Genomic DNA, 72,089 nt, shown 5'->3' with positions numbered 1-72,089 from the left:
TTGGATTGCGATCATTTTGGCCTCCCAAGTCCTTGGTAAAGACCTAAGAACCTTTCTCACAAGATCATTGTTAGAATAAGACTTATCAAAATTTTTTAGACCATTAATAATATCCATAAAATGAGTAAATATTTCAGTTATTGGTTCATCATGCTCCATTTTAAAGAGTTCATATTTGTATATAAGAATATTAATTTTTGATTCCTTAACTTGATTAGTGCCTTCATGTGTTACTTCTAACCTATCCCATATTTTCTTAGCCGACATGCATGTTGAAATGCGATTAAATTCATTAGCATCTAAAGCACAATATAAAATATTTATGGCTTTAGCATTGAGTTGAGCGATTTTCTTGTCAACCTCATCCCATTCTCTTTCGAGTTTGGTTGATTCTACACCATCAATTATCTTAGTGGGTATATGTGGTCTATTAACTATGATCTCCACATATCATAATTAAGTGCTTGAATAAAAATTTTCATCCGAACTTTTCAATAGGTATAGTTTGACCTATTGAAAAGTGAAGATCGATTTGTGGACTGCCCCTCGGCTAGTGAAGCACCAACTTGAGTTGCCATAGATCTTTAGCTCTTTGATGGTTAAATCAAAGTAGAGCTAGAGCACCGAGCTCTGATACCACTTGTTGCCCAACTATGCAACCCAAGAGTGTGTGTGGGGGGGGGTGAATTAGATTTTTGAAATTTTAAAGTTGATTTAAAACCACAAGGATTAAGTAATAATAAGCAAGTTATATGTAGTAAGTGATTTAAGCTAAGTGTAGAAATGAGATGCAAGAATGCAAGAAGATAAAGAAATTTAAATAGAGAGTAAGTAAGCACACCATAAATAATCAAGGTTTATAGTGGTTCGGTGCCAACCTTGCACTTATATCCACTCCTCAAGCTCTTACTTGAGAATTTAAATCCACTAAAATATATTCAACAAGAATACAATGTTGGTACCTCCGACTCTAGCTATCTCAAGCTAGAACACTTATTTTTCGGATACAAACTAACTCAATACAATTCAATTCAAGGTTCGGATCAACTTATCCAAGTTTTGGAACCCTCTCAAAATAAAATATCAAGATAAAAACAGAGTATAAGAGTTAATGACAAAGAAATACAAGTTTAGCTTCTTTAACGAGCAAATAAAACTTTAAGTATACTTTATACAACAAGGAAGAAGCTTTTCTGATTTTTCTCAAGGTTGTTGAAGACTTGAATGAGCTCTTGAGGGGTTGGTGAACTTGAAATGAAAGCTTCTTTTGCTTGAAGAGGACTTTTTGCTTAGAGTTGAAATGAATGCTTGAATCTCTTATGTTTTTTCCTCTTTTAAGTGCCTTTATATCTTCGATAGATGCTAGAGAGAAATCTGAGCAGGATTAGAGCCATTGGAGAGCTTTAAATAAGCATTAAATATGATCAAAACGAGCTGAAAAACTAGTCGTTATGGAGATTTTTCGTCACAAGGGTCGACTCATAGGGTCATCTCCTGCACAGGGGGGTCGACCTCTGTGGCGCAGAATAGAAAGTAACTGTTCTGTATCTTTGGCTTGCACAGACAACAGAGGTCGACCCCTGGGGTCAACCCCTGGCACAGGAGTCGACTCATAGGGTCATCCCCTTTGGGTGTGCCAGCCAAAAATAGCATGCTGTTCGGCCCCTTTTGAAAGGGGTCGACCTAGGGGTCGACCCTTTTCTTTAAACTTGATTTTCTCTCAAAATATATATCTAAAAAATATAAAATTAAATCTATTAGGTCGATCTTTTTTTTTAAACTTGATTTTCTCTCAAAATATATATCCAAAAAATATGATTACCTCCAATAGATCATAAATCTTCTGTTCTTGCTCTTGAGGCTTTCGAATCAGAACTTGATAAAATTATGATTTTATCCCTGAAATACAATAAATCTTTTTTCAAGCCAAAATCATTAGTAACCCCCTCAAATATATTGTAATCGTCAAAATTAATTCATGGAGCAATATCCTATCTCTACATTTTTTGAGATTACAAGTTTGTTCCTTAATGAACCAGATGTGAAAAAGAAGCTTTTTGCTGGTAATGCAAAGAATAAAGCAATTGAAACTATTATCACTTGATTATCAAGACTTATTATTTTGATTTCTTCTACTTATTTAGACTGCTAATTTTTTTTTTGTTAATTGTAAGTGTTTGTTTTTTATGATGATACTTATAAATTTAATTGAGATTTGAGAACTTAATTTTATTTATATTCGAATATTATATATATGATTCAATTTTTCATATATTTTTATTAATATAAAAATATTATATATATTCAAATATTAATAAAAATATGAAACATTTAGCCGCACCTGTATCATGATTTTTTTAATTTTTACCATATCGGTGTATCCGTACCATAAAATATCCGAACTGCATATCAGTATCTATGCATCCTAGTTATATTGTATTTTTGGAAGAAAATGATAATGAAGTAAAATTTAATTAGATTTTCCTTCCAGAGACCAAAGATAACATGATTTGGTTTATTTCTTCTTCTTCCTGTTTGGAAGCAGGGGGTGGGGGGAGTAGTGTGGTAGTTTGGAACCTCTGCATGACTTGTCCCATCACTTAATATAAAACCATGAGGTTTTCAGTTGAATTATGTCTCTTTATTTGGATGAAAAATAACTGAAGGACAATGAGGCAGATCTGGAACAATGAAATCATTTGAAAATACTCAAGGAACTTTGCCAGTAGTAGTTTGATATTATTTTACACATTGTTTTGGAACTCAATTTAAGTGTTCTAGTGCTGCTGTATATGAGCAAGGAAAGATACAAGAAGCGAGTGTTGGATTTATTATTTCTAATCATAATCATTAACCTTCCCAGGGAAAAGCATTGGAATATGCATCATAAGGTCATCTAAATAGAAGTGTTATAAACTAGAAACATAAAATTACATGATGCAGAAACATATATTATTATCATAACCCAATCTTTTCCCACCAAAAATAGGTGCAACTGTGTGGTGCAACTATAATTCATGAATGCTCAGTTGATGTGTTGAGCATGGTTTCAATAAATCAACTCCAGTTCTTTGGAATTTGTGCTAAATTTCTTATAATGAAACTTGTACTGTAGACTCTCCCCAAAACCTATGGGGTTGGCTGCTGAGTTCAGAAACCAACTTAATTTGATGGTAGTGTTGGCTAATAAACCAAAGAACAATCCAGAAGTCGTACCCAAAAAACAAGAATGCAAAATTGTCCGCGACTTCCGCCCAATCAGTTTGATGAATGGAATCTTCAAAATTTTGTCCAAAATGCTGAGCATCCATCTATCTAAGCTCACTGGAGACATCATTTCAGATGATCAAGCGGCATACAAAAAAGTGTTGGGTGGATGTCTGGCCAAGACACCACCTTCCAAGACCTTTTCGATACTGTGCGATGCAACAGGAAGAAAGAAGAAAAAAAGAGAAAACAATCAAATACGTGGATCAGCCAAAAAAGAGCTCACCTTCATGGGGCATACAAACTTCACTATGAGAAAAGAAATATTACAAGAGGAGATCTCATTCTCAACCCTCGTACACCCAATTTCTTCCTCATGAAAAGTTCTCCCTCACAAAAGCTCTCTCTCTTGGAAGACCTCCCTGAACCCCTGAAGCGATCGCTGTCCACTGTCCAAGAGTCCTGCTCCTTCTCTCCTCAACGTAGTACGTCTCTCTCTTTTTCTCTATGGGTTCGGTCTCTGCTGAAGCCTGTGCGCATCCAGAAGATCACCAGCCACCACACTTCTGTTTCATGATCACAGCCTTTTAAAGGCCTTAAGGACATGATAGATTAGGTTTAGGAGTCCTAATCAAGCTCAAAACAAGCCCCGGACCGTCGAATCAACACTGCAAGCCTCCCAGAACCGTCCGATAATGACCAATCCACGGAATGGTACCGTGGACCGTACGAAATACGTGAAAAACGTCCACACGGTCCATGCGCTCGGCCATGGACCGCCCAGTCCACTGTGGATCGGGAAAAACGGGCTCCTAGCGGTGCCTGGGCTTGGGCCGGCCCGTGTGTGGGCCTGGGCCATGCCCGCGCGGTGCGCCTGGGCCTGGGCTGTGCCCCAAGTGCCCAGGCCCGGGCCGGCCCACGCACCCACGCGCCCGGGCCAGGCACCGCGTGCTGGGCCCCACACAGCTGTGCACTGCAGCACGCAGCCACGCCGCCGTTCCGCCGGCCCACTACCGGCCGCCGGCGGTCCTCCGCCACTTCGGGTTCCGTGTCAACTTTTCTCGCGCGTATCTTTTTCGTCCGAGCTTCGTTTGAGGTGGTCTTGGTCTCATTAGACTCCATTTTTCGTCGCGGACCTCACTTTGGGCTCGATGTGGACCGAATCTCAAAACATCAAATCCTAACAAAAAGGACGTCAGATAAGCGATAGTTTCTTAGCAGCAACAAAAATTCTTTCTTATAATCAAAGAATGAAAACTCCAGATATCCTTCCAAAATTAGACTTCAAAAAAGCCTTCGATTGCGTAAGTTGGCCATTCCTACTTGAAGTTTTAAAGGCAAGAGGATTCAGTGACAAATATTGGTGCAAGTGGGTGGACTGCATTCTAACTACAAACAAGGTTGCTCTTCTACTCAATTTCAATCTATTGAAATGGATAAAAATGAAACAATGCTTGAAGCAAGGAGACCCACTATCCCCCATTTTGTTCATTCTCGTAATAGACGTACTGAATCATATCCTCAAGCTTACAGCTAGAATGGGGCTCATATCTGGTATAGGTTCACCATCCGTCACTAGAAAAATTACTTGCTTGCAGTATACTGATGATATATCTTATTCTCTGATGCAAGTCGCTAGCATGTTCAGCACCTCAAATTTATGCTATATGCCTTCGAAATGCTATCCGAGCTGAAAATAAACTTTGATAAGAGTACACTTTACACAATTAACTTACCACAAATCCATGCCATGAGATATGCAGCGATGTTGGGATGTAAGCTTGTAAATTTGCCCACCACGTATCTTGGCTTTCCTCTGTCAATTGGCCCCATGAAAGCATTTGACTGGAACTTCGTACTACAGAAGGTAGATAAGAAACTGGCGTCTTTGAAAGGTAAGCTTCGCTCTCTTGGTGGACGCCTGTCCTTGATTAATTCAGTATTGTCAGCCTTGCCTTCATATTGGATGTCAAGCTACCTTCTTTCCACAATGATGATCATCTCAATTGACCGAAGAAAAAGGAATTTTTTATGGAGACGGGATAAGCAATGCAATGGAGGACATTGTTTGGTAAGTTGGGAGAATGTTTACAAACCAAAGAAGCTCGGAGGTCTGGGTGTATTAAACCTTAGACTTTTCAACAAATGCCTACTTCTTAAAAGATGGAATATTAATACAAAAACATGGAAAATGTTAATACAAAATGAATACTATGGTGACAGGAATGCTCTTGCATACCAATACCGCGATCTTTGAAGGCATACCAATCTTGGAAGAATATTCTAAAGGTCCGCCCCCTGTTCAGCACATGCACTGAAAGCAGAATAGGAAATGGAGAATGAACTTTCTTGTGGACTGACTACTGGTTTGAAGGAAATTATATGCAAGACCTATTTCCAAACCTCTTCAGGATTACTCTTACACCAAATATCATTGTCCATGAATTCCTTCTTGCTGCTGACAGACAACACAACTTCTATGATCCCCTTAACTCAGCTGCTAGATCAGAGTTCAATCGATTGCAGACTCTTTTAAGACCCATTCGCCTATCTTCCGATGCCGACGTTTTGCATTGGAGATGGACAGCCAATGGCATCTTCTCCATCAGCAGAGCACACAACTTCTTTATTTACAGTGGTATGATCTCACGGTTTCCCAAGAGCATTTGGTTTCTGCATATTCCGGCCAAGGTAAAAATCTTCATGTGGCTTACCTTTCACAACAAAATACTCACTGCTGCTAACCTACGTAAGCGTAAATTCCCAATGCCGGATCACTATCCTCTGTGCTGCTCTATGGACAAAAGCGTTGACCACCTATTCCTTGCAGGTTTGGAATGTGATCAGCCAGCATCTTTCTCTACCTCCCCGACCACATAATGTTCAAGGCCTCCTGGGTGAATGGATGACTAATTTCAAAACAAGAACCTCTAAACAGGCAATACTTTGTGTAATTTCTGCAATTATGTGGTGTCTGTGGAAAGAACGAAACAAAAGGGTTTTTAGATTTGAGGCATAGTCCTCTGGAAAGACAATCGAGACAGAATTAGCAGTGTTAAAAGACTGACTTCAGGCTGCTAAATCGTGGAAACAGGAGCCTACTGCATCCCTGTTTAACTCCCTGAGGTGCCTGTTGTCAGAGTAGAACAGAGCTTGTAGCACTTTCAGATTTGAAGATCACAACTCACGTCCAGTTTGACAAAGATAAGAGCTGCAAAAAAATCATTTATTGCTTACCCTAACTCTCTATGTCAATGATATCTGAAGCCATAATCAGTGTCTTCAAATATGCAACCTGAAACTCTGAAGTCCACAACCCTGTTATTACAGTTTTTTCAGAATCTGTAATCTGAATTTCTGTAATTTGATAACCTGTAAACCTGTCTCTGCAGCTACCTTTGTTCATCTTAGAATTGAGCTTCCTCAGCTTGATTCATCACTCTATAAATATACATCATGCTCAAATACATTCTGGGTGGTATCACCACCCATTTCGTCAAAAAAAAAGAACAACCCAGAAATCCCTAGATCTCATAAAAGGGTCTAGTGGGCAGAGAATGTGGATGATAAGGAACAATTCTGTTCTCATCTTTTTAGACAGAAACTATAGATGCAGTAATCAAATTGAAGATACAATTTCATATAATATCAATAGCAATTTCTGGTTCAGGCTTTACGGTCTGTTTGGATGTGCAGGAAGAATTTATCATCAGCAATTTCACATAATATCATTAGCAATTCCACAGCCCAAAGTGGGGTCTTTGAAGCATGGAGGCATGCGAGAATCTTCCTTTCTTAGGTTTTTAGCACGACAAAGTCCTCTACATAGAATTTATTTGTAACTAATCATTTATGCGCTATACCTACACCTGCGCTGCATTTACAAGAGATCTGTCGCGAGGATCAAGTACTTGACTATAGTATTTAATATTTACTGGGAGAACGAGTTTGGTGAGAAAAATCTCCATATTTCATTGCCAACATATTTCTCTGGGAACATATCTCTAACCATTTCTATCCTAGCAGGTCGTCTAGCTCCGGTTGTCATACCCAGGCCAAGGAGAACTTTTTTTGAATAAATACTGAGTCCACCAACAGGTTGAAAAAATGTATCTAGACTACAGGCATGCCAATCTCTATCTGAAAGAGATTGGTAAACCACATTTCCACTTCTTGAAGGCTAAAAACATGGTCTTGAGTATTGCTCATATCGTCTAGAACATTGCTCGGTCACCCAGTTTAGAAGATTAAAACCATGTAAACATGCATTGATTATCTTGTCCTGTTAAATCATAACTATGAGGTTGCATTTGATGCATTGTCAGATAGTCATAATCTGAATTACTTGCAATCTAGATAGATTGTCAGTAATGTTGATTACTGTGTTTGGTACGTACAGGTAATATTGCAGTAAAATTACTGAAAATCTTAATTGACATATTTGGTATGACAATCAGATTATTGATAATATAACATCAAAATTTTAAAATACCACTATTATTAGTTTAGCATTTTAAGATATTTATTTAATTTTTTAATGATAAAAATTATTATATGAAAAAAAATAATTAAATAATGAAATAATTTACTTTTTTTATTATTTTTAATACTTGTTATTATTATTTTTATTACTTTTATTTTTATTTTTTTTCCCTTCTAGTTCCTTCCCCCGCATACCACACCCTGACCCCCCTTCCCCCTCCCCCCCACCCCCAGCCATCTGGCACCGCCCCTTGGTCGTCGCACCTCTGGCACTGCCTCCCAGCCGTCCGTGCCTCCTCTCACCCTCCCGCACCACCCTCTGGCCCCCCGACGAACCCGCACCCTATACCCTTGCAGCCGCCTCCACCAACGTCGCTGCCTTCACCCACCCACGTCGCTGCCTTCACCCACCCCACCAGAGGCCGTGCTGGTGGAACAAGATGGCGAAGGTCAGGAAAGAGATGGCCAAACGGCTATCTCCTTTTTCCACACACAGTCATCCCCTTGAGACCATTGGATCTCAATAGACCAGTGGTTCCCTCTTGATTGTCGATGGCTGCCGACAAGGAGACGACGGCGGCCTGCCAATCAGTTGGTTTTCGACCACCGTCCGTCGGATTTTGTAGAGGATGCTGGTTTTGGCCCCCCTCTTTTCGCTACCCATCGTGAGGAAGAAGATCATGGGATAGGTGGTGGCGGTTGGAAGGACAATGGCGAAGGCCACAATGGTGGCATAGGAAGCGGCCCTGCCGTCAGAGGCACGGATGAGCGACGGGTGGCACCGCGCAAAGAGGTGGGGGGAGAGACACGAGCAAGCGATGGGTGGCACCGCATGGGAAGGGGGGGAGGGAAGGAGAGTAGTTTCGTCCAAAAATTTTATTACAAGATTATCAAAATAGTGGTAATTAGGATAGCCACCCTTCCTCTTAGTAATTCAAATTACCTCATAAGAGATAATCTGGATTGTTTGATAATCTAAATTACCAATCCCAAAAGCATACCAAATGTGGTAATTTGATGGGACCCCTTTAAATTATCAGTAATCTCACCTTGCGACGTCGCCTCTCATCCTCCTGAGTCTCATGTCTCGTGCCTGATCCACCTCCACCTAGAGCTCCAGCTCGCTTTGGGCTCCACCTAGCTTCTGAAGCTCCATCTCGCACTGGGCTCCCCATCAGGTAATAATGTCTTCTCCTCTCCTTCTTCCCCTCCAGAGCAATCCTATCACCGCATAGCACCTTCAGGATTCCTTCACCAGCTACCGTCTTGTATCCTCTCGAATCCAGTCTGCTCAGTGACATAAGCTTCCGCCTGAAATCGAGTATATATCGGATCTCCCCCAATTTTCTCACTGCACCATTATGTGTCCACCTGCTGACCGTCCCAATGCCTTTGATCACACAGCTCGATCCATTTGGCAGATAAACAGTGCCCTCACTATTCTCCTGGGAGTCAAATTATTCTTCTCTGCAACATACATGATGGGTGCATGCAGAACCTAATATTCACTATTGGAAAGAAATAGATATCTCGTTAGATATCTCCAAGACATCTCCCTTTGATTCGCTACTGGCCGTCGCTACAGCAGCCATCATCCAATTTTTGACTTGAGAGTAATCTCTGGCTAGATGCCCCAGCTCGTCACACCGGTAACACCTGATTTTACTCAAGTTCCTTTTGGACTTAGACCGCCCTCGTCGCGATCTCCTGTAGCTCCGTCTACTGCCTCTTGCTCTTCCAAAAGCCACCAAAGCTGAGCTACCACCAACTGAGCTCGAAGCTGGGTTCTCCCTCCTGGGAACCTCATTCTGGAGTATCATCATGATGACCTCATCCATCTTGATGGTGCTCTTCTCTACTAGAAGAGCTATCACCAAGGACTCATATGAAGGAAGAAGCAATGCCAGCAAAACCAGCGCCCTGATCTTCTCCTCAACATTCTCACCAGCACTGAGAAAGTTGGTGAGGATCTTCTGGAAGTGACTTAGATGCTTCACACGCTCTATCTCTCAGTTATCCATAGTTGGTAGAACTACCTCTGGAGAAAAAGAGTGTTGGTGAGAGATTTCACCATGTATAACTCCTCGAGCTTCGACCACAGCACCATCAGAGAAGTCTCGCTAAGCACATGGATCACCACCTCATCCGCTAGATACATACAGATGATACTCACCGCCTGCATCTATAGCCGTTTCCAATCCTGTACCTCCATGGTTGTCAGCTTCTCGCACAAGAGAGCATCAATCAATCCTTGCTGGATGAGCACATCCTTCACCCTTACCTGCCACAAAGAGAAATTGCTCTTTCCATCAAACTTGTTTATCTCCATCTTGATTGATCCTATCTTCTTTATCTTCAGTCTTGCTCACCACACTGTAATCTGCATCTTTGTACCACCTTGCTCTGATATCACTTGTTGGGTAGATGTCTGGCCGGGACACCACCTTCCAAGACCTTTTCGGTACTACACGATGTAGCAGGAAGAAAGAAGAAATAAAACAGAAAATAATCAAAATACGTGGATCGACCAAAAAAGGGCTCGCCTCTACAGGGCATGCAAATTTCACATTGAGAAAAAAAATATTATAAGAGGAGATCTCACCCTCAACCCTCGTACATCCAATTTCTCCCTCACAGAAAGTTCTTCCTCACAAAAGCTCTCTTTCTTGGAAGATCCTCCTGAATCTCTGAAGTGATCGCTATCCGCTATCTAGGAGCTCTGCTCCTTCTCTAACAGCGTCACGCGTCTCTCTCTTTCTTCTTCTTTGATTCTCGCAAAGCCGTTTGCACCCATAGGTCCTTCGTGTGGGTTCTCTCCTGTGAAAACCAAGCCACCTGGGTTCTTCTTCAATGAAAAACCAAAACCACCACAGCAGCTGCTCACTGTTCGTGGCCTTTTAAAGGCCTTAAACCCGGTTAGAACCTTATCAGGAGTCCTAATCAGCCCTATCAAGCTTCCCAGCCATTGGATCAACACCGAGAACTACCCACGCCCTCCAATCATGCGTCGGTCCATGGAATAGTATCGTGGACCGTGCGAAATGCCCATGCGGTCTACACGCCCGATCGTGGACCATCCGATCCACAGTGGACTGAGGTACACGGGCTGCTGAGCTCGCTGCACGTGGGCCTGGGCCGGCCTGCGCCTGTGCACTTGGGCCTGGGCTGCACCCCTGCGTGCTGCCGAGCATTGGGCCGCGCCCTGCCACGCGCATCCACACCACCACCACTCCGCTGGCCTGCCGCCGGCCACCGACGGTCCTCCACCACTTCAGGTTCCGTGCCGACTTCAAATGCGTGTATTTCCTCCGTCCGAGCTCCGTTTGAGGTGATCTTGATCTTGTTGGACTTCGTTTTTTGTCGCGGACCTCGCTGTAGGCTCAATATGGATCCAATCTCGAGACATCAAATCCTAACATCCAGCACATGCGTTAGAGAGCCATACTTAATGTAGCAGAACATTCGGAAAGTTTAGTACAAACTGGGGCAATAAAGGTGATCTAATAAAATGAGTGTGGTAAGGATATTAATGCTCCAGGTATGCATGGTGAGAAGGCGGAGGTTACCGTGGTAGTGGGTGTGTGATTGCAATAGTTGCAGACAAATGGAGAACACTTTATTGAGATGGTAGATGCATGCAGTGAAAAAAAAAATCAACTAAACACAGTTTTCATTAGAACCAGCAAAATCAACTAAACATAATGAAAGAATATACGTTTGACAGACATACGTGGTTGCACGATGAAAGAACATTGGGTAGCGCACTGTAATTCCAACACGTAGCACTAAAAGATGGACGCTTTGAATTTGGGAGCAGTAATCTTTTTGTGCTGAATTTCAGCATGGCTTGCCCATCATTTTACAGCAGACACAATGAATAAAGAAAATTAGCTACATTTTTTGGGGTTGGCTTTTGGGTCAGATGGATATCAAGACATGTATCAAAAGAGTTATACAAAATATAACGGCAAGAAAGTGGGAAGGAAATTAAAGGCTACTGGTCATGGGAACCCCTTGATACTAAAAAATGAATTACAAATTGGTCAACCCGTCACACATTTCTGCTGCTCGAATATTGTAAGCTGGATACTCGATCATGGAGCACTTGCTTGGACGGTATCATAGCATGTGACTTGAGCTAGTAGTGCGGGTTTGATTCCTATTAGAGATAACCCTCCGGAGGTAGGATGGGTATAAATAAGAAAGATGGAGATTAAATGCTCTCAATCCTAAAAATAGTTACTGTAATTGAAATCCGAAGACATTGACAATAACTTTGGATCACATTTCTCAATACAATCCCACCGAATAATTAGCTATGTGGGCTCCGACTGGCCCGAGGCTTGTTGGGTCATGCCAATGTAGAGTAAAGCTTTGTGCTAGGCCAAAATAGGTTCGATCTTAGGTTATAGCATCCAAACACACACGAGGTCAAGTCTGAGGCTGGTCCATAGCCCGGCTACTGCCCAACCACTCATGGCCCGCCCCTAACCCCAACTCTACCCTCTAATTGGTACGAAGAATGGATTGCACAAGGGATGGTAGGGGAGGAAGGATGGAGGGGGTAGGGAATGGATAGATATCTCCCATCCATCCTCCCAGATGTGTGGTGAAATATAGAAGGACGAATAGAAATGATTTTTTTTTTGTTTGATATGAAAAGAATGAAAAAAAAGGATTAATGATATTTATATAATATTTTTATTAAAGTATCTTTTAATATTATTATTATCAATTACGGTATTTGTTATACTAAAGAAGTAGAGTAATATAAAAACTTATAATCTTTATATTTTATAATTAAAAATTTTTAATTTTAATTTAATTTAATAAATAGTTTTATAAATTAATTATAGATAAATAAATTTATTTATAAAGTAGTTATATAAATAAATATTTAATTTATAATTTAACTTAGATAATTATTTAATCTTATATATAGTTAACAAAAATATAGTGGATATAAATAAAAAAGAAGATAATTCTAATTATTTACTTATAATTAAGAAAATTATGTGCCAAAATTAAACTAAATTAGTTATAAATTTAATAGTATAGCTTAAACATTTATGTAAAACAAAAAATATATGTAAAAAAATGAATGAGAAAATGAAGAAGTATTAGGATTTCATTAAAAGGTTAATGATGCATAATTTTATCAATGTAGAAATCCATTTCTTATATGCTTCATCCATCATTTCTTGGACAGTCACTGTCAGAATATTCGGGCTATATGCCTCACTTATTAGAATTTACTTAATGGCAAGACCACTAGATCCCCTGGTTGATGCCTGAAGTAACATCTAGTTTTGCACTAATATATACTTTGAATAAAATGGAGAATATTTAATTGTTTTGATAGATCCCAATGATCAAAGTGCTGCTAAATGTACATTCCCAGTGGTCAAACCTACTGCTATAATATTAAAATTTTTCCAACCGTCAAATTTCCTATGGTTAGAAATGCTGCTAAAATACTCCCAGTATCATAAATGACTGGTGGAAAAAGTTTCTAAATCTTTGTCCAATGATTTTAACTATTGAGATATATTTTATTTTTCCAGCGGTCAACTCCCAAATTACTGGCAAAAGTTTGATTTTGCGATCATGACTGCTGGGAAAAACTTGAAATACAACAGCAATGACAGTTTCTCCAGCAGCATAGCGGCGGTAGGAAAGGTCGCTGGTAAATTTTTTTTTAATAATTTTTTTTATTTTTATGACCGTTGCTAAAACCCTTATTTCTTATAGTGAGCATGCCTATTTTCCATTCAATACCAACCACAACACAGTGCTTAAAGAAGACCAAAGATGTACGTATACATAGTGATATTCTCATTAGAATAATCCTTGTGGAAACGTGAGTTGCTATGTTTCCACTCTTCCTGAAGAACAACTGCTCCTGCGCGCCATATTGTAATCACATCATCAACCACATAGTTATCATTTGAGGACTGGACACCCCTCGACAGCTATACCTGGTTCAGTAGGGCATTTGGCGAGAGGACAATGATCATCTATCTCCAATCCCCACCAGCTAATCCCATGGATATCTTGAACCTGAAGGACGCTCGCCATAACAACCAGAAAAGCAGCTCCAAAGCCAAGCCCATAGGATAAAACATAGTTGTACTTAGCCCACCATCCTTTGTACTTCCTAAAAATAACGTAGTTGAATATTGTGCCAACTACGGTCCACATCCAAAAGTTAACCGCAGAAACAGGAGGCATCATGGCGCCAGCTGAAAATATGACCGGCATGGTGATGAGCTGAATCCACTTCTTTTCTGGATACATTTTTGATAGGATCCATACTGGCACTGGTGCCACTAATCCAATAATGAAGAAGATAAATATCTTTGAATATGTGCCTGAAGGATAAAATAATCTTCGTGGTCCAACAAGCCCCCATATAACTCCAGCAGCGAAAGATGAGCGTTCACCAGGGCATGTCCATGGGCTTCCCTTTGGTAGCTTTTCTAGATCACATATATTCGGAATCGAACTAAACATCCACCATCCTGTACCGAAGTTAGCCACTGTTGATAATGCTGTGCCAATAATCTGCTTCATGTAAATAGAGGCTCCTCGTGAGAACATATCATCCATGCCAAAACACTCAAATGTACTACAATTTGGTACAGGTAATCATCAGACATGCATGCACAGGTATTGATCATAACAAATAGGTACAACATCTTAGGAGAATGCATTTTTTTCATCATTTTTTCTCAATTTATGGTGTTCTTTCCTTGAGTGGGATTATTATGAAGAGCCATGGTTTAGCGCAATTTACCTGAACGAGGAACATTTGTTTTGGAGGATTCTTCATGTAATGACCTTGCTTGAAAGAATACATTGCTCCCACAGCTGTATCTATGCTAAGCACACCATAAATCCTAAATGTCATGTTCGCAATTGGCTTACCTGGATTTAGATATCCATTAACCATCTCAAGGAAAATATCTGCCGATATGCGCTGCATCAAAGCTTAAACAAATTAAAAAGATGTATTTAACAGCTCTCTTTAAAAACGAATATGCAATTGTATCTTTCTTAACTAAGCTATATAAATATTGTGATGCGATTATATGGATTTGATTTGTAGTTTAAACTAAGGTTCGTGATGTCAATCTGAAAAGAAAATGATGAATCCATCTTACTGAATTTGCAGTAGCGCTCAGAACAGCATTTGGAACTAGCAGTATGGAAACCATAGCAAGTACTATCAAAAGTCCCCAGGAAGAAAGTTGGACTTGTTCATTGAATACTTGACAGGTTAATATTGCCAAACCGACCATTGAAAACAAGACCAAGTAAAACCACCATTGAGGAACAGATTCATAATTTTGCTTCATTAATCTAGAGTGAATGCCGTCTTCTTCTTCTTTGTATGCCTTCTTAACTTGGTCCCACATTGATCTAGCAACGTACAAAGATGTAAATGACAAATTAAAATGGTCGATGGAAATATATCATAAACCATTTTAGCCCAAGCTTGCAAAATATAGGATCATGAGATGTGAAATGGACAATAGTTGAGTATGCAATGTATGAAAGTTATGCCTGTCTAATAAAACAGATGCAAATAAAGAGCGCAAGGTAATTTCTGCTTTTAAAAGTTAATAATATGAAGTCATGAAGCACAAGCTAACGAAATTGGTTCATGATGTTGGTTGGCACTCTTGGGGACAAGGTTGGCTGTCAGAAATTGGTTCCCTGTGCTTCGGCTGTCATTCGAGACCCCGTGCTCCCTGAGGGATATCTCATCTGGGTCTCTCAGCTATTTGGTATCATGGTTCTTATTTTAATCCAGATCTCTGGTACCACTGTTGTTTTTTAGTTTGGGTTTATTTCCGAGCTTTTGAGGCTCTGTTTTTGGGTGCTGTTTTCATTTTTCCCTTGTGCGACGATTCTTCTGTCAAACTGTCCCTTACTCTGTACATACCTCAAGGCTCAATAAACCGTAGGTGGCTGCAGCTTTCCTAGCCTCCATTTCTACTCCCAAATAAATAAATAAATAAATAAAATAAAATAAAAATAAAATGAAGGACAAGCTTCTTGCCCTGATGAACCAATCTAAGGGCAATGGTTCTAAAAAGGAGGCAGAAAATATATGAACAGTGGTCATGAGAATGTCCAGAATAATATATGAAAATCGGAACAAAAAGGCCCCAATACCGTCCGTCATTCATTTTCCGAATGAATTGGATGGTTTTCTAACGCCTTTTACCAAGAAAGTAAAAAAGGCAGCATGCCAAGAATAATAGAAAGGGTAGAGATAAAGCTTAGCCACTATCGAGCATGAACAACATCTCACCTCTCATATGATAATTGCTCTGTGGACAACTACATTGAAAGAGTAATAAAACTGGAGTAAAGTGAACTGCCTTAAAATCTTAAAAAAAAAAAACTAATATGCAATAGATGAAAATTATCTTATTCATAAACAAGAAAATCAAATCAAGAAGAATATGTGAGACTTACCGCCCGTAGAAGAGAGCAAAGTGAGCAATACTTGATGTTAAACAAGCAAAGGTGAACCCTTTAGAATATGGATAGAAGATGCTGAAATAAAGCTTTGAATAGTTATTATATGCTGCTTCATCTAACTGTAGCTTCTCATCTATAATGCGTGAAATATTGTATTTCTGTCCATCAGCATCAAACATCTCCAGGGAGAAAATTGGAAACCTCTTGGCATTGTATGCATTGGTCCACTATGATATGGGCGTAATAACATAGAGAATTATGATAAAGCCAATGAACATGTTACAGATCACAAACATTGGTGTGGCCAGTGGAGTTCCTAAGAAGCTGCTTGTGGTCATCCAGTCTAGGGCGAAAGATCCAAGCCCAAGCCCTTTTTGTCCAGAACCAATTTGTTGTGCTGTTACCGAGTCCTTCCATATCCAGCAAATGAGGGAAAGAAATAAACCGGGACTATATGGTAAGCAAAACTTGAAACTGCAACTATGAGGAAGAATTGGAGTCTTGTTAGCTGACCCTTTCGTCTTTTCTCTGTCTCATGAATTGCTCTGTATATATCAAGAGAAAGATATCATTTTTTGTTTGCATAATATGAGACAGAGAGAGAGAGAAACACTTTCCTATCAATGGACACAAGAGAAAGACAAGGTGGACAGAGAAAGAGAGCAACCTATAGAAAGACACGTCCACAAGCGTTGCAGGCCACCACATGTTGTAGGGATTATGCACTAGGAACTTGGTGCAAACGCCGGCATACCCATATCCAAGAAACTACACATGAAAGACGACGAGAAGAGAATTATGAGTAACTGTGATAGCCCAAAACGAAAAAAAAAAAAAAACAGAGCAACTGGGAAGAAGACTCCCGGTAGGAGTCTTCTTCTCCGGCAATTCCCGGGCAAAATAGGACTCCTAGGACCCCTCGGAGTCCTAGGGTGCTCTATAAGAAGACCCCTTTCCCTTGAGACCGATCATCGGCCTCTTCTTCCTCTCCTTCCCTCCGATTTTCCCGAAATTAAGCCGCGGTCACCGTTTTGATTTCTCGCCGTGATCGCCGCCGGCGAGGGCTCCGGAGGCTGAGGTAAGTTTTCCTCTTCCTCCCCTATTTCTTCTCCTTCCTCCCCGTGCATTGTACGCGGCTGCCGGCGACGAATGTTGCCGATCTTTCGGTCGGGAAAGACGCCCTGTTTTTGGGCCCTTTTCCTTGGATTTTCCGGCACCGGCGATCGGAATTGATCGCCGGTCCCGCTCATCCGTGACCGGGGGAGTGGCCCCCCGTCGCCGCCGGCCTCCGCCGCGGCGGCCGTGGCCCGAACGGCCGGACAAGGCCGGAGAACCCCCACCGTCCCCTGTTCGGCCGGGAAAACCAAGAAAAAAAAGAAGAAAAGAAGAAAAAGAAGAAAAAGAAAAAGAAGAAAAAGAAAAGAGAAAGAAGAAAAAGAAAAAGAAGAAAAAGAAAAGAGAAAGAAGGAAAAAAAAAAAAAGAAAAGAAAAGAAAAGAAAAGAAAATAATAATAATAAATAAATATATATATATATATATATATTTATATATATATATATATGTATGAAGAAATAAATAAATAAAATAAAATAAAAAAAATTGAAATTGATGAGAGAGAGAGTTTCTCTCTCTTCTCTCTCTTCTCTCAGTCTGAACCCTGATTTTCTCTCTCTGGAATTGAACTTTCTCTCTCTACTTTCTCTCTCTAAAATTTTCTCTCTCTAGCTTGTTTCTCTCTCTGGATGGATTCTCTCTCTCTAAAATTATCCTTCTAGGATTAGCATAGGAGAAGGCTTCATCTGATGATTCTGATCAAGTTTAGAGACGAGTCTGATTTTAAGCAAGATTTTAATTTTGGGATTTGTTAGATTTAATTTTGAATTAAAATTAATGTAAAAATATAATTTTGGATAATAGGCACGGAAGAATCTCCTAGAAGTTAGTCGATCCGTTCATTCAGTGCTCCGTGAAAGGTAAGTGATGAATCATCTTTCCAAGATATTTCATATTTATTCTGAAAATAAATAATTATTCTCTGAAATTATGCATGATTTATGAAATTATGTTTTGAAAGAAAAATGCTTTTGAAATGTTATGGTATATCGATTTATGCACATGTTTAGTGAAAGATTATGATATATGTTGTGGTACTAAGTGTTTTGATATAGATCGGATTTTATGCTCTCAGCCTAACTATGTTTCAGTGGGCCCCGCCAATGGGGATTATACGTTGGTACTTTGTGGACCCTGCCAGTGGGGGTTGTGCACTGGTATTTGTGGACCCTGCCAGTGGGGGTTGTGCGCTGGTATTTCTGGACCCTGCCAGTGGGGGTTGTGCGCTGGTATTCTGTGGATCCCGCCAATGGGGGTTAAACGTTGGTCATAGTCGAGGCTGTTGAGTTACGAGTGTTTTGAATCGAATCGGATTTATGATTATATTATATGTGAATATTTGAAAATATTGGATTTGCATTAAATCAGCATGAAATATATTTTTATGTTTAATTGCAGCATTATTCTGGAAAATTATATAATATCTGAAATATCTGGTAGAGATACTTGTTACTTACTGGGCTGTCTAGCTCATTATCTTTCTTTCTATTTTTCAGATTCAGATAATTAATTTCGAACGTGGGAAGAAATTTTGGGACAGAGCTTTTAGAGGCGAGATTTAGCATTGTCAACTTCATTGAACTTAGATCTATTGTTAGCAAAAATTTTATTGGATGTAAGACATTTGATTTAATTACTTGAATTACAGTTGAATAATAATTATTTAAATTTATTCCGCTGCGATGCATTGATTTCGTGATGAGATGCCTTGCATGCTTATGGAGAGAGTTCTTCATGAGTATGCGGCGGTTGCCGCGACCCTCGATTCGCAAATCTCGGGTCGGGGGCGTGACAATTAATATGGTATCAGAGCATAAGTGGATAAATTATAACACATAGAATTTGACTAGTATGAGTGTAGGTGGGTAAACATTAGGAATATTGGGACGTTAGAGTATGAGCATCATAATAAACCCATCCTAACAAATAGAAAATTGAATCTAATAAGGTTTTACTACCACAAGGTACCATGCCTCCCCGTAGAATGACAAGAACTACTCAAGGAATTGCAAGAGAGACATCACAACCACAGGATGGTAACACTCCCCATCTGACCAGTGGCACCCCTCAGGAGGAGGGAGTCGTAGATTCTAATGGGAGTACTTCGAGAGTACGTCAAGAACCAGATATGGCTCAGTTAATGCAGACCCTAATCAGGATGGTACAAGCACAACAACAAATACAGCAGCAAATGTTTGAACAACAGCAGATACAACGAGATACACAACAACATCAGCATCCACCACCACAACATGGAGAGCAACCAGTACAACGGAATAATATTTCAGAATTTAAAAAGCTTGCTCCTCCAGCTTTCAAGGGGACTACTGAACCTTTGGAGGCTGACAACTGGATAATGGAGATGGAGAAGGCTTTCGCTGTCCAAGAGTGTCTTGATGAAGAAAAGATTCGATATACAGCTTATTTACTACAAGGAGAAGCATACAACTGGTGTCAGCGTCTACAGCGCAAGCATGAACAAGACGGTGAAATACTTACCTGGGAAAGATTTCGGATTGCATTCTATGATCAGTATTTTCCTCGGAGTATAAGGATCCAGAAAGAGCAAGAGTTTATTTATTTGAAGCAAAAGGGTATGAGTGTGACTGAATATGAAGCAAAATTTACAGAGTTAGCAAAATTTGCTCCGAGATTAGTAGATGGTGAACAAGAACGTGTTCACAAGTTTGAGATGGGACTGAGAACTGAGATTCGAAAACAAGTGGTTCCATATGAATTGACAACTTATGCTGATGTGGTAAACAAAGCACTGATAATTGAAAGGGAAATCAATGAAGAACGCATAGAAAGAGAAAGAAGGCAAAGAAAGAGAGCACACTCAAATGATACCCAAGGGCAGAATAATAAAAACATAAAAAGATCAGCTAAGGGAGCAATAGATAATAAGACTCAACAGATTGATGGTGAGCCGTGTTCCAGATGTGGCAAAAATCATGCAGACAAGGATTGCTATTGGAATACCGGTGCTTGTTTCAAATGTGGACAGAAGGATCATAAAATTGCTAGCTGCCCGCTAAATACTGAAAAATCAAGCTGGCAAAAGAACTCATGAAGGACAACATAAGGGTGGCGGACAGATTTCTAAAACCCAGAGAAGAGTTTATGCACTTACTCAGCAGAATCCACAGGCTTCCAATACAATGGTGACAGGTATGAAAAATTTCGAGGACGAAATTTCTTTTTAGGGGTGAAGAATGTGATAGCCCAAAATGAAAAAAAAAAAAAAAAAACAGAGCAACCGGGAAGAAGACTCCCGGTAGGAGTCTTCTTCTCCGGCGATTCCCGGGCAAAATAGGACTCCTAGGACCCCTCGGAGTCCTAGGGTGCTCTATAAGAAGACCCCTTTCCCTTGAGACCGATCATCGGCCTCTTCTTCCTCTCCTTCCCTCCGATTTTCCTGAAATTAAGCCGCGGTCACCGTTTTGATTTCTCGCCGTGATCGCCGCCGGCGAGGGCTCCGGAGGCTGAGGTAAGTTTCCCTCTTCCTCCCCTCTTTCTTCTCCTTCCTCCCCGTGCATTGTACGCGGCTGCCGGCGATGAATGTTGCCGATCTTTCGGTCGGGAAAGACGCCCTGTTTTTGGGCCCTTTTCCTTGGATTTTCCGGCACCGGCGATCGGAATTGATCGCCGGCCCCGCTCCTCCGTGACCGGGGGAGTGGCCCCCCGTCGGCCGCCGGCCTCCGCTGCGGCGGCCGTGGCCCGAACGGCCGGACAAGGCCGGAGAACCCCCACCGTCCCCTGTTCGGCCGGGAAGAACCAAGAAAAAAAAAGAAGAAAAGAAGAAAAAGAAGAGAAAAAGAAGAAAAAGAAAAGAGAAAGAAGAAAAAGAAAAAGAAGAAAAAGAAAAGAGAAAGAAGGAAAAAAAAAAAGAAAAAGAAAAGAAAAGAAAAGAAAATAATAATAATAATAATAATAATAAATATATATATATATATATATATTTATATATATATATGTATGAACAAATAAATAAATAAAATAAAATAAAATAAAAATTGAAATTGATGAGAGAGAGTTTCTCTCTCTTCTCTCTCTTCTCTCAATCTGAACCCTGATTTTCTCTCTCTGGAATTGGACTTTTTCTCTCTACTTTCTCTCTCTAGAATTTTCTCTCTCTAGCTTGTTTCTCTCTCTGGATGGATTTTTCTCTCTCTAAAATTATCCTTCTAGGATTAGCATAGGGGAAGGCTTCATCTGATGATTCTGATCGAGTTTAGAGACGAGTCTGATTTTAAGCAAGATTTTAATTTTGGGATTTGTTAGATTTAATTTTGAATTAAAATTAATGTAAAAATATAATTTTGGATAATAGGCACGGAAGAATCTCCTAGAAGTTAGTCGATCCGTTCATTCAGTGCTCCGTGAAAGGTAAGTGATGAATCATCTTTCCAAGATATTTCATATTTATTCTGAAAATAAATAATTATTCTCTAAAATTATGCATGATTTATGAAATTATGTTTTGAAAGAAAAGTGCTTTTGAAATGTTATGGTATATTGATTTATGCACATGTTTAGTGAAAGATTATGATATATGTTGTGGTACTAAGTGTTTTGATATAGATCGAATTTTATGCTCTCAGCCTAACTATGTCTCAGTGGGCCCCGCCAATGGGGATTATACGTTGGTACTTTGTGGACCCTGTCAGTGGGGGTTGTGCGCTGGTATTTGTGGACCCTGCCAGTGGGGGTTGTGCGCTGGTATTTCTGGACCCTGCCAGTGGGGGTTGTGCGCTGGTATTCTGTGGATCCCGCCAATGGAGGTTAAATGTTGGTCATAGTCGAGGCTGTTGAGTTACGAGTGTTTTGAATCGAATCGGATTTATGATTATATTATATGTGAATATTTGAAAATATTGGATTTGCATTAAATCAGCATGAAATATATTTTTATGTTTAATTGCAGCATTATTCTGAAAAATTATATAATATCTGAAATATCTGGTAGAGATACTTGTTACTTACTGGGCTGTCTAGCTCATTATCTTTCTTTCTATTTTTCAGATTCAGATAATTAATTTCGAACGTGGGAAGAAATTTTGGGACAGAGCTTTTAGAGGCGAGATTTAGCATTGTCAACTTCATTGAACTTAGATCTATTGTTAGCAAAAATTTTATTGGATGTAAGACATTTGATTTAATTACTTGAATTACAGTTGAATAATAATTATTTAAATTTATTCCGCTGCGATGCATTGATTTCGTGATGAGATGCCTTGCATGCTTATGGAGAGAGTTCTTCATGAGTATGCGGTGGTTGCCGTGACCCTCGATTCGCAAATCTCGGGTCGGGGACGTGACAGTAACATATTTTATTTATCATCAAATATTTTTGACCCAGGTTCTGAAAAGACACCAAAACAATCCTGTAGACGTCCAAGAAAGGCCTTTCCAACAACCAAAAGTAGCACATTAAATACCAAATCAGTACGTTTCGTTGGTATCATGGATAAGTACAACGAAATTTTAGTTGTAACAAAAGCTTTGCATAATTTTTTTTCTTATACACTACTAGAGTATTCGGTCCTTTCTTCCCTAAGAAGGATATATAATGAGCGAGAAATACCAAAGCAAGTCTCACTAGGTTAATTAGATTGTTCTCTTAAACAAGAATGTTGTTATAGCAAGTTCATATTTCTCCAAAAGTTAGAAAAATTTGATGAATTGGGTTTCATTTTTGGTAGAAAAAATTTAGTTATTTGCATTCGAAGGCAACTGCAAATATAGACGCGCATGAGTTGACGAATCTGCTGTGTTGGAATGCGTGTACATGTACGGACTGTTTAAGTACATAAAGTGGCCTATGTTACTAGATGCCTTCTATTTTCTTTAATTTTCTTTATATTTGTATTCTTTTCTTGAGCAAATTGGCAGTGGCACCATCATGTATGAGTATTCTTTTTTGAGAATACATGGATGATTACTGCTAATTGTTGGTGACTTATGCTTGCATTCTCATATCACTGTTATGATCTTCGAAGATCTCGTCCAATGAAAAACTATCTCCAGATGAATCATGTTTCCTTTTGCTCTCTAAGAGCCGTTTGAGAACAAGATGTGCAATTTCCAAGACATGAACAATTTTGACCATGAGGAAAACACATTGTCGCATTATTTGGCAGGTAAATCATCTCGAGGACTAGAATTACTTTATTCTTTTGGCAACTTGGTTTTGTGCCTAGTAACTATAGACTCATTGAAGTAGTTCTAGTGGCAGGAGTTTGATATATCATCAAGCAAAAGAAATTTGAAAACCAACAAATCAAACCACCAAAAAGACACTTCCTATTTTCATAGAGCTAGCTTCAATGCCTATAATTAATAGGGATGACATAAATATATAAATTTTGTTTCACAATGGACTGATATTTATGAGATAGAATCAATTATAAGCACATTATAGTTGTTCTCATTCTCTTGATTACATGATATATTTGGAGAAATTAAAGGATAATAATGCAGTAAAAATCATTAGATTTCCTTCTAGAGAACAAAGATGACATGATTTGGTTTCTTCCATCTTCTTCTGGCTGAGGGAAGGGGGTTAGGATGTGGCGGTTGGGAATCTCTAAATGACCTGTCTCATCATTTAATTTAAATTTTCTGGGTTTTCAGTTCAATAATGTCACTTTGCTGATAAAATTTTGGAGGAAAAGAAGTGATGATGTTAGCAAATAGAAAATACTACTGGAACTTTACAAGCTCAAAGTGACATTAGTTTGCGCCTTGTTTTGGAACTTAGATCAAGCATTCAAGGGCTGCCATGTTTGATCAAGAAAAGATACAAGAAATGAGCGTTGGACAGTTTCTCGTCGGAGCCGTTCATTTTCCTAAGTAAAAGCATCGGAATATGGGTAGCAAGGTCATCTGATAGAAGTGCTATAAACTAGAAACAAAAGATTAGATTAGATGGAAGCAAATATTATCATCATTGCCCAATCTTTTCTCACCAAAGATAAGGACGGCTGTGAAGTGCGACCATAATTCGTGAAGGCTCTATTGATGTGTGACTCCAGTTATCTTAGAATTTGTTGCAAATTCCTGGTCATGAAACTTTAAGCACTATAGACTCTCCCCAAACCTACAAGGTTGGCTGGTGAGTTCGGAAACCTAGTTTGGTCATAGTTTTTGCTCACAAACCAAGGAACCACCCTTTGGAAGTCGCTAAAATTTCACATAAGGATTTAGAGAATGTGGATGATAAGGACCACAAAATTTGGTACAAAAATCTGCACTTATCTTTTTAAGTTTTTAGGCTCTAATTACAGATTAGGTATTCAAATTTAAGATAATTTCATATAATATTTCACATAGTTACATGATGCCAATGTAAGCCACTATGCAAATTCAGTAGATTCAATCTGAAGCCCCAGGTTTAATACAATGTCACGCCCCGAACCCAATACCCGGGTCGGATACGTGATGGCCGCACACTCCTTAGAGCAAGCCCTAAAGAATATGCACGGCCAAATTAAATCATTACAACCTTATCAACCATAATATTTAATTTCAATAATAATTCATAAAATTTGCATAATTACAATTAACATTCCTTCAATCCTCTGATCAGGTATCAACGGTATTCTATCTATGCATCCGCTCACTCACAAATCCAAACCATAGTCAACCATGGACATCTTGTAACTCTAAGAAGAAAACGAAAATGAAGGGGTGTGAGCTTTACAGCCCAGTAAGAATTTTCATATCACACCAATATAATAATATAATCTGAAAATAATGATAGGCAATAACACGTAAAAGTCGATGTTTACTGTCCAGAATACTGTAAACATTTATAGATTATCTGTTTTATCAAAAGAGATGCATCATCATATGTTAAATAAGTGAAACAATTTTATTCAACGATTGTTTCATGTCTTATCTTTCTATTTTCTTCTATTATCACATCATCTTTAATCCTTTCTTTTTGGCTTTAGCTTAAGCTTTGGCTTTGGCTTTGGACTACCAGGATCATGCGACGATCTTTTATTCGGATCGATTTCTGTGATCTTCCTCGGATCGAAATATTCATGATCTTTCTCGGATCAAAGTGACCATGATCTTTTTCAGATCAAATCATTCATGATCTTTCTCGGATCAGATTCTTCATGATCTTTCTCGGATCATATTCTTCCACACATAAGCCTGTGGGGGCTGTCCCAGGCATAAGCTCTTGGCAAGTTATTCCACATGACAAGGCCAGTCCAAACCATATTTCTCTTTCTTTTCATTTTCATGAAATTAAAATATTTGACTTCATTAATCAATTCAACTTTTGCAGTGTAATAAATATGTCATACACATATAATCATGCCATCAATCACTGATACATATGTATTGATATAACATACTCATGCTCAAAATCACATAAATAAATAAATAACAATGTCTCAGATATAACAAATTCATCGATCTCAAAATCCAACGATGCAAAATCAATGAGATAAAACCAACGGTCAAATAATATATATAAGGATGATCATGTACAGGGATTCTTACCTTTACCGGTGACTGATCCAAGCACAAAAATCAATGTTCTTCTTTGATTTATGAATTCTTTAATAAAATATTCCACTCGATATCATTTGCAGACAATCATCTCTTCATAACCCTGATCAAATATAAAGATCATATATGGAGAAAATTATCGATAATCGATCCTAATAACACAGATCGAGGACTTTTCTTAGGATTAATCAAAATTAGGATTTATCTAAGCATCTAGATCCTCCACTGATCCATAAGACTTTTAGAGAGAGAAATTTCATGAAGAGAGAGAAAATTCTAGAGAGAGAAATTTTTGTATCCTTCTGATGAGGCAATCATGATCGAGATCATCAGAGGTCCTATCAGGGTGACTCAATATGAATCAAATGTTACAAATTTCGAATAGGATCGGACTGGGATCAGATCTACCGTACGAATTTTGGAGCAATTTCAAATCATCATATTTTTAATTCAAATATATCCTAGGGTCTGTGATGAAATCAGAGAGAGAGTAAAAAAATTCTAGAGAGATAAAATTCACAAAAAGAGAGAATGATCTAGAGAGAGAAAATAGAGAGAGAATCTAGAGAGAGAAACTAGAGAGAGAAGGTAGAGAGAGGAGAGAGAGAAAATTTTTCTCTCTTCTTCTTCTTTTTATTTTATTTTATTTTTATTTTTCTCTTTCTTTTTTTCTTTTCTTTTTCTTTTTCCTTTTTCTTTTCTTTTTCTTTTTCCTTTTTCTTTTCTTTTTCTTTTTCCTTTTTCTTTTCTTTTCTTTTCTTCTTCTTCTTCTTCCTTCTTCTTTTCTTTTCTTCCCGTGGCTTATTTTTGACCGAAACAGGGGATCTTTGATCCCCTCCTTGGTTGGCCGGCCGGCGGTGCAACCGGCGTGGGGATGGTCGGCGGCCGAAGGAGAGGTGATCCGACGGCAAGAGGCGGCCAAACCGGTGGTCGGCGGTGACCACCGGCGATGGAAAATGGCAAAAAGAAGGATTTCTTCCGTAATAAAATCCGGCGACTCCGGTCGCCGGCAAGCATGCACATCGGCACGGGAAGGAAGGGGAGGAAGAGAGGAAGGGGAGGAGGCTTACCTCCGTCGCCGACGAAGCTTTTCCGATGAGAAATTGGACGTCACAGTGATGGGTCTTCGTGAGAAATTTCCGACGATTGCCGCCGTTTTGCCCCAGAATTTTTTATGGAAAAGAGAGAGGAGGGATCTCCTCCTTAAATAGGGCTGGAGGGAGCTTGTCTCCGACTCCGATTGGGAGCCGTTGAACGGAGGAAGAAGACTCCCTTCGGGAGTCTTCTCCCCTGTTTCTTTCCTTTTTTTTTTTTTGGTTTGGGCTGTGGCTGATTTTGGGCCGGGGTGTTACATTCTCCCCCCTTCAAATAATTTCGTCCTCGAAATTAAGTTATGTTGTTGAGATATATTTCAAGGTATACATTCTTCATATCATTCTCAAGCTTACAATAATGTCTTATATATTATTTATTTCTCATGATCTTGTTATAACAAAAATTATTTGAAACTTCAAATTCATCTCCTCTTATTGATTTCTCAACCTTTTTGAAGAACTATAACATTTTGGACTTGTATTAATATACCACCGTTATTTGTCTAATACATTCCATTCAAATTCATAATTATCTCAGGCTACCGTTGATAGAAAAATAAATAAAGATCAAACATCGGGCACTCTTCACAATCATCGATTTCTTTCTTCACTTGATCTTCCAACAAATTTTATATATAGACTCTCATCTTAAGAAAAATCTCAATCTTCTATATCTGTTCAAGTAACAATATTAGATTTAAAAAAAAATATGAGATCTATATCAAGACATTCTAAGTTTGAACTAATATCAGAACTATCAAGCTGTTAATAAACTTGAGATATCTAGAATTTCTTGGCATTATCTACAATGAAGCAACCTACTGATAAGATTATCCGGCTATGATCAGATTAGATCAAAATTTATAGTATCCTTTCATTATCAATAAAATCCTTCCTTATTTGCAACTAATATATTCATCATAATATCTTTTGATTTTAAAGATTAATATTTCTAATCAATTTAATCCATCACGCTTTTGCTGCACACTCTGATCTTAATTTATCAAATTATATAAGTCTATCAAAGATAAAAATATCCTCATATGTTAGATCAATCCAGGATAGATCTAACCTTCAAATTTCATATAAGACTTAGGGTAAAATTTTAAGTTTCTTTATCTTTACTACCTTTGGGTATAGCATATAAAAATTAAATCTTGATCCACTTTCTATGTTTGAAATCATTGCATAAGTTTCATCACTCTTCAAGAATCTAACATATCTAGAATCAATTGGAGTTAACCTTAGATTTATCTTACAATCATTTAGATAATTTCTAAATTAATCTTCTTTTTTAAAAGAATTAATTCTAACTTGACAAACTAGAAGAACTCAAGCCAGCATCCTTAAGTAAAATCAACTTGATTATTTCTTATAGAACTCTCTTCATCACAACCCTTAATATTAATCAATAAATCTATACAAAATTTTGTCCCTTATATAAGTCATTCAAAATTTAATATTAGCAAGATGTCTTAATTTAATTTAAAAATCCGAACTTTGACTTGAATAATTAATACACTTCACCATCTTCAACAATCACAAAAAAAATTAAAAAAAAAAATCTAATCCAAAGATAGTAATACGAATTATTAAAGATTTCATCATAACCTATATATCATACTCTAACAAAATAATTTTTTTTTTAATTTTAACAATAATATCAAAATACTTTTGATCCACTTAGAAAAGTAAACTTTTGACTTGAAATTCAATACAACTTGAAAGATCAAGGAATCATATTCAAAATATGATATTTTGAGTAACCAAAGATTTCACCAAAATGTGTATCTTATATTCTCATAATAAAATTCAAGTATTTTTTTTTCATCTAAGATTGAGTTTCATATATGACCTCTTATAGGTTCAGTGTTCAAAAATATTTCTCTCTCATATGATATAATTTCTTCTTAGACCATACCCTAATTAACTTTCTTTGATAAGTCCAAAATTCATAATGTTCAGACAATTATCATTGGAATTAAAAAAAATCATGATCTTCAATCATATAAGTTTTATATTTTAAAATCATCTAGTATACTCAACATAACTTATCAATACCTCCCATTTCATTCCAAGATCAACTCTTTCATACTTAGGTCAACCTTACTAATTGAAATCTAAGATATAACTCATCAATTCTATTATAGATATAATATGCCACTTATACATAAATTTCATCTTAATATCTATTGATTCGAAATCTAAATATTGAATCTCCTCTTTTATATCTATCATGTTCCTTACGATCATAACCTAAGTTCAGATATCACTAAAGTCATAATTTCAAATAATTATAATTTTAAGCTTAAATACCACTTAAATCATATTCTCTAATGATCATAATCTAAATTGTAATATCATTCTATTACATCATTAATGATTATAACCTCAGACTCTAATATTATCTATCATACTCTATTGATTATAATCTTAAAGTTTTGATATCACCTATATGACAATCCCTAGTGACCTTAACTTGGGTTCTAGTACTGTTCTATCATATCCTAATCACTTGTACCATTATCTCCAAATAAACGTAACCTAACCTCAAAGCTCAGATGCCACTCTGTCACATCCTACTGATCTTACATAAAGTTTTAATATCTCTTTATAATCTCTAGTGATCTTAAACCTAAGCTCTGATATTATTCTATCTCATCCTATTCATTTATATCGTAATCTCCAATGATCATAACCTAAGCTCTAATATCACTCTGTAATATTCTAATCAGTTATATCATAATCCCTAATGATCATAATCTATGCTCTGATACCATTCTGTCACGCCCCGAACCCAACACCCGGGTCGGATACGTGATGGCCGCACACTCCTTAGAGCAAGTCCTAAAGAATATGCAAAGCCAAATTAAATCATTACAATCTTATCAACCATAATATTTAATTTCAATAATAATTCATAAAATTTACATAATTACAATTAACATTCCTTCAATCCTCTGATCAGGTATCAACGGTACTCTATCTATGCATCCGCTCACTCACAAATCTATACCATAGTCAACCATGGACATCTTGTAACTCTGAGAAGAAAAAGAAAATGAAGGGGTGTGAGCTTTACAGTCCAGTAAGAATTTTCATATCACACCAATATAATAATATAATCTAAAAATAATGATAGGCAATAACACATAAAAGTCGATGTTCACTATCCAGAATACTGCAAACATTTATAGATTATCTGTTTTATCAAAAGAGATGCATCATCATATGTTAAATAAGTGAAACAATTTTATTCAACGATTGTTTCATGTCTTATCTTTCTATTTTCTTCTATTATCACATCATCTTTAATCCTTTCTTTTTGGCTTTAGCTTAAGCTTTGGCTTTGGCTTTGGACTACCAGGATCATGCGACGATCTTTTATTCGGATCGATTTCTGTGATCTTCCTCGGATCGAAATATTCATGATCTTTCTCGGATCAAATTATTCATGATCTTTCTCGGATCAGATTCTTCATGATCTTTCTCGGATCATATTCTTCCACACATAAGCCTGTGGGGGCTGTCCCAGGCATAAGCTCCTGGCAAGTTATTCCACATGACAAGGCCAATCCAAACCATATTTCTCTTTCTTTTCATTTTCATGAAATTAAAATATTTGACTTCATTAATCAATTTAACTTTTGCAGTGTAATAAATATGTCATACACATATAATCATGCCATCAATCACTGATACATATGTATTGATATAACATACTCATGCTCAAAATCATATAAATAAATAAATAACAATATCTCAGATATAATAAATTCATCGATCTCAAAATCCAACAATGCAAAATCAATGAGATAAAACCAACGGTCAAATAATATATATGAGGATGATCATGTACAGGGATTCTTACCTTTACCGGTGACTGATCCAAGCACAAAAATTAATGTTCTTCTTTGATTTATGAATTTTTTAATAAAATATTCCACTCGATATCATTTGTAGACAATCATCTCTTCATAACCCTGATCAAATATAAAGATCATATATGGAGAAAATTACCGATAATCGATCCTAATAACACAGATCGAGGACCTTTCTTAAGATTAATCAAAATTAGGATTTATCTAAGCATCTAGATCCTCCACTGATCCATAAGACTTTTAGAGAGAGAAATTCCATGAAGAGAGAGAAAATTCTAGAGAAAAAAAGTAGAGAGAGAAAGTGGAGAGAGAAATTTTCGTATCCTTCTGATGAGGCAATCATGATCGAGATCATCAGAGGTCCTATCAGGGTGACTCAATATGAATCAAATGTTACAAATTTCGAATAAGATCGGACTGGGATCAGATCTACCACACGAATTTTGGAGCAATTTTAAATCATCATATTTTTAATTCAAATATATCCTAGGGTCTGTGATGAAATCAGAGAGAGAGTAAAAAAATTTTAGAGAGATAAAATTCATAAAAAGAGAGAAAGATCTAGAGAGAGAATCTAGAGAGAGAAACTGGAGAGAGAAGGTAGAGAGAGGAGAGAGAGAAAATTTTTTTCTCTTCTTCTTCTTTTTATTTTATTTTATTTTTATTTTTCTCTTTCTTTTTTTTCTTTTCTTTTTCTTTTTCCTTTTTCATTTCTTTTTCTTTTTCCTTTTTCTTTTCTTTTCTTTTCTTCTTCTTCTTCTTCCTTCTTCTTTTCTTTTCTTCCCGTGGCTTATTTTTGACTGAAACAGGGGATCTTTGATCCCCTCCTTGGTTGGCCGGCCGGCGGTGCAACCGGCGTGGGGATGGTCGGCGGTCGAAGGAGAGGTGATCCGACAGCAAGAGGCGGCCAAACCAGTGGTCGGCGGTGACCACCGGTGATGGAAAATGGCAAAAAGAAGGATTTCTTTCGTAACAAAATCCGGCGACTCCGGTCGCCGGCAAGCATGCACATCGGCATGGGAAGGAAGGGGAGGAAGAGAGGAAGGGGAGGAGGCTTACCTCCGTCGCCGGTGAAGCTTTTCCGATGAGAAATTGGACGTCACAGTGATGGGTCTCCATGAGAAATTTTCGGCGATTGCCGCCATTTTGCCCCAAAATTTTTGATGGAAAGGAGAGAGGAGAGATCTCCTCCTTAAATAAGGCCGGAGGGAGCTTGTCTCCGACTCCGATTGGGAGCCGTTGAATGGAGGAAGAAGACTCCCTTCGGGAGTCTTCTCCCCTGTTTCTTTCTTTTTTTTTTTTTTTTGGTTTGGGCTGTGGCTGATTTTGGGCCGGGATGTTACATACAAAGAACTGCATTCGTTTTTGAGGTACACGATATAACATATGCGGCAGTAGTTCCATATTAAGAAAAACAAAGTAAGAAAAGGATATAAAGCATCACATTATTGTGCCGAGCATGACTTAGTGTTTCCTTCATTAATTCTTTTGCAGTAACTTCTGGGTGCTCCAGTCCTGATAGGATGCAGTTGATTTTTATTCTTATTATTGTGAATTTTCATGATAAATTGTGAATCTCAAAGACTGATTTGAATTTTGACTGTTAGTTTTTCGTCTTGAGTGAAGGCTTGGTAATTTTCTGCATTCAGAATCTCTCTTAATTTTACATTGTACTTTGGTATTAAACTACAAGTAATCCTATGTTGCCATCCTGAACATATAGGATTTCTCTGGGATCGTATCATTGTTTTTCTGATTAATTGAGACTGTAAATGGTGTATCATGCATCAAAATCACCATCAGAATATAGTGATTTTGAGGTATTGGTTCTATTTAGGTGATGAATCTTTGATCTACGTTTCCTAGTAATTCAATTTTATCTGTTTATGGGAAGTTATGATTAAATCATGCAACATGGCATGGGACAATGTGTTATTATATAATGGCTTTTCTTGGCGTAGTACAAGAGCGAAGGGCCACTTCAAGAAAGTGAAACATCTTCCTGGAGTGAACTTTGGTGATTTCAGATTTACCAATCACCGATGAACTGATTTTTGGAATTTAGGTTAAAATATAATTTTACTAAACTTCTTTACATACATGTTGATGAAATTGAGAAAGAATGTATGCAGATCATTTGGGAAAGATTCTTTCATTGAACATTTGAAGTAGACCAGCCATAAACCAATTGAGCTGAAAGGAATGAAGTAATGTCTGAATATTTATTTTAGAGAACTAGAGATAAATTCACAGCTCTACTTTCAACTTAAAAGTAGCTCCTCAAATGAGTTGTATGTAAAAGTAGCTATTCATTCCAAACATAAGTTAAAAATAACTACTCATTTTTTGCTAAGATTATCTATATAACCTTATTTCCATATATTCTTTAAAATATTATAATATTATATTATCATAGTACAATATTCTTTTATAATAAGATAGTATTATATTATATTAGTGTAGTTTTTCTATACAATAATCCAGTATTATTTTATTATATTATATTAGTATAATATTCTTATATAATAAAATAGTATTACATTATATTAATATAGTATTATTTTATAGTAGTATAATATTACTTTATTATATTATATTAGTGTAATATATCTTTACAATAAGATAGTATTACATTATCATAGTATAGTATTCCTTTATTATGGTATTATTTTACAATAGTGCAGTGTCATTTTGTAATAGTGTACTATAACTTTATGATAGTATAATATTATTTTATAATAACATAATATTACTTTTATTATAGTACAGTATTATTTTATAATAGTGTAGTATTGCTTTTATTATAGTACAATATTGTTTTATAATTGCAAGGGCAAGTAGAACATTTCATCTCATTTGGATAGTTGCCTTTAAGTTATGTTTCAAATAGGAAAGATTGTTTACTGAAAATGTAGGTAAGTAGCTACTTTTAAGTTTATATATAATTAGATATTTTTTATTAATTTTCTCTACTTATTTTACTTGAATGATATTATAATATATGTATGTATTATCAATAACTAGTTGTCACTAGAAAAATTAATGCATATCATTAGCAATGTGTTCTAGTTCAGGCTTTATGGTTGTTTGGATATGCAGGAAGGATTACTATAAGATCAAAATTATGCATATAATAATAACATGATGTTAAAAAATAGGCCAACAAAGTAGGTTCTTATTCTCCTTATCTTGCTAGAGAGAGAAACTCTGAGGAAATCTTTTACTCTTCAAGCTCCAAGACTCCTCTGCAGATCTCTACCTCCAATGGTCGGCCGACCGACTGCTGGCCCCCTCTTTCCCCTTCCTCTCTCTCTTCCTCCTCCTCTCTCTTTCTCTCTCTCCCTCCCTCCCCCTGTCATTCTCTCTCTCTCTTTCCCCCCTTTTCCCATCTCTCTCTCCCTCCCTTTTCCTCTCCCTCTCTCTCTCCCTCTTTACTCTTTGAGTGCTGAGGACTCCTTCAATGAATTTCTTCCTCCTCGGCCAGCCGCCTTTTGGATCCATCTCTCTCCCTTTCCTCTCTCTCCCCTCCCTCCCCCTCTTGTTCTCTCTCTCTTTCCCCATCTTTGTGTCCTCCTTACTGTACCCGCCTTTCTCTCTCCCTCTCTTTTCCTCTCTCTCTCTCTCCCTCTATACTCTTTGATTGCTGAGAACTCCAACAGATTTCTTGCTCCATAGCCAGCTACCAGGTCTCTCTCTTCTATCTTCCCTCTCCCTTTCTTCTCTCTCTCTTTCCCCACCCCCCACTCTCTCTTTCTTCCTCTTTGCTAGCCCTTCCATGCGATGGACTTGTTTCTGGCTGAGAGAAGAGTTACTTTCCCATCATCTTATTTTCTCTCTTCGTCAGCACTTCTTGATGGTGGGCCAGTTGAGCTTGGGCTCGATGCTGTTACTTTTTAATGGTAGCCTCCTGATCCTTTTGTGCCATTTTTCTTATCGCCAGCTTGATTCAACTGCTAGGCTCCCTTTTTTGGCTGCCAAACTCCTTCTCTTCTCTCTCGATATCGCTACTGGATCATCATCGGTGTTATTCCTATTCCTTCCTCCCCCTTCAGCACCTAGGCATTGGCCAGCTCTTCTCCTAGCCAAGCATCCCCCTCTACTCTCTTTGCTGTCCGACTGTTATCGCCAACTGCCCTCAGTAGTGGATTTGTCGTCGAACTCTCTTCTCAAAACTATTCCCTCTAGTATGACTAGCTAGTGTTAAAATATAATGTTTGTTCTTTTTAATTTCTAAGTTCTATAAATTTTTGTTTAGTTGTATGTTGGGTTCATGTATGGGCTCATATGTGGTTGGACTCATGTTATTATAGTGGTTTATATATTGATGTATAAATTTTTGTAGGATATGATAGCCTCACACATAAGAGACCTTATGTACTAAGAAAAAAGAAAGAAAGAATCCTAGATCTACATTCTCCCCCAATTTTTCATCTCATTCTCTACTTCAATCTCTTCCCAAATTTCATCAAGTTGATAAACAAATCCAACAAAAGTGGTATCAGAGCAAGGAAGATTAACAAGATTTGAGTTTGAAGACAACAAGTGAAAAAGAGACACCATTCAAGAAGATCTCCATGGTAAATTCAAACAACATGGGTATGAGCATCAATCAACCTTCTATTTCTATTTTTAATAGAGAAAATATGATTATTGGAGCATTAAGATGAAGATCCTCTTCATTTCACAGAAGATTTGAGATTTGGTGGAGAGTGGGTATGAAGAGCCATCCACTCCAACTAACCAACAAAGAGAGCAAATGAAGGACTACAAAAAGAAGGATGCCAAAGTCCTCTTTTTCATCCAACAAGCGATGTCAGACAAAATTTTTTCAAGAATCATTAGAGCCACCAAATCAAAGGAGGCATGGGATATCTTACAAGAGGAATTTTAAAGGAATATCAAGATGAGAACTGTCAAACTTCAAACTCTAAAAAGAGAGTTAGATAACTTGAGAATGCAAAAAAATGAGAAGTTGAAGGATTACTTCTCCAAAATTATGAAGATTGTTTATCAAATGAAGAGCTATGGTGAAACCATCACCGAACAAAGAATATGTGAGAAAATTTTTGCTAGTTTACCTCCAAAATTTGATACCATAGTTACTATTATTGAAGAATCTAAAGATCTCTCTACTTTAAGTGTTCATAAGTTGATCAGATCTCTTGAAGCTCATGAGCAAAGATTGTTTAGGCATAAAGAATCATCATTAGAAAGTATCCTTTAATCTAAGCTCAAGGTGTTTGACAAAAGTCCTCAAAGAGAACTGTCTAGTCATGTACAAGTTAAAGGAGAATTATCTAAAGGTGGAAGCCAAAATAGAGGAAGAAAAAAAATATGAGAGGAAGAGGAAGGAGAAAAAATAACTTTTCAAGAAATCAAAATGATGAGAGCATTCAATCTAGGTGCAATATATGTAAAAGATCTTCTCATATTGAAAAAGATTGTTGGTTTAGAGGAAAACCTCATTGTTATAATTGTAAGAAGTTTGGCCATGTTCAAAAAGATTGTAGGTACCAAATAAATAAGCAAGCACACTTCTTCGAAGAAAATGAAGGTGGCCAAAGCATATTCTATGGATATCAAATCGTGGAGGAGCAAAACAATGATGTATGGTACCTTGATAGTGGATGTAGCAAACATATGATTGGTGACAAGTCGATCTTTATTGATATTGATAGTTCTTCAATCTCACAAGTTAAGATGAAAAATGGTACACTAGTTCAAGCAAGAGGCAAAGGGATAATTGCAATTAACACGAAAAAAAAAAGAAGAAGTTCATCCATGATGTTTTACTTGTTCCGGACTTAAGACAAAATCTTCTAAGCGTTGCATAATTGATTGAGCATGGGCACATAGTCCACTTTAAAAATAATAGATGTAAGATATATGATAAAGAAAAAAAAAGCAACTATGACAAATATCAATATGGAGAAAAATAGAAGCTTTCCTCTCATTTTGCACTATACAAAGAATGTTGCATGGAAGATGGAGGCGAATGATGAGTCATGGCTATGGCACAAAAGGTATGGGCACTTGAACTTTTAAAGCTTGAGAAGTCTACATCAAAAGAATATGGTATATAGTCTATCGATACAAGATAAAAAAAAATTTGCGAAGGATGTGTACTTAGAAAACAACACCGAGAGGTATTTCCAAAAGAGCATGCATGGAAAGTCAAAGAACCATTGGAACTTATTTATACCGACATATGTGGACCTATGAAAACTCTTTCTCATATCGGTAATATCTATTTTATTATCTTTATTGATGACTACTCAAGAATGATATGAATATACTTTATGAGACATAAGTTTGAGGCATTCACCATCTTTAAAAAGTTTAAAAATCTTGTGAAAAAATAAAGTGAATACTACATCAAGGTGCTAAGAAATGATAGAGATAGTGAATATAACTCAAATGAATTTGAAAAATTTTGTGAAGATGTTAGTTTGCAAAGATAATTGACCGTTGGCTACACACCGGAACAAAATGGAGTTACTGAAAGAAAGAACCTTACTATTTTTTAGATGACTAAATCTATGCTCAAAGACAAAGGTTTTCCAAATTTTTTTGGATGGAAGCAGTGTATACGGTGGTGTACTTGATGAATAGATATCCAACAAAAATTCTCCAAAATAAAACATCATTTGAAGCTTGGTCTAATAGAAAATCTTCGATGAAGCGTTTCAAAGTTTTTGGATGTGTATGCTATGCACATGTTCCAAAAGAGAAGAGGCATAAACTTGATGAAGTAAGTGAAAAGTGCATTTTTGTTAGCTATAGTCCTAAATCAAGACTTTTTAGCTTGAAGCAAAATAAGTTGATTATAAAAAGAGATATTATTTTCAATGAGAAGGCTACTTGGGATTGGAAGAATAAGAAAGTTGAAGAAAATATTGTTACTCTTGATAAAAAAATTCATGATGTCTAAAATAAAGAAAATGAGGATCAAGGTTCACCATAAACTTCTCAAAGTATAAATCGATCACCAACTTTAAGCTCAAGCTCATCTCCAAATTTTACTCCCACAAGAATGAAAAGCCTAAGTGACATTTATACTACTTGTAACTTTTGTATGATTGAGTTTAAAACTTATGAAGAAGCTGTACATGAAGAAGTATGAAACAAGACAATGCAAGAAGAAATTGATGTGATTGAGAAGAATAAAACTTGGGAGCTAGTAGAGAAATCAAATGATAAGGAAGTCATTGGCTTGAAATAGATCTACAAGACAAAACATAATTCGGATGGATCTATTCAAAGATACAAAGCAAGATTGATAGTAAAAAGATACTCTCAACTATCTGAGATTGATTATCAAAAAAATTTTACACTGATTGCTCGATATGACATAATTTAAAACTTTCATTTCTATGACGGTACACAAAAGTTGAAAACTATATCAAGTTGATGTAAAGTCGGCATTCTTGAATGGAATATTGGAGGAAAAAATTTATGTAGAACAACCTCAAGGCTTCATCATCAAAAGTCAAGAAAGTAAAGTGTACAAGTTGAGGAAAGTATTGCATAGGTTGAAGCAAGCATCCCGAGCATGATATTCTCAAATTGATGCCTACTTCAATGGGAAAGGATTTTAAAGAAGTTTAAGTGAACCAACATTTTATATGAAGAAACAAGGTAATGATATTCTCATTACCTCTTTATGTTGATGATTTGATCATTACCAGTAATAATGAGAATATGATTTTGACTTTCCAAAGTAATATGATGAGAAGATATAAAATAAATGATATGAATTTGCTCCATTATTTTTTGAAAATTGAAATCAAACCAAGAGAAGATGGTATTTTTATTTGTCAAAAGAAGTATATAGAAAGCATTCTCAAGAAATTCAAAATGGAGAATTGCAATGTTGTGGCAATACCTTTAGTAGTAAACGAGAAGTTCATGAAAGAAGATGAAAGTGATGAAGCTAATATTATGGCAACACCTTTAGTAGTAAACGAGAAGTTCATAAAAGAAGATGAAAGTGATGAAGCCAATGCATCACTATATAAAAGTATTGTTGGAAGCTTATTGTATCTCACAACTATAAGACCAGATATAATGTTTGCATCAAGTTTACTTTCTAGATTTATGCAAAAGTCAAGCAAGATCCACTTTGGGGTGGCAAAAAGAGTCTTGAGATACATCAAAAGTACCAAAAATTATGGCATCATGTATGAAAGGAATATAAATAATCATGTGAAGTTATTTGGATTTTGTGATAGTGATTGGGCCAGAAGCATTGATGATATGAATAGCACATCGGGCTATGCAATTTTCTTTTGAATCCGGTGTCATATCTTGAGCATCTAAGAAGCAAGACATTATGGCATTGTCATCTGCGGAAGTCGAATATATCTCAACTACTTTGGCAGCACAACAAATAATTTAGTTGAGAAGAATACTAGAAGATGTGGGTGAGAAGCAAGAAGAAGCCACTACACTACTTTGTGATAACAAGTCTACCATTTCTATGACAAAGAATTCTATCTATCGTAGTCGCACCAAGCACATCAAAATCAAATATCATTTCATAAAAGATGTGATAGAAGAAAAAGAAGTTGAAGTAAGTATGCGAGGACTCAAAATCAAGCAGCGGATATGTTCATCAAGGCATTACCTAAAGAGAAATTCATCTACTTTAGAAACCTCATGGGCGTTCAAGAACAATCATTAAAGGGGAGTGTTAAAATATAATGTTTATTCTTTATAATTTCTAAGTTATGTAAGTTTTTATTTTTTAGTTGTATGTTGGGTTCATGTATGGGCTCGTATATGGTTGGGCTCATATTGTCATAGTAGTTTATATATTGATGTATGAATTTTTATAGGATATGAGCCTCACATGTAAGAGGCCTTGTGTTCTAAGAAAAAAGAAAGAAAGAACCCTAGATCTACATTCTCCTCTAATTTTTCATCTCATTCTCTACTTCAATCTCCTCCCAGATCTCATCAAGTTAGTAAACAAAGGCAACAGCTCCGCCCTCCTTCCCCCCTCTCTCTCCTTTTTTCCTCTACCTAAAGGGTGTTCTTTCTTCTTTTTCTTTCTTCTCCCTCTGATCCGAGGATAAAAGGTGGCTTCTTCCTTCTTACTCTCTCCTTCTTTTTTCAGTGAAAGTCACTCGTTGGGCCTCTTCTTTTCATCTTTTCCTCTCAACGCCGCCTAGGACATCGCTGGCTAATTTGACCATAGGCCAACATGGGTGGCTAGCTAAATGGGGCTTGATTGAGTGCTCCATGTCTATCCATCTTTTGAAGGCCGATTTAATGGTCCACCATACTCCATCTTCCCATGGTAAAATGGAGGCTTCAAATTTTAAAGTATTTTGATCATATAGGCGATTTGAATTTCAAATGGATGTCAGGGGAAAGTTGAATTTGAATTTCAATTGTTGATAGGATGTTTGGGGGGGGCGGTGTTCCTTCTTTTTTGCATACTTTCTCTTTTGTGTTCTCTTGATGGAATTTTTTCCTCATTTTTTATCAAAAAAATATATATAATAACATGATGTTCCTATCTTTATGCACTTACATACACTATGACATAATCGGACATCAAAACAGGTATCATTTCTTTTATCACCGAAAAATAAAAAAGAAGAAGAAGAAGAAGATACATATATCATTTTGATTACAACCAAATAAGACTAGATCTGTGGATGAACCTCACCTGAGTTGCAATCACCATAAGAAAAGCCGGCAAGGGTCGAACATTCCTATGGTAGAAAGCCTTCACCACGGCCACAAGCTCAAAGGCATAAGGGAAAATCGAGCCAGCGTATGCCAGAAAGGAGAGAAGGCAATGCTCCTTCATGTTGAAAGGCCCTAGATTCAGCGAGAACGACCACAGCGTCCCCGGTATCCTCACCTTCTTTCTCGATAGACGCTTGGCCATTAACTTCGTGATGAAATACAGTATGATGGTGACGCACTGTGGTGGTATGTATACAAGTGCTTGGCGATAATAGAAGTACTGGTTCAACATGGAAAGGATGATGCAGTTGGAGATCCCCAGAACCCATGTTCGGAATGTCAAGACCGGCAGCGTGTTATCGTCAGTCGGTGTTATGGTCAGCCGCACCTCCTCGATAGGGGAATCATTAATTACACCTGAAAATTATGCCATCATGTCAGTTTTTTTTTTTTTTGAAAGAAAAACCATCGCATGAAGTTAATGATATGTGACTGTAGAGATCGAGATTGAAGGAACAAGACATGGACGTGAAAGGTTACTGCTGCTCTGTTACCTTCTTCTTTCTCTGCCATGGAGATTGGGGGAGGTGCGATATGGCGTCTTCTTCTTGCTTTTCTTTTTTCCGTAAGAACGAGCTATTTAGGGTTTTATTGGACGAGAAACATACTTTCCAAAACTGAAGTCAGAGGGTTTAGGGGGACGCACAATTCAAATTTTGGCAAAAATACAGTGGATAAAAATATAGTAATTACCTTACAAATATATACATGTAATAATAATTGTAGATTCTCTCCAAACCTTTCGGCATGATTAAAGGAGAGATTGTCGGATTTGCTGTATGCCTTCATCTCCTCAAGGGCTTATCTTGCACCTGGTTTTTCAAAGAAAGTTTTCTGATGTTAAGCACCAAATGACCATCGAGTGTTACATTACATCATCCTACTATAATGCAAATGCGTAGCAGATTTGATTAGATGCAAGCTAGAAAAACAATGATATAAAACAAAATAACACAAGAACTATGAAGACAAAAAAAAAATCTCTCATTAAAGCGTCCAATGTTATAATACAACATTCTATTTTCGAATTAAATCACCATGCCCATCCAAATCCGATTACATGTAAGCTATGTATATAAATAAAAAGAAATAAAACAAAATAAGTTAAGAGCTATGAAGACAAACAATCTCCCATAGAGCATTGAGTGATATAGTACAATATTCCACCAAAAAGTAGAGATCAATAGCAGACCAAATTGAGAAAAAAGAAACCACTTCCAAGAAAAGAAGAGGAAAAATAGGTTAAGAGAGAGAAGATCTACTTAACGTGCTTGTAATGGCTACGATCCGAGTCTATTACTGTCACGATTGCTTGCCGATATTTTTGATCTAAATTGCTCTTTTCAGCTGCTGATCACTCTCTTTCTTGAACAAGATAGATAAAGTCGCCTAGCTTTCTTTTGTCTCTATTGAGTATATTGTTGGCTGCTCAATCTTTAATCTTTTATCTTGATTGATGGATTTCTATTCCATCTTAGGGAATTTTGTAGCATCTTATTGTAAATGCTTTCACTCAATAAATAGCTCAAAGAAAACCATCCAATCTGATGTTCATTACAACTTTGGACTACTGGGTCTCTATCTTGGGTCTTTCTATAGTTTGCTCTTATTTTATGTTTCAGGATGATGATGAAGATTTTATACAGTATTGTGAGGATTATGTGATTTCTTTTGTTATCATTTGTTCTACTTTTTGATGTTCTTTCTAAGTCCTGTTTAGTTTGGATTCCTATCTTTTAAGTAGATTTCTTTCCTTTTTTTTACTAAATTGTGGTCGTTGTAAGAACCCAACCTCTCTTAAAGCTTACCAAAAAAAAGATTAGGACCTCAGATGCTTGACACATGAGGTGGAAGAGGTGGACTCCCAAGTGGAAGAGGCTCCCGATGGGGGTCCACCTTCTCTTCTGAATCCGATAGAGAAAAGAAGTCCTAGGGCTATTGGACTCCTATCAAAGCCCTAAGAAGTAGTCCACTTAAGGTCCTCCCCTCTTCCCTTGAGTACATCTTGCTTAAATCCTGATCAATCACTAGAAAGGTTGTTCGATTTCTCTTGGATTTCGTCAAGCATTTCTTGGCAAATCACCACCAATTTCTCATTGAAAATGAGGTAAGAATACTAGAGTTTGTCTCTTTTCTTTTATTAACCCCAAAATCACCATTGATGACTAGATTGAGCCATCGGTCATTGGATTTTCTGATGGACTGAGCCTCTCCTTTTTCCTTTCTTCTTCTTTTCTTCTACTAGGTAGGCCGCTATCGCTGGAGCCAAGGTATTGGACAACTAGCATTGAGTCTTCCTTTTTCCCACCTTCCCCACTCTTGAGGTCACTATTGCTACCTGGATTATTGCCCCTTTTTTTTGAAACAGGGGTGCACTATTTCTGTTCTTTTCTTTGCTTATCGCCATCGACAATGGTTGTTGTTGCGGTAGTTGCTTCGCCACCACTAGGACTCACTATAGGTAGCTGGCTTTGGGTCTTCCGCCACCATGCTTGGGAGAAGGGAAACAGGGAGAGTTCCCCTATTTTAAAGAAGAAGAGAAGAAGAGAGATGTTCTTTCTCTCTTCCCTCCTTTCTCTTTCTTCTCTAATTACTAATTAATTATTTTATTTTTCTCTCTCTCTTATTTAATTATTTGTTATTCAATCAATCTATGTATTATTTTTTCTCTTAGATGGATTAAAGAAATTTTAGAAGGAAAAATTTTAGGACTGAGGGGTAGGAGGGATGGACCCTAGTGAACCCCGAGAGAGGATCCTAAATTGAAATCATCAAGATCTTCTCTCGTATGTATTGATCTCTACCCAATTTTTTATCAACTAGTCAAATCATCATGATCTGATCTACTCGGGCTGCTGGACATCATTTTTTCGAACGATCAAGTCCTTTTCCTCCCCTAATCTCCAATTATTTTATTAATTTTTCTAATTATTGATTTCATTTATGTATGAAAATAATCAATTAGACAAGGAGACAGTGAGTAGGAGGATTTACACTCCAATCTAAATATAACTTTCAAACTATTTATTATTAATTATTCAAGCCTTAGGTAGCGTTGAGAAATTTAGAATTAAGAGTAAATCAGGAATTAGAGCTTTGAAAATAAGAATCTAATAATAATTTACTACTTCTTGTGTTGATAGTCGATCAAGGATGAGCTAGAATCATAGTGATTGATTGGACATGCTAGGCATGGACTGATAGACACTATAACTGGATTAGATTGATAATAAAAGTAAGAATCCCTATATAGAATCATCATTATATATAGTATTTGTACCGTTGTATTTGTATTGTTGATTTTATATCATTGGATTCGTGTTAATAAATTTGTCTTGTTTGAGACATTATTATTCTTATATGACTTTTCGACATGAGTATATTATGCATTCATTATATATGCATATCAGTAATTCATGATATGGTTATATACTTATGATATGCTTATCTTGATCATAATACAAATTGCAATTAATTTGATGAAATCAACATATAATAATCAGATGGAAAGATATGGTTTGGACTTTGTTATGTAAGATAGTCGATCAGGAGCTTATGCTTGGAACAATCTCCATGGACTCACATGTGGGATAGCCGGTCAAGAGCTTATGCTTGCGACAATCTCTATAAGCTTATACATGGGGTAGTCTCTAGAAGCTTATACTTAGGACTGCCAGTCAGGCACATATGTCTGGGATATCAGACCAGAAGCTTATAAAACTATGCATGAAAGATGAGGAAAAGAGAATTGTGAGTAACATATTTCATTTATCATCAAATATTTTTAACTAAAGTTATGAAAGGACACCAAAACAATCTTGTAGATGTCCAAGAAAAAGCCTTCTCCAACAACTAAAAATAGGACATTAATACTGAATTAGTAAGTCTCGTTGGCAGCATAGATGAGAACAATGAAATTTTAGTTGTAATAAAAGCTTTGCATAATTTTTTTCTTATACACTTCTGGATCTGGTCCTCTTTTTTTGAAATGGATAGTGAGGGAGGAATGAACTCAAGAATTGATTCTACCAGAGCAAGTCTTAATTGATTAAGTTACTTAAATTGTTTCTTTTGCATGCATATGAATAGACATTTTTAACCCATAAAGTATGCTATGTTACCAGATATCTTCTTATCTTCTTTTATTTTTTTGGTGCTTGTATTGTTTTTTTGAGAAAATTAGTAGCAGTTCCGCCAGATTTCATAATAAGACTTTTGTATTCTTTTTTTGATGCAAGTATTATTCACTCCCACTCAGATTTGAACCTAAGATTTCTCACTTGGGGAGATGGGTGCCAACAGAATTACTAATTGCTACCAACTTATGCTTGTATTTTCATATCATTGTCTTTGACCTTTCAATAATCACCTTGAATAAAAACTGTTTCAGCATGAATCATGCACAATGTGCACCTTGTGGAAAACACAATGTTCACAGTTTGTCAAGCAAATCATCTCAAGGATTAATAGAATTACTTGTTCTTTTGGCAACTTGGTTTTGTTCTTAAGACTGACTTATGCTGTCTTATTGGCAGGAGTTTGATATATCAGAGTAAAAGGAACTTGAACATCTTTAAAACAAACCACCAAAAAGACACTTAACTCCTATTTACATGGAGCTAGCATGGGTCGTTGTAATAGGGATGACATACATAAAATTTGTTTTACAACAATCTGAAATTTATAAGACAGAATCAATTATAAGCACGCTATCGTCTTTCCCATTATCTAGATTACATGGCTATGAAGTACAAGTACTCCTATTTCAGGCATGTACTGGCACTGGATATATTTTCGATGTGGGTATGTTTCTGGTACGACATCGATACTCCTATATTGCCCAGCTATGCAACCCAAGAGGGGGGGGTGAATTGGATTTTTGAAATTTTAAAGTTGATTTAGAACCACAAGGATTAAATAATAATAAGCAAGTTATATGTAGTAAGTGATTTAAGCTAAATGTAGAAATGAAATGCAAGAATGCAAGAAGATAAAGAAATTTAAATAGAGAGCAAGTAAGTACACCACAAACAATCAAAGTTTATAGTGATTCGGTGCCAACCTTGCACCTACATCCACTCCCCAAGCTCCTACTTGAAAATTTAAATCCAGTAAAACATATTCAACAAGAATACAACGTCGGTACCTCCGACTCAAGCTATCCCAAGCTAGAACATTATTTTTCGAGTATAAGCCAACCCAATACAATCTGATTCAAGGTTCGGATCAACCTATCTAAGTTTTGAAACCCTCCCAAAATAAAAGATCAAGACAAAAATAGAGTATAAGAGTTAATGACAAAAAAATACAAGTTTAGCTCCTTTAATGAGCAAATAAAATTTTAAGTACACTTTACACAACAAGAAAGAAGCTTTTCTGATTTTTTTCAAGGTTGTTGAAGACTTGAATGAGCTTTTGAGGGGTTGGTGAACTTGAAATGAAAGCTTCTTTTACTTGAAGAGGACTTTTTACTTAGGGCTGAAATGAATACTTGAATCTCTTATATTTTTTTTTTTAAGTGTCTTTATATCTTCAATAGATGCTAGAGAGAAATCTAGGTAAGATTAGAGCTGTTGGAGAGCTTTAAATGAGCATTAAATATGGCTAAAATGAGTTGAAAAACTAGTTGTTATGGAGATTTTTCATCACAGGAGTTGACTCATAGGGTCGTCCCATGCACAAGGGTCGACCCCAGGGGTCAATCTCTGTGGCGCAGAACAGAAAGTGACTGTTCTGTATCTTTGGCTTGCACAGATAACAGAGATCAACCTCTGGGGTTAACTCCGAGCATAGAGGTCGACTCATAGAGTCATCCCCTTTGGGTGTGTCAGTCAAAAATAACGTGCCGTTCAGTCCTTTTTGACAGGGATCGATCCTTTTCTTTAAACTTGATTTTCTCTCAAAATATACATCCAAAAAATATAAAATTACCTCTAATAGATCACAAATCTTCTATTCTTACTCTTGAGACTTTTAAATTAGAACTTGATAAAATTATAATTTTATCCCTGAAATACAATAAATCTTTTTTCAAGCCAAAATCATTAGTAACCTCCTCAAATATTTTGTAATCATCAAAATCAATTCATGGAGCAACAATCTCTCCCTTTTTAATGATGACAAAACACTTGAGTAAAAAAAAAATATAACATATATAAAGTATTAATTAAAAATTTTTAAATTTATGAAGATGCATCACTTAAATATTATAGCTAATTATTTGAATAAAATACATCATGAGTAGTTTGAAGATTAGTTTGAAAATTGCTTATAAGATTATTTTCTTTGACAAATTTGCTGATGCGTTACTTAAACATTATAGCCAATTATTTGAATAAAATGCATCATGAGTAGTTTGAAGATTAGTTTAAAAATTACTTATAAGATTATTTTCTGTGACAAATTTGTTTATTGCCTGATTTTATTTCTCTACTCCCCTTTTTGACAACATCAATTAAGATCTTAAGGGGTTTTTTAAAAAAAATAAAAAAGACTCCCCCTCACTATAGCAATCATAAAGGACATTTCAATTTGCTCATATAGAAGATATTGCTATTTATAATATTTCATAGCATATATATGAGGTATTTTTCATAGCACATTTTAATTGATGCCATTCATAAAATTCAATCCAAATAACATTTATAGAAGTTAAAAGCATATATATATATATATATAGATCCAAAATATGACTGAAGAGTTATCAGATACATAAGTGTCACAATACATAAGAGTCAAGTCAAAATACATAGGCCATACAAAAGTCATGGGTAACAAAAAATACAACTATTCATGAGTCAATTAGCCAACAAATACAACGGCCATAAGTTTGATCCTAGACATAAAAGAATAACTACGCTAGATCTAATAAATATCATGGCTAGAGGCATCAGAATCAGAAGAGTCAGAGATATGATGAGGAGTTTCAGGAACAAAGCCACGAGCACGTTCTCGACCACATCTATCTCGGCCATAGGTAAAAGTATCGGCATGAGCAGAAGGGTGAGAAGGCCCTAGAGCCTGAGAAGATATGGACTCTGCTAGAAGAACAAGTCTGATGGTGCCCAATTATTCCAAAGCTCTCGATATGGACTGCATCAGGGTACCAATCTGAGTAGAGACAGCCTCACTAGAGTCCTTGATCACTCTCCTCAAAAAATCAAAGCCAGTCTCCAAAATGCCTTAAAGCCTAGCCGCCTCTACAGACAGATTGGAGACCTCCGTGATGTTCTCTTGCGGCTGGAGATGGGCTAAGGCTACTACCTGCCTCTGCAAATCTAAAACTCTGTCTGTCAGTCTCAGAATACATCCCTCAACCTCCTCAAGTCGTACGGACTGAGCTATAAGCATCTGAAAAATAGTAGAGATATGAGGGATCATAGTCTGGTCTGAAACAGCCTGAGATGTCATCCTCTGAGTAAAATTTGAGGTAGCAAACTACTGGGATAAGATAGACGCAACCTGCTGGAAAATCAACTGAATCTGATCGTCTACAAGTCTGACCACTGAAGGATCTATTCTGCTCCCTGATTGTGGTACAGAAGCATCCCTCCTCACTTACTCTGAGGGACCAGCCTCATGATCAGGAGATGCTCTGTGATCATGAGGAGGTGAAGACGGTCCCTCCTCCTCTGCTCTCTCCTCTGCTCTCTCTTCAACATCCTTTGACCAACCATCATCGGTCTTTGAAAAACCCATGCGGTGCAGTGTGTGGCGGTTGATGGTGTCAGAATGTGATAATCTGGTGACTGCCTCTCCCTCAAAACAGACTCTGAACCTCTTAAAGACCAGGGTGAGTGCCATACCATAAGGTAGGTGAGCCTTAGACCTATTTAGGGTCTCTCTCATTGCCTCAAACATCAGAGCAGGAAGGTTCAAGGGGTCTCGATGATCACATGATACATGATGCATATATCCCTATCAGATAAGAGGTCATGCCTGCCACTCCTAGGGACCAAAAGTTTGATCACCATGCGATGCAAAAGTCTCATCTCTACTGAAAGTATCCTTGCTTCTAATTTATTTAAATTTTCAGTAAATTCTCTCCCTAAAATAACACTTAATCTTTCTTCTTTGATTGGGAGCTTCATATGAATATAACCTTCACAAGGCAAGTACAAGATTTATCCCAAAAGCAATGAATCAAGAACAATGTTAACACCTTCCACTGAAGACTTTACTGTTCCATTGTAGTAACTTAAATTTAAATAGAACTCTCTGACCAAATCAATATAAGTTTTTTTCTTCAATAGACAGTAAAACTCCCATCCTTGACTTTTAATTTTTGATCCAATTGAGAACCCCTCTTTTTCAAAAAACCTAAAATCTATGTTCTTCCCGAGTTCTACTTTTCGATTGGAGAGAGGTACCTTGCTTGGACTAAGTGGGGACTGTGAAGAAGCTGGAGCAGGACCTGGAACTGAGGTTGGAGCAGGAGAGAGCTCGACTGCCATTCTTTTTCTACGTACTTTCTCCTCTAACCCACGAGCAGATTTTTTTCTCTGTGGTAGCTTCAATTTGGAAGCCATTTCGGATAAGAGAGATTTACAAACAGCTTAGCAGACCTAATGAGAGGTAGAGTGAAAAGAATTTTAGAGAAAAAATAAAGATTTTGGGGAGATAGACCGTCGGTTTGGAGAAGAGGGTTTGAAGCTAGGGTAAGCTTGATCCGTTCGAACGAAGAAGAAAAAGAAGAGGGATTTAGTTCCTAAAAGGGGGATTTGAAGGGAAAAACCCGATGGGAAGAGGGATTTTAAGAGATTTTTTACGGTTGAGAGAGTGGAGAGGGAGGAGATTTTTGTTCGATGGGAAGAGGAAGATGAAAGGCAAAGGGTCAGCCTCTTAACTAACTGAGATTTTTCAATAAAATAGAGCACCCGATGGATTTTAATAAAAATTACAAGTTTATCCTAGGATCGACTCTGAGGTCGACTCATGGCTAGAAAAATTTAAAAAAATGATGAAAAAATTTTAAAAAAAATTTGAAACTTGAGAGAAGGATGTTTATTTAAGAGACTGATCATATAAAGGATAGTTTTGAGCTTTTAAGAAAGGAGGAATGAGAATTGAGGTCAAAATTTGGTTCAATGAATTTTTCGTAAAAAGAACTTGGAATCAGAAGAATACTTAAGCTGATGGATCAAGGATTCCTAGTTCTCTTTTAATTTTACAAAATCTATCTTCACTTAAGACCTTGATAAAGATGTCAGCCAATTATTTTTCAGTACATACATAATCAAGAATTATATCATTATTTTGGACATGTTCTCTTATGAAATGATGTCTAATTTTAATATACTTTGATCTAGAGTGCTGAATTAGATTTTTAGTTAGATTAATAGCACTAGTGTTATCACATCTTATGTGAGTTTTATTAAGTTTGATGCCAAAGTCCTCAAGTTGTTGCTTAATCTACAAGATTTGAGCACAACAACTTCTGGCTGCAATATATTCAACCTCGGTCGTAGATAGTGCCACTGAATTTTGCTTCTTACTAAACTAAGAGATTAAGTTAACTCCTAAAAATTGATAAGTTTCACTAGTACTTTTTCTATCTAATCTACATCTAGCAAAATCGATATCTGAATATCCTATTAAGTCAATTGATAAGTTCTTAGAATACCATAATCTTAGAGTTTGTGTACTTTTTAAATATTTAAGAATTTTTTTAACTGTATTTAAATATGATTCTTTTAGATTTGATTGAAAGCGAGCACATACACAAATACTAAACATAATATTTGGTCTACTAGCAGTTAAATACAATAAGAAACCAATCATGCCTCTATAAAGTTTTGAGTCTACATTTTTACCTCCTTCATCCTTGTTAAGCTTACATGATGGGCTCATAGGGGTACCAATTACTTTGAAGCCCTCCATTCTAAATCTTTTGAGTAGTTCTCTTATGTACTTGCTTTGGATGATGGAGATCCCTTCCTTTCTTTGTTTGATTTGGAGTCCGAGAAAGAATGTAAGTTCTTCCATTATGCTCATCTCGAACTTCCCCTACATAAGCTTAGCAAAATCTTGACAAAGAGTTTCATTAGTAGACCCAAATATAATGTCATCAACGTATATTTGTATAACTAAGATATCATTATGATTTCTTTTAATGAAAAGGGTTGTATTTATATTTCTTCTTGAAAAATCATTATTAAGCAAGAATTTACTTAACCTTTCATACCAAGCCCTAGGTGCTTGTTTTAAATCATATAATACTTTGTTTAATTTGAAAACATGATTAGAAAAAGTATGATTTTCAAAATCAGAGGGTTGTTCTACATATACTTCTTCAGCAATATAACCATTTAGAAAAATACTTTTGACATCCATTTAGAATAACTTAAAATTCATAAAGCATGCATATACAAATAAAAGTCTAATTGCTTCTAATTTAGCAACAGGTGCAAAGGTTTCATCAAAATCAATTTTTTCTTCTTGATTATAACCCTTTGCAACCAATCCTGCTTTATTTCTAATTATATTTTTATGTTCATCCAATTTATTCCTATATACCCATTTTGTGCCAATTACTGAATAATTTTTAGGTCTTCATACTAAAGTTCATACATTATTTCTTTCAAATTGATTAAGTTTCTCTTGTATTGCATTTATCTAATTATAATCTTTTTCAGCTTCATCTATGGTTTTAGGTTTAAAATGAGAAATAAATGCAAAATGATTGTATGTATCTCTAAATAAAGAACGAGTTCTTACTTCATGTGTAGGATCACCAATGATTAATTCTTTAAGATGATTGTGATCATACCTCCATTCTTTGAGTAGATCATTTATATCTTGAGATTGTTCTTGTTGTTCTTCACCTTCATCCTCTTGTTTATTTTCATGTTCTTCTTCATTTTGAATTGTTGAGTCTTTTAGGGTGAGCTCCTTCATCCCTTCTATAAGAGAATCTGCATCATCAATACCTTCACTCTTCCTTGAAGGAAAATCATTAGTCTCATCAAAAATAATATGTATTGGCTCCTCTACTACTAAAGTTCTTTTGTTGAAAACTCAAAAAGCTTTGCTAGAAGAGGAGTAACCAAAAAAAATAGCTTTATCGAATTTTGCATCAAATTTTCTTAATCTCTTTTTATCATTGTTCAAAACAAAACATCGGCAACCAAAAATATGAAAAAATACAATGTTTGATTTTCTTCCTTTCCAAAGCTCATACGATATTTTTTTTAGAATTGATCTAATTAAAGCATGATTTAAAATGTAATATACCGTGTTAATTGCTTCCACCCAAAAGTATCTTAGGAGGTTGCTTTCACATAGCATGGTACGGGCTATTTCTTCAAAGGTTCTATTTTTTCTTTCTACTATCCCATTTTGTTGGGGTGTCCTAGGTGCTGAAAAGTTGTGGTCAATATCTTTTTTATCATAAAACTTTTCAAAATCTTGATTTTCAAATTCGGTTCCATGATCACTTAGAATATTTTAAATTAAAAAATCTTTTTGATAAAATTTTGAGAATACATGAAAAGTTTCATCCTTATGTGCCAAAAAGAAAATCCATGTAAAACAAGAGAAATCATCAATAATTACAAAGCTATATCATTTTCTATCTAAACTAGTAGTTCTAGTGGGTCCAAATAAATTCATGTGCAATAATTCTAATGGCCTAGAAGTTGAAATAATATTTTTAGATTTGAATGAGACTTTTATTTATTTACCTAGTTAGCATGCATCATAAATTTTATCCTTTTCAAAATTTAATTTTAGTAAATCGATAATCAATTCTTTTTTAATAAGTTTTGAAAGTGAATGCATGCTAATATGTACAAGCCTACGGTGCCAAAGCCAACTAGTCTCATTAATTTTGGTATTCAAGGTTACTAGGTATTGTATGTTTATCTTGAAAAGATCATTTAAATCTACCATATAAACATTACCATATCTATGTCCAACAAATTTAATGCCTTCATCATTGGGATTAGTTACTATGCATAATGAAGATTCAAAAATAACTTTATATCTTTTGTCACAAAATTGATTAATGCTTAATAGATTATGTTTCAAACTATCTACTAATAAAATATTTTCAATAAACTTGGAGGGAGTGATACCGATGTTACCTATACTGATGATCTCTCCTTGTCTATTGTCTCCAAAGATGACCATCCCTCCATCTTTTGCATCAAGTGTGATGAATTGAGATTCATCACTGATCATATATCTTGAGCACCCGCTATCAAGATATTATTTTCGATTTATTCTTTAGGATGCAAGACACACCTACATACAAAAATCAAGTTTTGATTTTAGGTATCCAAATTTTCTTGGATCCTTTTTGGTTAGTCACAATAGTTCCTTTTGGAACCATATTTTCTTCACATTAGAATTTTCAGATTTGCTAGAGAAATATGTATAGGATTTGTGTCCTACTTTATCATATTTAAAGCAAGTAATATTTGAAAACTTGTTGCTTGATGAGTTTATAAAGATATTTTTCAAAAATTTTTGTTTCTTTAAAGGGTTGTAGCCAAGACCGACTTTATTATAAACGACCTTTTGATTATCAAGTATCATTTGAAGTTTATTTGAACTTAGAGTGAACTTTTCTACCATAGGTTTTAACTTAGTAATTTTATTTTTTAAGTTCAGATTTTCTTATGTCAAGACCAATTTTTCATTTGAAATTATCTCATTTTTTTAAGTAAAGGTTGATTCTTTGATTTTAATTCTTTGTTCTTAACTCCTAATTTCTTTAGATCATCAACTAGATCATAAAATACTTCTTGAAGTTCTTCAAAAGTAAAGTCATTAGGAGTTTCAGTGTTTATCTCATTTTCATGTGTCATAAGGCACAAGTTGGCTTGTTCATATGAATCTTCTTCTTCGAAGCTTGACTCATCACTATCACTCTATGTAGCCATCATAGCCTTTTTCTTATACTTCTTGGGGCCCTTCTTAAGTTATGGACATTCAAACCTAAAGTATCCCGGCTTCTTACATTCATAACAAATAAGAGGCTGCTTCTTATCCTTCTCCTTGCTATGCTCCCCTTTTGTAGGTGGCCTCTTCCTCATTCTTTATTTTTTTCTTCAAAAATCTTTTAAATTTTCTAGTGATGAGGGCTATTTCTTTATCTTGCTCTTAATTTTTGTTTCATCAGATTTCTCATTGAGTTAAGCAGTGGATTTGAGGATGATTGTCCTCTTCTTCTTGACATCTTCTTCTTGATGTTGTTTCATGCTTAGCTCGTGTGTCATTAGCGATCCTAGAAGCTCCTCCAAGGGTAAAATATTCAGATCTTTGACTTTTTGGATTGCGGTCACTTTGGCCTCCCAAGTCCTTGGTAAAGACCTAAGAATCTTTCTCACAAGATTATTGTTAGAATAAGACTTACTAAGACTTTTTAGACCATTAATAATATCCATAAAATGAGTAAACATTTCAGTTATTGATTCATCATGCTCCATTTTAAAGAGTTCATATTTGTGCACAAGCATATTAATTTTTGATTCCTTAACTTGATTAGTGCCTTCATGTGTTACTTCTAACCTATCCCATATTTTTTTAGCCGACATGCATGTTGAAATGCGATTAAATTTATTAGCATCTAAAGCACAATATAAAATATTCATGGCTTTAGCATTGAGTTGAGCCATTTTCTTATCAACCTCATCCCATTCTCTTTCGGATTTGGTTGATTCTACACCATCAATTATCTTAGTGGGTATGTGTGGTCTATTAACTATGATCTTCACATATCATAATTAAGTTCTTAAATAAAAATTTTTATCCAAGCTTTCCAATAGGTATAGTTTGACCCATTGAAAAGTGGAGGTCAATTTGTCGACTGCCCCTCGGCTAGTGAAGCACCAACTTGAGTTGCCATAGATCTTTAGCTCTTTGATGGTTAAATCAAATTAGAGCTAGAGCACCGAGCTCTGATACTACTTATTGCCCAACTATGCAACCCAAGAGGGGGGGTGAATTAGATTTTTAAAATTTTAAAGTTAATTTAAAACCACAAGGATTAAGTAATAATAAGCAAGTTATATGTAGTAAGTGATTTAAGCTAAGTGTAGAAATGAGATGCAAGAATGCAAGAAGATAAAGAAATTTAGATAGAGAGCAAGTAAGCACATCACAAACAATCAAGGTTTATAGTGGTTCGGTGCCAACCTTGCACTTATATCCACTCTCCAAGCTCCTACTTGAGAATTTAAATCTACTAAAATATATTCAACAAGAATACAACGTCGGTACCTCCGACTCTAGCTATCCCAAGCTAGAACACTTATTTTTCGGATACAAACCAACCCAATACAATCTGATTCAAGGTTCGGATCAACTTATCCAAGTTTTGAAACCCTCCCAAAATAAAATATCAAGACAAAAACAGAGTATAAGAGTTAATGACAAAGAAATATAAGTTTAGCTTCTTTAATGAGCAAATAAAACTTTAAGTATACTTTATACAATAAGAAAGAAGTTTTTCTGATTTTTCTCAAGATTGTTGAAGACTTGAATGTGCTCTTGAGGGATTGGTGAACTTGAAATGAAAGCTTATTTTGCTTGAAGAGGACTTTTTGCTTAGAGCTGAAATGAATGCTTGAATCTCTTATGTTTTTCCCTCCTTTAAGTGCCTTTATATCTTCGATAGATGCTAGAGAGAAATCTGAGCAGAATTAGAGCCATTGGAGAGCTTTAAATGAGCATTAAATACGGTCAAAACGAGCTGAAAAACTAGTCGTTACGGAGATTTTTTGTCACAGGGGTCAACTCATAGGGTCATCTCCTACATAGGGGGGTCGACCTCTGTGGCGCAGAACAGAAAGTGACTGTTCTGTATCTTTGGCTTGCACAGACAATAGAGGTCGACTCCTGGGGTCGACCCCTAGCACAGGAGTCGACTCATAGGGTCGTCCCCTTTGGGTGTGCAAGCCAAAAATAGCATGCTGTTCGGCCCCTTTTGATAGGGGTCGATCCTTTTCTTTAAACTTAATTTTCTCTCAAAATATATATCTAAAAAATATAAAATTACCTCTATTAGGTCGATCTTTTTCTTTAAACTTGATTTTCTCTCAAAATATATATCCAAAAAATATGATTACCTCCAATAGATCACAAATCTTCTGCTCTTGCTCTTGAGACTTTCGAATCAGAACTTGATAAAATTATGATTTTATCCCTGAAATACAATAAATCTTTTTTCAAGTCAAAATCATTAGTAATCCTCTCAAATATTTTGTAATCATCAAAATCAATTCATAGAGCAATATCCTATCTCTACATTTTTTGAGATTACAAGTTTGTTCCTTGATGAATCATATGTGAAAAAGAAGCTTTTTGCTGATAATGCAAAGAATGAAGCAATTGAAACTATTATCACTTGATTATCAAGACTTATTATTTTAATTTCTTCTATTTATTTAGACAGCTATTTTTTTTTGTTAATTATAAGTGTTTATTTTTTATGATGATACTTATAAATTTAATTGAGATTTGAGAACTTAATTTTATTTATATTTGAATATTATATATATGATTCAATTTTTCATATATTTTTATTAATATGAAAATATTATATATGTTTAAATATTAATAAAAATATAAAATATTTAGCCGCACCTGTATCATGATTTTTTTAATTTTTACCATATTGGTGTATCCGTACTATAAAGTATCCGAACTGCATATCAGTATCTATGCATCCTAGTTATATTGTATTTTTTGGAAGAAAATGATAATGAAGTAAAATTTAATTAGATTTTTCTTCCAGAGACCAAAGATAACATGATTTGGTTTATTTCTTCTTCTTCCTGTTTGGAAGCAGGGGGTGGGGGGAGTAGTGTGGTAGTTTGGAATCTCTGCATGACTTGTCCCATCACTTAATATAAAACCATGAGGTTTTCAGTTGAATTATGTCTCTTTATTTGGACGAAAAATAACTGAAGGACAATGAGGCAGATCTGGAACATTGAAATCATTTGAAAATACTCAAGGAACTTTGCCAGTAGTAGTTTGATATTATTTTACACATTGTTTTGGAACTCAATTTAAGTGTTCTAGTGCTGCTGTATATGAGCAAGGAAAGATACAAGATGTGAGTGTTGGATTTATTATTTCTAATCATAATCATTAACTTTCCCAGGGAAAAGCATTGGAATATGCATCATAAGGTCATCTAAATAGAAGTGTTATAAACTAGAAACATAAAATTACATGATGCAGAAACATATATTATTATCATAACCCAATCTTTTCCCACCAAAAATAGGTGCAACTGTGTGGTGCAACTATAATTCACGAAGGCTCAGTTGATGTGTTGAGCATGGTTTCAATAAATCAACTCCAGTTCTTTGGAATTGGTGCTAAATTTCTTATAATGAAATTTGTACTGTAGACTCTCCCCAAAACCTACGGGGTTGGCTGCTGAGTTCAGAAACCAACTTAATTTGATGGTAGTGTTGGCTAATAAACCAAAGAACAATCCAGAAGTCGTACCCAAAAAACAAGAATGCAAAATTGTCCGCGACTTCCGCCCAATCAGTTTGATGAATGGAATCTTCAAAATTTTGTCCAAAATGCTGAGCATCCATCTATCTAAGCTCACTGGAGACATCATTTCAGATGATCAAGCGGCATACAAAAAAGTGTTGGGTGGATGTCTGGCCAAGACACCACCTTCCTAGACCTTTTCGATACTGCGCGATGCAGCAAGAAGAAAGAAGAAAAAAAGAGAAAACAATCAAATACGTGGATCAGCCAAAAAAGGGCTCACCTTCATGGGGCATGCAAACTTCACTATGAGAAAAGAAATATTACAAGAGGAGATCTCATTCTCAACCCTCGTACATCCAATTTCTTCCTCACGAAAAGTTCTCCCTTACAAAAGCTCTCTCTCTTGGAAGACCTCCCTGAACCCCTGAAGCGATCGCTGTCCACTGTCCAAGAGTCCTGCTCCTTCTCTCCTCAACGTCGTGCATCTCTCTATTTTTCTCTATGGGTTCGGTCTCTACTGAAGCCCGTGCGCATCCAGGAGATCACCAGCCACCACACTTCTGTTTCATGATCACAGCCTTTTAAAGGCCTTAAGGATGTGATAGATTAGGTTTAGGAGTCCTAATCAAGCTCAAAACAAGCCCCGGACCGTCGAATCAACACTGCAAGCTTCCCAGAACCGTCCGATCATGACCAATCCATGGAATAGTACCGTGGACCGTACGAAATATGTGAAAAATGCCCACGCGGTCCACGCGCCCGGCCATGGACCGCCCAGTCCACTGTGGATCGGGAAAAACGAGCTCCCAGCGGTGCCTGGGCCTGGGCTGGCCTGCGTGTGGGCCTGGGCCATGCCTGCACGGCGCGCATGGGCCTGGGCCGCACCCCAAGTGCCCAGGCCCGGGCCGGCCCACTCGCCCGGGCCAGGCACTGCGTGCTGGGCCACGCACAGCTGTGCACTGCCGCACGCAGCCACGCCGCCGCCGCTCCGCCGGCCCACTACCGGTCGCCGGCGGTCCTCCGCCACTTCGGGTTCCGTGTCGATTTCTCTCGCGCGTATCTTTTTCATCCGAGCTCCGTTTGAGGTGGTCTTGGTCTCATTGGACTCCATTTTTCGTCGCGGACCTCACTTTGGGCTCGATGTGGACCGAATCTCTAAACATCAAATCCTAACAAAAAGGACGTCAGATAAGTGATAGTTTCTTAGCAGCAACAAAAATTCTTTCTTATAATCAAAGGATGAAAACTCCAGATATCCTTCCAAAATTAGACTTCAAAAAAGCCTTCGATTGCGTAAGTTGGCCATTCCTACTTGAAGTTTTAAAGGCAAGAGGATTCAGTGACAAATATTGGTGCAAGTGGGTGGACTGCATTCTAACTACAAACAAGGTTGCTCTTCAACTCAATTTCAATCTATTGAAATGGATAAAAATGAAACAATGCTTGAAGCAAGGAGACCCACTATCCTCCATTTTATTCATTCTCGTAATAGACGTTCTGAATCATATCCTCAAGCTTACAGCTAGAATGGGGCTCATATCTGGTGTAGGTTCACCATCCGTCACTAGAAAAATTACTTGCTTGCAGTATACTGATGATATATCTTATTCTCTGATGCAAGTCGCTAGCATGTTCAGCACCTCAAATGTATGCTATATGCCTTCGAAATGCTATCCGAGCTGAAAATAAACTTTGATAAGAGTACACTTTACACAATTAACTTACCACAAATCCATGCCATGAGATATGCAGCGATGTTGGGATGTAAGCTTGTAAATTTGCCCACCACGTATCTTGGCTTTCCTCTGTCAATTGGCCCCATGAAAGCATTTGACTGGAACTTCGTACTACAGAAGGTAGATAAGAAACTGGCGTCTTTGAAAGGTAAGCTTCTATCTCTTGGTGGACGCCTGTCCTTGATTAATTCAGTATTGTCAGCCTTGCCTTCATATTGGATGTCAAGCTACCTTCTTTCCACAATGATGATCATCTCAATTGACCGAAGAAAAAGGAATTTTTTATGGAGAGGGGATAAGCAATGCAATGGAGGACATTGTTTGGTAAGTTGGGAGAATGTTTACAAACCAAAGAAGCTCGGAGGTCTGGGTGTATTAAACCTTAGACTTTTCAACAAATGCCTACTTCTTAAAAGATGGAATGTTAATACAAAAACATGGAAAATGTTAATACAAAATGAATACTATGGTGACAGGAATGCTCTTGCATGCCAATACCGCGATCTTTGAAGGCATACCAATCTTGGAAGAATATTCTAAAGGTCCGCCCCCTGTTCAGCACATGCACTGAAAGCAGAATAGGAAATGGAGAATGAACTTTCTTGTGGACTGACTACTCTACTGGTTTGAAGGAAATTATATGCAAGATCTATTTCCAAACCTCTTCAGGATTACTCTTACACCAAATATCACTGTCCATGAATTCCTTCTTGCTGCTGACAGACAACACAACTTCTATGATCCCCTTAACTCGGCTGCTAGATCAGAGTTCAATCGATTGCAGACTCTTTTAAGACCCATTCGCCTATCTTCCGATGCCGACGTTTTGCATTGGAGATGGACAGCCAATGGCATCTTCTCCGTCAGCAGCGCACACAACTTCTTTATTTACAGTGGTATGATCTCACGGTTTCCCAAGAGCATTTGGTTTCTGCATATTCCGGCCAAGGTAAAAATCTTCATGTGGCTTACCTTTCACAACAAAATACTCACTGCTGCTAACCTACGTAAGCGTAAATTCCCAATGCCTGATCACTATCCTCTGTGCTGCTCTATGGACGAAAGCGTTGACCACCTATTCCTTGCAGGTTTGGAATGTGATCAGCCAGCATCTTTCTCTACCTCCCCGACCACATAATGTTCAAGGCCTCCTGGGTGAATGGATGACTAATTTCAAAAGAAGAACCTCTAAACAGGCAATACTTTGTGTAATTTCTGCAATTATGTGGTGTCTGTGGAAAGAACGAAACAAAAGGGTTTTTAGATTTGAGGCATAGTCCTCTGGAAAGACAATCGAGACAGGATTAGCAGTGTTAAAAGACTGACTTCAGGCTGCTAAATCGTGGAAACAGGAGCCTACTGCATCCCTGTTTAACTCCCTGAGGTGCCTGTTGTCAGAGTAGAACAGAGCTTGTAGCACTTTCAGATTTGCAGATCACAACTCACGTCCAGTTTGACAAAGATAAGAGCTGCAAACAAATCATTTATTGCTTACCCTAACTCTCTATGTCAATGATATCTGAAGCCATAATCAGTGTCTTCAAATATGCAACCTGAAACTCTGAAGTCCACAACCCTGTTATTACAGTTTTTCAGAATCTGTAATCTGAATTTCTGTAATTTGATAACCTGTAAACCTGTCTCTGCAGCTACCTTTGTTCATCTTAGAATTGAGCTTCCTCAGCTTGATTCATCACTCTATAAATATACATCATGCTCAAATACATTCTGGGTGGTATCACCGCCCATTTCGTCAAAAAAAAAAGAACAACCCAGAAATCCCTAGATCTCATAAAAGGGTCTAGTGGGCAGAGAATGTGGATGATAAGGAACAATTCTGTTCTCATCTTTTTAGACAGAAACTATAGATGCAGTAATCAAATTGAAGATACAATTTCATATAATATCATTAGCAATTTCTGGTTCAGGCTTTACGGTCTGCTTGGATGCGCAGGAAGAATTTATCATCAGCAATTTCACATAATATCATTAGCAATTCCACAGCCCAAAGTGGGGTCTTTGAAGCATGGAGGCATGCGAGAATCTTCCTTTCTTAGGTTTTTAGCACGACAAAGTCCTCTACATAGAATTTATTTGTAACTAATCATTTATGCGCTATACCTACACCTGCGCTGCACTTACAAGAGCTCTGTCGCGAGGATCAAGTACTTGAGTATAGTAATTAATATTTACTGGGAGAACGAGTTTGGTGAGAAAAATCTCCATATTTCATTGCCAACATATTTCTCTGGGAACATATCTCTAACCATTTCTATCCTAGCAGGTCGTCTAGCTCCGGTTGTCATACCCAGGCCAAGGAGAACTTTTTTTGAATAAATACTGAGTCCACCAACAGGTTGAAAAAATGCATCTAGACTATGGGCATGCCAATCTCTATCTGAAAGAGATTGGTAAACCACATTTCCACTTCTTGAAGGCTAAAAACATGGTCTTGAGTATTGCTCATATCGTCTAGAACATTGCTCCGTCACCCAATTTAGAAGATTAAAACCATGTGAACATGCATTGATTATCTTGTCCTGTTGAATCATAACTATGAGGTTGCATTTGATGCATTGCCAGACAGTCATAATCTGGATTACCTGCAATCTAGATAGATTGTCAGTAATGTTGATTACTGTGTTTGGTACATACAGGTAATATTGCAGTAAAATTATTGCAAATCTTAATTGACAGATTTGGTATGACAATCAGATTACTGATAATATAACATCAAATTTTTAAAATACCACTATTATTAGTTTAGCATTTTAAGATATTTATTTAATTTTTTAATGATAAAAATTATTATATGAAAATTTTTATTTTTTAATTAAATAATGAAATAATTTAATTTTTTTTATTATTTTTAATACTTGTTATTATTATTTTTATTACTTTTATTTTTATTTTTTTCCCTTCTAGTTCCTTCCCCCGCACACCACACCCTGACCCCCCTTCCCCCTCCCCCCCACCCCCAGCCATCCGGCACCGCCCCTTGGTCGTCGCACCTCTGGCACTGCCTCCCAACCGTCCGTGCCTCCTCCCACCCTCCCTCACCATCCTCTGGCCCCCCGGCGAACCCACACCCCATACCCTTGCAGCCGCCTCCACCAACGTTGCTGCCTTCACCCACCCACGTCGCTGCCTTCACCCACCCCACCAAAGGCCGTGCTGGTGGAAGAAGATGGCGAAGGTCAGGAAACAGATGGCCGAACGGCTATCTCCTTTTTCCACACACAGTCATCCCCTTGAGACCATCGGATCTCAATAGACCAGTGGTTCCCTCTTGATTGTCGACGGCCGCCGTCAAGGAGACGACGGCGGCCCGCCAATCAGTTGGTTTTCGACCACCGTCTGTCGGATTTTGTAGAGGATGTTGGTTTTCGCCCCCCTCTTTTCGCTACCCATCGTGAGGAAGAAGATCATGGGATAGGTGGTGGCGGTGGGAAGGACAATGGCGAAGGCCATAATGGTGGCATAGGAAGCGGCCCTGCCGTCAGAGGCACGGATGAGCGATGGGTGGCGTCGCGCAAAGAGGTGGGGAGGAGAGACACGAGCAAGCGATGGGTGGAACCGCATGGGAAAGGGGGAGGGAAGGAGAGCAGTTTCGTCCAAAAATTTTATTACAAGATTATCAAAATAGTGGTAATCTGGATAGCCACCTTTCCTCTTAGTAATTCAAATTACCTCATGAGAGATAATCTGGATTGTTTGATAATCTAAATTACCAATCCCAAAAGCATACCAAATGTGGTAATCTGATGGGACCCCTTTAAATTATCAGTAATCTAGATAGATTGCTAACTACCAAACGCAACCTAAAAGCTTGGGGCACATGGACCCATGCATGAAAACATTATTGGGTTCGATGGACTGGTTTACTTAGGCTAAATTTAAATTGAATGAGGTTTGCATTTTTTTTCTTTTTATGTAAATATTTGGTAAAAAATCTTCATATAAGTTCATAGCAGAAGTTTTTACAATAAGTTGCACCTCAGACACTCTTTCTTGAATCCTTCAATCTCCATAATTAGCTTGTTGAGGAATTCTATATGTTAAGCTTTTCTTGATGGTATCTCCTAAACAGGACATCCATGATATTCATAATAGGTTTTCTAAGAGAGAATTTTTATGTTGCACCTGGATTTAACTTTTCTTACATTCATCCTCTGCAAGAATTAAAGGTTTTCCAACCTAAATCACCCATGACCAAGGATTCTTTCTTTTAGAAAGACAGGTTTAGATACGAGAGAGCACTTCTTAGCACAGAAGATGGTACACTGCACTCTGAAGCCCATAACTTTTTGTCTCCATTTATTTTCTTGTAAAAATGGTGCGCCACAGTATAAGTACAGCTCTTCACCACGATGAAAACAGAATAACTAATGTAATCCCAGGATTCATTTGTGGAAATGTAATGAAAATCCCACATAGAAACACTTGGGCTCTATCATGACTTTTTTCACAAATGGGTGTTTTCACCAAGATTTTTGCTAATCATTGCAGGGAAATTTCTTTGTACACCACCCGCATGTAGAAAATCTGACATAGAGTGCATCATCTCGCCCGATTAGACCACGTAACTATCACTTTCCAATGCGCATTTAATGTTTGAAGTTTCACTTATTCGTTTGAAATTTTGAATGATGAAAACACAATTTCTCTTCTGAAAAAATTATGACATCCTATGCCAATATTTAATATTTTGCATTAAAATTATAATTTTTTGTACATGATGTCATAATTTTTTCATAAAATATCATAAAGAAGAAAATTTTTTAATGACAAAAATATTTCTACCAAAATTATGACATCCTATAGAAAAATTATGATATTATGTACAAAAAGTCATAATTTCAACGCAAGATGTTATAATATCTATACATGATATTATATTTTTTCTAGAAGAGAGTATTTTCGTCATTCAAAATTTTAAATAAAAAAAAATTACGGATATTAAATACACATTAGAAAGTGATGGTTATATGGTCCAACCGAACAAGACGGTATGCTCCACATCAGATTTTCTATACCGCAGGCGGTGTACAAAGAATTTTTCATCGTTGTAGTTCTCTAATCATCTCAATTCATGCAGTGCCTTCTCCGCGTTCAGCTGGTGTTGGGCTTCCAAAATCAGAATCCATCAACCAGCAGCACCTTGAACTTTCCAAACAATCTCAATAGAACCAGACACCCCTGGCACTTCCTAATATTGGTTCTATGTCACCTTATCTTCTCTTCTACCTCAATGAAACTAGACCCTCTGCTCTTCTTCACACTATGCACATCCATCAACTTCCTTACTCGTTCCACATCGTTCCACCTATGCCCCAATGCATACAAATCAGAGATTAGCGTGTAGACTCCGCCATCTTCATCAGGGATCGTCATGCTCAAAACCTTCTCGATCCCTTTCTCTGCGATCTCAAAGTTCTTATACTCCTTGCAAGCTGCCAGAAAACAAGTCCACACGATGATATTTGGTTCCATTCTCATACTCTCGATAATAGCATAAGCATCCTCCAACCTCCCGGCCTTGGCGAAAAGATCGACCATGCAACCATAATGGTGAATTTGTGGCTTGTAGCCAAATTCTTGGACCATGCTACAGAAATACCTCTGTCCCTCCTCGATCAGTCCTGCATGGCAGCAGGCACTGAGGACCCCAGTGAATGTTATCTCGTTGGGCCTCACGCCCACCTCCCTCATTCTGTCGAAGAAGGCAACCGCCTCCTTGCCGTGGCCGTGCATGGCCAACCCGCAAATCATAGCCGTCCAGTGCATAACGTTCCTCTCCCGCATTCTCTCGAATACACGGAACGCGCTAATCAAGCAACCGGACCTGGCGTACATGTCGATAAGCGACGTCCCCAGCTGGACGTTGATCTCGATTCCATTCTTCACGGCATACGCATGGATGGATTTTCCCAGCAACTGGAGCGAGCCCGTGGAGGCGCACCCGGAGAGCAACGTCACGAGCATCAGCGAATCGGGCTTCAGGTGGCCAGTCTTCATCATCTCCTGGAAGAGCTCGAGCCCCTGGGTCCGGTGCCCGGCGTCCATGTAGCCGCCTATAATGGCCGACCAGGAGACAATATCTTTCTCCTTCATGCTGTTAAAGAGCGAGCGGGCTTTGCTGAGGCGGCCGTGCCTCGAGTAGCAGGTGAGCATGGTGTTGGCGGTGACGATGTTCCGGTTGGGGATTTCGTCGAACAGGAGGCGGGCGATGGAGAAGGAGGATAATGCATAGTTGTGAAGGAGGGCGGAGGCGACATGGACGTCGGTGAAAAGGCCCGATTTTAGGAAGTAGGCGTGGAGGTGGGGGACGGAGGAGGAGGCCTTGAGGGTGGAGACGGCGACGTGGGTCTCGAAGGGGTCGAAGCCGGGACGGCGGCGTTGGAACCTGAGCTTAAAAAGCCGCAGGGCTTCGTCGGGGCAAGAGGGCTTCCGGATGGCGGAGGCGGAGGGGAAGAAGTGCGAGAGGGGGGCGTGGGCTAAACGGAGGAGCTCCTGGCTTTGGGGCGCTGCCATCGGATATCATTGACGTGGCCAGACTGCAGGCTACACCATTGTTGCTGAGCGTGAGTGGGTCTGGGGTCCAACAAAACCCACTCGCGTGCTTACCGGTCCTGATCGGCAGCCGCAAAATAGCCATCTAGTTTGATGGTATAACTTGAAAAATCAAAAAATTACACATCACTCAATTTGACTTGTTGGTCTTTCTTGATACTTAAGGATAAAATCTGGAGCTTGCATTACATATAGATTTGTTGCGGCCAACTCCCCATCGCCTATCGTCAGTGATGAGCACATGCAAAACAACGTCCATACAGACTGGATTTGTATCCGATGGAGACCCTCCGATGCTTAAATCAGAGTGGAAATTGACGAACAGTAGATTTCAAATATTCAATGCATCAGAGCTCTCGCCAGAAGTGGCTTACCAGTGCTATTCCCTTACCCTTTTTTATAGATGAGATTGTTGTAACCGTCGCACGTGGTTCCGCATTTTATGATGCTAAATCATCGGGCCATAATCACGTAATGGGTCATTAATTCTCATTGATTGCACCGTGATATGCGGCTGATAACTGTTCGTGATGGTTATGGTATATTGAGCAGATTAGCCGAATATATATCGGTAGTATGTGTGACTGTCGGCTGATAGAGCTGTTGTACTGACAGCTCAAGTCATTAGCTATTCATCAGTAGTAGCCGAACATCAGTCGGTCAGTCGATCATAAGTCGATGCGATTTGCTTGGTTTGTTGATGAAGAGTCGGGATTGCACATTCAGCCGATGTAAAGTCGGGTTTATACATTCGATCGGTCGGCTGTTGTTGAGTCAGAGTCGGGAGTCGGTTGGCCTGAGTCGGGGTTCGATTGACTTATCCCAACAGTTGCCTCTCACTCTCAAGTCCAAGGTGGACTGACGTGTGTATTGCCACGTGGTTTATCATGTTGGATGAAGAAAGTTATTTCTTATCATGTCGAACCCCGATTCTGTAGCCACTTTCTCCGAGATACGGGTGATCAGCTGCTTTGTCATTTTGGCAAATACATAATCATCTTCAAACTGTCATATTGACAGGATGATTCGGTATCAGTCATCAGTGTCAGACGTCATTTCGAGAAGGTGAACCGGCGTCGGATGATTTAATCATGACAGATAGATTTTTGTCACGTGTTTAGATGTTATCGGGTCAGGGCCGATCACGTGGATGAAGGTGATGTGGCTTAATCTGGTGTGGGTGCGTTGAACCATCGGATCGACAGTTGGTCCAGATGTTGCCACGTGTCTGCATCTGACGTGATCTCGATTCGATCATTTCAATCTTGGCCTTTGAGCGATCCTATATATATAGGACTGTTCTCAACCAAATTTCTACTTTTTATTTTGTCTTTTCTGGTGTTGGGACTCTGCCAGAAGATCGCCCAAGCATTTGAGGACTGTTTTTCTATCCTTTTTAGGTCTAGTTGTCTTTTCTTAAATCTTCTCTAGCCATTTTCTTGATGGCTCGGACTTTTTCTTCTCGGGATGGTTAGCCGAAGAGTCCGACAGACAAATTCCAGTCGGATCCGGAGGTGGAGGCTTCTTCACTTTCGGAGTCGAACGTCGAGCGGCTCTGAGAGTAATATTGCATCTCGGAGCAATATCAGCTCTTTGCACCTAGTGCCGATGGTTGAGTGAACGAGCTACCATTATGTGTTTTATATCCTCATCTTAGCTACGCAACCAAGGATGCTAATGACGGGAGACGAAAATATGAAGCCCCTTTTTGTTTCCGTACGAGTGGGTCAGGCTGTTGGCTAGGTAAGACCCTCTTTGTTCCCATACGAGCGGGTCAAGCTATTGATGTGGTCGGTCAAGTGAGGAGGTCGGAAAGTTGCATCCAGATCTCGTCTTAAGCATCATCGTCCCTCTGGGGTCGGAAGATGGGGTTGCCGAAGAAGAAGCTGAGCCGATTTAAGGTGGATTACTGACCATGCCTGAAGTTATTCCAGTCACCGATTCTACACCAGAGCAAAGGGATAGGGATGGGGAGGAGTCTTGATCGATGTTTTTTGTTTTTTCTTTTGTAATCAGATCTGTGATTGGTCTTCGATTCAATTTTGTACTCTTTTTTTATAATGAATAAAAGAATCTTCCTTTTAAGTCCGAACTTGTTTTGCTCGTCTGTAATGCCATGTCTGTAATGTCTACAATGTAGAGTGGCTACTGAGCATTGATCAACGGTTCGAGCATTCAGTAGAACTTGTAGAATTACCCATTAGTCATAGCATTGACGTATTTGATTGGAGTTTGGATAACGATGGTAAGTCGAATATCCCATACTCGACATTTGATCAGATTTGTACATCTGATTATCTGATAATCGATGGTAAGCCGAATATCTTTCGACCGGCCGTAGCCAGGTCAATATAGTTTCAATTCGACCTTGGTAGTATTGGCATTTCATTCTGCTTAGTCAAAACTAAGTCGGTATATTAGTCTTTCGACTATGATCGACTTTTACGGTGGAAAGCCGATGTTAATTACTGAGATATAGTCGATGATGCGGCCTTTGTAGTGAAAGCCTGTATACTTGACGTCAGTTTTTACAGTGAAAAACCGCAGTCAATATGACAAGTCGATGTTGAGACAGTTGATTCTTCTGCTTTTACAGTGAAAGCCGACATATAGTCACTGAAATTTTGCATTGTATTTCGAGCAATGTATGCATGTGCAACTTCATTGATAATACACCTTTAGGTTGTCGGTGTTCCATGTTCGGAGAATTATCGATCCTTCAAGGATTTCTAGTCGATATGCGCTCGGTCTGAGTGCTTTAGATATTTTGTACGGTCCTCAATTCGGAGATAGTTTTTTTTGATCCAAGGGTTTTGAGATTTCTGCTTTTCTAAGGACCAAATCTCCTTATCGAAAGACCTTTTGGCTTGATTCTTGCATTATAATATTGAGCTATCCTCTATTGATATGCAGCCATTCGAATTTGAGTTTGTTATTGGAGTTCTGGAAGGAGATCTAAGTCGGCTCTCCGATATTTAGAATTGCTCGGCTCACTGTATTGCTCCACCCTTGTTGATGGCAGTCTGATTTCAAGTGGGATCATCACTTCCATTCCATAAGGCAGATTAAAGAGGGATTCTCCAGTCAGTATACGAGGAGTTGTTCGGTATGCCCATAAGATCGGATATAACTCCTCTACCTAAAGGCCTTTGACTTCATACAGTTAGGTTTTAAGCCTATGCAGGATTGTTCGGTTGGTTACCTTCACTTCTCCATTTGATTGTGGATGGCCGATCGATGTGAGTTTGTGCGTAATGTGAAATTTTGCATAGAACTTTTTAAAATTTTGATTGTCAAATTATCGATCATTATCGGTGATGATGGTGTGTAATAGATCGAACTTGTAAATGATGGATTTTTGAATGAAGTCTTCCATCTTGCTTTCAGTGATTTGGGCCAGAGGTTCAGCTTCTATCCATTTGGTGAAATAGTCGATGGCGATCACTATGAATTTTTTCTTACTAGATGTCGGGGAAAAAAGATCAAGTATGTCAATTCTCCATTGTGCGAAGGACCATGATGCTATAATCGATATCAGCTGACTAGCCGGTTGATGTTGTAGATTTACATATTTCTGACATGGTTCACACCTTCGGACAAGTTCAGTCACATCTTTCTTTATGGTAGGCCAATAATATCCTTGTCGCAAGATTTTATGGGCTAAAGACTTGCCCCCTAAGTGATTTCCACAAATCCCTTCATGCACTTCTCTAAGCGTATAGTCGGCATCTGTTGGTTCCAAACACTTCAGTAAGAAAAGAGAGAATGATCTTTTGTAGAGATGACCATTCAACATTACATATTAAGAGGCCATCCATCAGAGTCATTTGGTTTCTGAGGGATCTGCAGGAAGGATCCCATTGATCAAGTATTGGACAATCGGATCCATCCAGCTTGGTTCAACAGTGAGCTGCAATACTTTCTCAGCCTCATCGATACTCGACTGTTTGAGGCATTCAATGAATGTTCGACCCAGCGAGTTGAAAGCAATAGTAGCTAATCATGAAAGTATGTCGGCTCGAGCATTTTTTATCTTTGGGATGTGAAAGATCTTGAAGTATTTCAAAGGTGATGTAAAATCTTTCACTTTCTGAAGGTACTTTATCATAACTGGATCTCAGGCCTTAAATTCACCTTTGACTTGTCCAGCAATCAGTTGTGAGTCGGTAAAGATCTTCAGATTGTCAATCCTAAGTTCTTTAGCTATCTTCAGTCCAACTAAGAGCGTTTCATATTCGATCTGATTATTTGAGGCTTTGAAGATAAACCGAAGGGCATATTCGATGACTACCCCTTCGAAATTTGTGAGAATGAGGCTGGCTCCATTACCTTGCACATTGGATGCTCCATCAATGTGCAGCACTCATACTGACCTTTGGTCCAGTTCGAGAGTCACAGCCTGCTTTATTGTATTGTTTTTTGTATCTATCAATTTATTATCGGGTATTGTACATTCTGTGACGAAGTCGGCTAAAACTTGCACCTTCATGGATGGTCGTGGGTGATATCGTATGTCGAATTCATCGAGCTTTACGGCTTACTTTGCCATCCAACCTGATGTATCAGGTCGATGTAAAATCATCTTCAGTGGCTGATCTGTCAAGACCACAATTGGATGTGCTTGAAAGTATGGACGAAATCGTTGTGCCGATATATTAGAGCATAGATCATTTTCTCCGCTCTTGAGTATCAGACTTCGACATTATAAAGTACTTTACTGGTGTAGTAGATTGGTCGATGGTTTTGGTTTTTATCTTCTTAGACGAGTATCAAACTAACTGCTTCTGTGGAAGTCACCAAATAGAGATACAGCATCTATTCGACTTTTAATTTTGTAAACAAAAGTGGAGAAGCAAGGTACTTTTTCAAATCTTCGAAGGACTGTCATCATTTATCCGACCATAAAAAATTCTTCATCTGCCATAAGGTTTTGAAGAATGGCAAGCATCTCTCAGCCGATCTAAAGATAAATCGACTGAGTACGATGATCCTTTCGTTGAGTTGTTGTATCTCTTTCTTTAAGCTCGGATGTTTCATGTCAATGATGGCCTTTATTTTTTTAGGATTAGTTTCGATTTCTCGTTGTGAGATAAGAAATTCAAGAAACTTTTCAGAGATTATCCCAAACGCACACTTAGTCGAGTTCAATTTCATCTAATGTCATCGAAGTATGGCAAAGACTTCCTCCAGGTCCCGAACATGATCCACAGTTTGGAGACTCTTCACCAATATGTCGTCTACATATACTTCTATATTTTGCCCGATCTGTGCCTTGAAAACTTTATTGATGAGCTGCTGGTAGGTAGCTCCGATGTTTTTCAAACCAAAAGGCATTACTTTGTAGCAGTATATGCCTTTGTCGGTTACGAAGGCTGTGTGCTCCTCATCTTCTGATGTCATCCAGATTTGATTATATCTGGAGAAGACATCCATGAAACTCAGAAGTCGATGGTCTGAAGTCGCATCAACCAGTTGATCAATCTTCGACAGTGAAAAATTATCTTTTGGACAAGCTTCATTCAAGTCTGTATAGTCGATGCAGATTCTTCACTTTTCATTGGCCTTTTTTACCATTACTATATTGACAAGCCATTCGGGGTATGTGGCTTTTCTGATAAAACCTGCTGCGAGGAGCTTGTCGACTTCTTCATCGATGACTTTCTGCCTTTCGAGGGTAAAAGATCATTTCTTTTGTCTCACTGGCTTGACATTCGGATTGATGTTAAGTCGGTAAGTTATTACTTTTGAAAAAATTTTGGATATGTCGGTGATCGATCAAGCAAAAATATCGATGTTTGCTCTGAGTAAATCTACCAATTGCTGTCGCTATGGGTCGGACAGCTGTGATCTGATTTGGACCATTTTTTGGAGATCTTCTTCTTTTAACAGGACAGAAACCAGTTGTTTAGCTGGTTCACCCCTCTCTTGATTCTCTCTTTGATCCAATTTATCGACTGGTAGAGAGTCTTCGGGTTTATTATTTTGGATGGAGACAAGAAAGCAGCGTCGGGTGAGCTGTTGATCTCCACATATTTTTTCGACTCCATTTCTCATCGAGAATCAGACTAATAGATGGCATGTCGAAATCATTGCTTTTAGAGCATTAAGTTTGGATCGTCCGAGTATGGCATTATAAGCTGAAGGAACTCAAACTATCGTAAATGTTATGAAGACAGTGCTCTGTTGTAGTCCAGTTCCAGTGGTCAAGGGGAGAGAGATTTTTTCTTTCACTGTGACAGCATCTCCTGTGAAGCCGACCAAAGACATAGAGACTCTTCTGAGTCGATCGGTCGATAGTCGTATTTGGGAGAAGGTCGAATAAAAAAGAATGTTAGTTGAACTTTCATTATCTACAAGGATTTTCTTTATATTATAATTAGCTATTATTGCCGAGACAACAACAGCATCATCATGGAGAGTCTGAATTCTTTGAGCATCTTCTTTCAATAAAATTATTACATTATCGAGTCATCGTCTTTTCACCGACTCTTCTTCAAAAGTTGCCCTTCAGTTCGATTGTTTGGAGATCATGTTGATCACTCCAGCAGTTGGCTGATTATTTATAGCTCCCTCAGTTTGTGACTGAGGTTGTCGATCGACAGGAGGTTGAGTCGGTAGATCTCTCTGGTATTTCTTGAGGTAGCCTCATTGAATCAAGGTCTTTATTTCATCCCTGAGTTGGATGCACTATTCGGTATTGTGACCATAATCATGATGGAACCGATAGTACTTATTTCTATCACGGCTCCTCGATGGCGCT

General features: G+C 37.6%; 2 protein-coding genes across 2 annotated transcripts; both read right to left on the bottom strand.

Annotated features, from left to right (window-relative positions):
• Positions 1 to 13,484: 13,484 nt before the first annotated feature.
• LOC140855313 (oligopeptide transporter 5-like) lies at positions 13,485 to 41,072 on the bottom strand. Its single transcript, XM_073251188.1, has 9 exons — positions 41,054 to 41,072; positions 40,477 to 40,916; positions 16,864 to 16,950; positions 16,477 to 16,632; positions 16,177 to 16,409; positions 14,853 to 15,111; positions 14,486 to 14,668; positions 13,668 to 14,253; positions 13,485 to 13,591 (listed from the first exon to the last, which is right to left on the bottom strand). The coding sequence occupies exons 1-9, from the start codon at positions 41,070 to 41,072 to the stop codon at positions 13,485 to 13,487; spliced, it is 2,070 nt and encodes a 689-aa protein (XP_073107289.1).
• Positions 41,073 to 63,048: 21,976 nt separating this feature from the next.
• On the bottom strand, positions 63,049 to 65,397 carry LOC140855715 (pentatricopeptide repeat-containing protein At5g66520-like). The gene has a single exon (XM_073252205.1). The coding sequence runs from the start codon at positions 65,288 to 65,290 to the stop codon at positions 63,983 to 63,985; it is 1,308 nt and encodes a 435-aa protein (XP_073108306.1). The 5' UTR covers positions 65,291 to 65,397; the 3' UTR covers positions 63,049 to 63,982.
• Between the last annotated feature and the right edge of the window lie 6,692 nt (positions 65,398 to 72,089).

Source organism: Elaeis guineensis, chromosome 2 (assembly GCF_000442705.2).
Source record: "Elaeis guineensis isolate ETL-2024a chromosome 2, EG11, whole genome shotgun sequence".
NCBI classification, from domain to species: domain Eukaryota; kingdom Viridiplantae; phylum Streptophyta; class Magnoliopsida; order Arecales; family Arecaceae; genus Elaeis; species Elaeis guineensis.
This window is presented reverse-complemented; position numbering and strand designations above follow the sequence as displayed.

What these genes read in the sequence shown, in the direction of transcription:
- LOC140855313 (XM_073251188.1), bottom strand. An exon ending in TTATGGTGATTGCAACTCAG is followed by an intron (nt 16,951 to 40,476) that starts GTGAGGTTCATC and finishes TTTCATGTGTAG; the next exon opens with TTTCTTGGATATGGGTATGC. An exon ending in AACAAATGTTCCTCGTTCAG is followed by an intron (nt 14,254 to 14,485) that starts GTAAATTGCGCT and finishes TACATGAAGCAG; the next exon opens with ATTATTGGCACAGCATTATC.
- LOC140855715 (XM_073252205.1), bottom strand. Translation starts at nt 65,290, where the DNA reads ATGGCAGCGCCCCAAAGCCAGGAGCTCCTCCGTTTAGCCCACGCCCCC.